Here is a 60,948-nt window from a genome sequence, read left to right on the forward strand (position 1 = left end):
AGTGGCGCTTAAGGATCGCAATTAAAGGCATAATTCAGCTTCTGAGCTTCCAGTTCAAAAGAAAAGGGGGGAAAAAAGGGGGACAGGGGGCAAAAAAAAAAAACAAAAAAAAACTATACTGCAGCTTAGAAGTCGTGCTCAGAGGCACGAACTTTATCCCACTGCATTTCAGGCAGGTTAGAAGTCGTGCCGAGTAACACGAAAAAAGAGGGAATTCGTGTTCATGAGCACGAATCAATAGCTTAAATTTCGTGCCTACTGCACGAACTGCCGTGAGACCGGGTTGGCTCAGCGCAGCACCGCTTCTTTTTTAACCTACTGTATTTATTTACTTATTTAGTTAAAAGATGAAGTGAAACAAAGGAATCTTTTGGTGATTCGCAATGGAAATGTGTGAAAGGTCATACTGACAAAAATTTTAGGCATCTATTTTAGGTTTTCAAAACTTGATACTTCACCAAAACTTTTTTGAATCACAGAACTCAACGTTTTTGTTAAGAAGGCGCCACCTTTTGGTGACAGTCTACAATTGAGGGAAAGGGGTGTGTTCATGCTGGAAAGTAGATACGCCCAGGAGAAGGAGGGGGACTTCCAGCCCGACGACAGCCGGACGTCGGCCAGCTGGGAGCTGGACTTCAGCTGGCCGACGTCTGGCTGGATGCGGCAACATTAGGTGGCTGCATCTGTACATGCATCTGTTCTACGACTTGTCCGTCGAGCCTGCTACCACTCGTTTTGTCCACTTGGTGGTGCAGTTTTCAAACAACACACAACACAACTTGGAATATGACATTACCCCCTTTTTTTCAGTTATCTCCGATAATACATAAGCAAACTCTGCTTGCTTTAAACAAAAAAGAACATTTACTTAACCAGCAACTCCAGTCTTGCTAAAATTCAGATTATTCAACATAAGAATAAATTTGACAATCTCCACAAACAGAATTAGTAGTCAGGGTCTCAACATAATGTCACATATATTAACACGCTCCAAGAACAAAAAAAACACATCAGAACGCTCAGCCACACTAACACGAGAATCAACAGGAAGATTCAAGGATTCAGTGTCACGTCTCTTTACCTGCACTGAAATTTAGTGGTTAGAACATCATCCACATAACATCAATATGCACATATCAAGTAAAGTCCTTTAAATATGCAGGTGGGCGTCTGTTGTTCCTATTGGGATACCTCGATGGAGTATTCCTCATTGCAGCGTTGTCAGGCTGACTGCAGACATCATCGTGGCCTGATGGAGCACCCACCTGTGGCACAATGCTTTTGAAGAATGAAGAGTTCCTTGTGATGGATTGTCCATTTCTGGAAGCTGTGATCATGGAACCCTTGATTCTTGTCACTGTATATGGTCTGACATCATATGGTGTGGTAAGCTTATTGCGCTTGGGTTGTCGATGTAACACTGTATCACCAAGAGCCAGAGTGTGTGGAGTGACACGGAGGCTCCTGTCGGCGTGAGACTTCATTTTGGCTTTGGCCTTGGCATCTCTTGCTCTCACAGCCGAATCTGAACATCCTTTTGGTGTGCTATTGAACGAGGGAATCTTTGTATTCATTGCACGTCGAAATAGGAGTTCAGCAGGTGATCTCTCTGTTGTGCTGTGGGGTGTGGAACGATACTCTCGTAGGAAAATGTTCAACTGCTGTTTCCAAGGAATTCCTTGTGCGTCTGCCACCCGTAGCGCTTTGCCTAGGGTGCACATGAATCTTTCAGCTGTAGCATTAGCTTGTGGCCATAGTGGTGTTATCCTGTGGTGATGGAAACCTAAATAGTTGGCAAACTGGGAGAATTGCCCACTGTTAAATGGGGGACCATTATCAGTCTTAACAACTCTGGGAATCCCAAACATAGCGAAAACTTTGTCAAAGATGGGAATGACTGTGTGAGCTGACGTTGACCTCACAGTTTCAACTACAGGGAAACGTGTGTACTCATCTATGATGACCAGCAGATATTCTCCAGTTGGAAGAGGTCCATAGAAATCCGCACTCACACAGTGCCATGGTGTTTCAGGCAGTGGTGTCATTTTTAATGGCTCTTTCTGGATGGAGGGGGTGGCAGCCTGGCATGCAAGGCATCCACGTACTGCTGCTTCTGCTTTGCAGTCAATGCCTGGAAACCAAACTTTGGACCTGAGCAGTGCTTTTGTTTTGACGATCCCCTGATGTCCTTCATGGGCGAGCTGGACAACTCTTTCCTGCAGAGTGGTGGGAATAACTATCCTTGTCCCACGCAGAATGACGTCAGATGCTGGTGATGCTGTCAGTTCACTACTGACACAACGGAAGTGTTTCATGATGTTCACATGCTGTGATTTTTCAATTTTATGCCACGTGTTGTCTCTAATGTGAGTGCTGACTTCCTGAAGAATGGAGTCTTTGAGTGTCTCTGCTTTGATCTCTGCAAGTGTCATGGCTTTTGGTGTGGCATGAGTTGCAATGAAGCTCACATATTCTTCCGCCACTTTCGCAGCACGTGTACTCTCAATTTTTGGAGATGGAATCGGGTGACGAGACATGTAATCAGCTGGGTTGTTGGCTCCCTTTCTGAATTCCACCTTGAAGTTGTAGGGCTGAAGCCTCAAACCCCATCTTTCAATCCTGGCTGGTGGTTTTGATCGGGGATTGTTCCATATGATTTCCAGTGCTTTATGATCTGTCACTAGTGTGAAGGGATGTCCGTATATGTATAGGTGAAAATGTTCACAGCTCCAGACAATAGCAAGTGCCTCTTTTTCAGTCTGGGAGTATCTCCTCTCAACGTCACTGAGAGAACGACTGGCATATGCTATTATGTGTTTCACCCCTTTTTCATCTTTTTGACATAGGATGGCACCCAGTCCAACGGGACTGGCATCCACAAGCAACTCTGTATCACGGCCTGGGTAGAAGTAGGACATAACGGTGTCACTAGTGAGGCTGTCTTTTAATGTTTGAAGAGCTGTCTGCTGATCTGGACCCCACACCCAAGAAACATCTTTTCTGGTGAGCTGCCGCAGAGGTTCAGAGATGGAAGAGAAGTCTTGGATGAATCTGGAGCAGTAGTTGGCCATGCCAAGCAGGCTTTTAATTTCAGTTGGAGTCGTAGGGTCGGGAGCCTGATGAACAGCGGCAACTTTCTTCGGATCCGCGGAAACCCCTTCTGCAGAGAAAATGAAACCAAAAAACTCCAATCTGGACTTATTGAATTCACACTTATCATGATTGAGTGTGAGACCGCTTTCCTTCAGTCGTTGAAACAGAGCTCTGAGGTTGTTATCATGATCACTCTGGGACGCACCGTAGACAATGATGTCATCGCTGAGATTTTTCACTCCAGTGAGACCTTGCAAGGTCTGACAGATGGCATTCTGGAAAACTTCAGCGGCAGACGAAATGCCGAAACTCAGTCTTTTGTAGCGTTTCAATCCAAGATGAGTGGTGAACGTGGTAATATATCTGCTGTCCGGATGTAGCTCCAGCTGATGATACCCAGCTCTTAAATCCAGCTTTGAAAATACTGTTGCGCCATTTAACTCATGTACCACATCATCCATGGTCGGGGTAATGTGGCGCTCTCTCTCAATGGCCATGTTAGCCTGACGCATATCAACACAGATCCTCACTTTTTCGGGATCTTTGGGTTTAGGCGGTGCGACGATCGGTGAAACCCAAGGTGTGGGACCAGTCACATCTTCAATGATGTCGTCCTCCTGTAGTTTCTTAAGTTCATCCTCCACTTTTTGGCGTATGTGGAAGGGCACACGTCGATGTGGCTGGCATGAAGGTTTAACATCAGGATTTATGTGAAGCTTCACCTGAAAATCTTTCAATTTTCCAATCCCTTGGAACAAGTCTGGATGACTTTCCACCAGCTCATCAGCAACGGTACGACACTGTGCTTTAGCTGACACTGCTGTGACCACGTTGATTAATCCCAGTGCTGTTGAAGTTTTGTAGCTCAGAATGTTGAAGCCATCACCTTTAATTACAAAGAACGTGCACATTGCCTTCTTGTGTCCTTTTTCCACACAACACTTGAAAATCCCTCTCACTGGGAGTGGAGAAGTAGAGCGAAAAGGATAAATCTTTGTTTCAGTTGAATACAATTGTGGACGTGGTGTTAGCTTTTCGAAGCTTGTGTCACTTAGACAGTTGGCTGAGGCTCCTGTGTCTATCAGAACTGACGAAATGGTGCCATTTATTTTGATCAGAGTCTGTGGTAGCTCAGAAACTTTATCTGCATCAACCACAAAAACATAAGCATCATCACTGCTAGAAGAGGTGTTTTCTGTTTCATCTGGGGCAATCTTTTTGACATGATGAACGTTCTTGAAATGTGCATTAATACCAAGTCGGGGCTCTTTTCTGTTACTGTTTCTTGGTGTTGATCTGCATTGTCTTGCAAAGTGATTGAATTTGCCACATGCTCTACACTGTTTCTTATTAGCAGGGCACTCACCAGCATGGGGGTAGTTGCCTCCACAGTTCCTGCACTGATTGGTAGAACGCCGTTTAGCTGACCATTTGTGATTCTTTTGATGCATCTCAGAAGCCTTCTGATCCACCTTGTTAACTGTGGCTGCGGCACCTTTTTCTATGTCGCTAGCTTGCATTTCTGCCAATTCAAGTGTTCTCCCAAAGTTAAGAAGCTCCTCCAAACTTAGTTTTTCCTCCATCAGTGCTTTCCTGCGCAGTTGAGATGATGCACAGCTGTGTATGATTTGCGTTTTAATTTCAGTTTCCACATCTGCAAAGTCACAATTCTTTGCCAGCATTCTCAGTCTGGTGTGATAACTGTCCACATTTTCCCCAGGTTCTTGTGTTGCTTTTCTAAACATGTAGATCTGATACTGGACGTTTTTCTTCGGCGAAAAGTACGTGGTTAACTTCCTTTTTGTGTCAGCATATTTGTCATCTGCTGCTGCTACTGTGTCGTAGATATCATGCACCCTCTCTCCAGCAAGATGTAATAACAGTGCTTTGAGTCTTGCATCTCCTGATATGTTCATGGCAGTGGTATAATTTTCAAACCTTTGCAGCCATTTATTCCAGCGAGGTCCAACAGAGCCAGGATCCGTTTCTGTGTCGAAGGACGGGAGAGCAGTCATGTGCGCCATGCTTGCCTGGTGTGTAGAGGTCTGTTGCTATTGCTGTTAGCGTAGCTTAGCTTCTGGGAGGTTATAGCTTCCTACCCTTTTCTTGAACGTCGGCGCTGACACGCCATGCATCCAAATTTACTCCTCGTCGCCAATGTAGTGTTTCTGGTGACCATAAGAAGACAACCAGCTTAATAACATAACGTCGACTTTATTACTGACAGCAGCACTCACATACATGCATCTGTTCTACGACTTGTCCGTCGAGCCTGCTACCACTCGTTTTGTCCACTTGGTGGTGCAGTTTTCAAACAACACACAACACAACTTGGAATATGACAGTGATGATGCTCAGAGACTCCAGGGAGGAGCTGGTCAGAGGTGCTGGGGTAACAACAAGGACAGGCCACAGGACACTGCAGTAAGGCTGGCTGAAAGCTCCCTGTAGCTGAGAGACATTGTTGGCAATCCAGTAAATTGTGTGCACATGCGAGCCCATATTCTGTCTGGGTGTCATATAGCTCTTACCCAGAGGAGGTACATGTGGTGGCACAACAAGGTGCTTATGGAGCTCGCAGATATCCACACAACTGCAAGTGAAAGCATTACCGTTCATCCAGGCAGGAGAACAACAGGTACTGAGTCTGAGTTTGTACAGTTCTGCATAGCCCATCCATCTGGATAAGCATTCTCGCGAGGGGCCGAACTGCTGCCCAGATTCTCTTATTTTCCCAGTAAATCAGGTATCCTCCAAGTCCAGACAGAAGAGGTTCTGTTACCAAAAAACAAATGTGTGTACATTATGTCTTATTATCTTTAGAGTCTTTGACACATCGACCTGTGTGTTAGTGACAGTATGTGAGTCAGGCCTTTTTAGAGTCAAAGGTCACTTCAGTCCTTTTTTAGGTCGCCTTTCATGACTCCTGTTGATTGTGGTGGTGAGAGGGTTCATCCATGTAAACTATCTTTAGTGTAGTGGTGTGTATACACAGTATTACAGTATGGATACAGTAAGAGGGTATCAGTGACTGTCAGTCCAAAGAGCTCACAGAATCATTGCTTTAGTTTACTCATAATTTCATTAACACTGTAAATTATCTTCATGAGTAACGATGAATTATTCAGCTTCTTATTACAAAACTTAAACCTGTTGTAATTTTATTTTAATTGCCAATAAAAATTATATACTGGGAATAATTAATATAAACCATTCCTATTAATATATATCAATCTGTCTATCAAAATGTAGCAATATTAAAATCACACCTGTAATTCTGTCTTTTTGTTTTATTTTATTTTATTTTTTTAATTTCTTTTCATTTCTAATGAAGGTCTGATTCTCACACCATAAAATCATCAGTGCTCACAGTATTGATGCAGTAATCACTACTGCAAACACTAACTTTGAATATAAGCTGAAAATATTTTTGCTTTAATAAAAACCATCAGAATGAATTATTGTGTTATTAAACGATGAGTCTGTTCAGATGTTCCTGTTTTTGGGGGAAACTCTGCAGAGGATCAAACATGAACCTCAGTCGGTGAGTTTCATGTGTAACAGGAAAAACTGCTCAGTCTTCATGTTTCCAAATGTTTGTAACTGAAACATCAGGAAACTATTTATGGCCGTTGTTCATGAGTACAAATGTGGTGGGGGTGGTTCAGGAGGTGGAGTAGGCTATCCGTCAACTGGAAGGTTGGTGGTTTAGTCTGCGTGTCACAGTACCCTTGGGCAAGAGTGTGAATGAATGTGAATGTTAGAGAGAAAGCATTCAGGATGTGTCACTCTCTGTAGGAGAGTCATAGCACCACCTTAGCACCCTAATAATTTTCTGTGGTTAATTAATATAATTTTAATGTGTCATACTGCTTTGAAAACTTGAAAACTTTGAAAGCTTTGAAAACTTTTGACTTATCTTTAGCTATGCTGTTGCTTTGTAATCAGATTTTGCTCTATAAGAGTCTCTAAGGTTTTGTCAGTCTTCTGCTGCCACCACCACTCAGGAGTTCCTGTCGCTCATGAAGCCCTGCAAAGAATTGTAGAAGGATCTAGAGACATGTACAAACTGATATAAATATCTCTGACACTTCTTCTCACATCAGTAAACTGTGAACACAGTTTTTCTTTTCTTCATTTATCATAAAACTACTTAAGAAACATCATTAGGGATGCTGTAACTCATTCCCTGCATTGTTTGTTTTAAACACAGAGAATAAAAGCTCTGGACTGCATTATGATTATCTCTGCTTATCTCAATCACAACAACAACAACAAAGAGTGAAATTTTACAAAGATTTATCATGAGAAGTTCATGATATTTTTTCTGTTGCCTGTTATAGATTTATTGTTTTTGGTGTTTTGATAGCTGTGATCAGTCCGCCAGGGCCTCCGTCCTTGGCCACCACCTGACACATACTGCACCTGACCCATACGACGCCTCCTGCCGCTGGTGGGCCTACAGGAGGGCAGGCCCATATTGTCTCTTTGGGCTGCACCCAGCCGGGCACCACGTGCTAATGCCTGGCCACCAGATGCTCTCCCACAAGCTCCCTCCCCAGGTGTGTCTCCAGGGTGTGACACTGATAAACCTATGCCATTAACATTTCCATAGGGGTCTTCTGAACCGCTCTTTGTCTGGCCCCTCCACCAGGACCAATTTGCCATGGGAGACCCTACCAGGGGGACAAGCCCCCAGACAACATAGCTCCTGGGATCACTGGGACTGGGATAAATATTTGATGCACAAACTCTCACTCTGAAGTTTTCTTCTGCTTATCCATGGCCAGGTTGCAGGGGAAGCAGCCCTAAGGGAGAGGCCAGCCACCTATCAGAGGAAGCTCATTTCTGCCACTTACATTCGTGACCTTCTTCTTTCGGTCACTACCCAAAGTTTGTGCCCATAGGTGAGGGGAGGGAATGTTTATCGACCCCTAAATCAACAGCTTTGCTTTCATGCTGAGCTCCCTCTTCACAACAACAGACCAAAGCATCCTCTACATCATGCAGATGCAGCCCCGATCCGTCTGTTAACCTCCAACTCCCCTCTCCCCTTCTTCCACCTTTTTCCGACTGAGGACCATGGCCTCAGATTTAGAGGTGCTGAATCTCATGCCAGCCGGCTCACACTCAGCCATGAATCACTCCAGTGCAAGCTGGGGGTCACCACTCGATGAAGCCAATAGGATAACATCATCCACAAAGAGCAGCGATGAGATTCTGAGGCCACCAAGACAGAAGCCTTCGGCAACTTGGCTACATCTAGAAATTCTGTCCATAAAAGTTATGAACAGAATGTGATAAAGGGCAGCCCTGGCAGAGCCCAACACCCACAGGGTTCGTGCAGCTTTAACTGCACAATTCCAAGGAACTGAATTTCTCAATTCCCATCCCTACTCTCAGGTGTGCCAGCAGCACAGCAGGTCCAATAAACCTGCACCCTGAGGCCCTCCTGGAGAATCAAAGCCAGCCACACTTCAGACTACTTTTTTTTTTTTATTTTACAGTGACCATAATCCTGGCTCAGTATGATGCAGCTGAAACAAAGCACTGGACTGGCACATATTGAATATGGATGTACTGAAACTAATCGGATTTTTGGGAATCTTAATGATCAGAAGCTGATATTTCCGTCATAACATCATTTAAACAGTGACAGCTTTACTGTAAAATCCACTGACCTTTGTACTCACTGACTTATTAAAAATAAATGATGTCAGTTTAAATGCTCTGACCTGTAAACACCTCCGTGTCCACCGGAAGTCAGCGAGAACGGATTTTGGACTCTTTCATCTCTCAGTCCGTGATTCTCCAGGTGAACGATGATAACAACCAGCCAGCAGGTAGAAACACCCCCGTGGCTCCTGTCTAAGGACTGATTACCACTGATAATGTGTGTTTAATGGACTGATCATAGCAAAGCGGGTTGCTTAGGAACTGAGGTCAAGCCAGCTGGGTGTGTGTAATGTGACCTACATGTGTGTAATGTGATGTTTAACTGAGTGGGAGGAGGGGGAAGGTCAGGATAAATATGACCGGGAGGTAGAGGACTACCCCCCGGAGTAATAGAGCCAACTAACTGCTGGCTCACTAGACACTCCAGTTCCCTACACCCAACCGCAGTACAGGGAAGGCAGGTCCAGGGCCTGAGTGGCCACACCCCCAGGGCACCACCGTGCTCCAGGCCGACACACACCACCCACACTGCAAACACACACCCCACACGCATACAAAAGACAACAAATATCACACCCACACACAATTACAATAAACATCACACTCTCACTCTCATCCACACACACACACACACACACACACACACACATACATTGCGGCATAGTGATCACGTGACAGTTTGGAACCGGAAATGGAATTCTACATCATCACTTAACAACCGGATAGACAGTAGATGGAACCAGGATATAGGATGAAAGCGGCCCCACCCTTTTTCTACGTGGTGCCCTGTAACTCTGCTAGTTTCAGTGTTGAGCCCATATGTTAAAGGAGAGGCAATGTGCTGAAAGGGGGTGCAGAGAAGTTATGTGTGAAGAAATTGAAGAGTGTCTTTGTAGATGCTACAAAATGTGTAAAGATCACAGACATGTTCGCTGCTGTAGCCTCCACGTCCTCTGTAACAGTTGCTGAGGGGGGTGTATGATTCCAGCATACACCCCCCTCAGCAAAACTGCTCTTTCTACATCTAAGACTGTTCAGACCTGGCCTGAAGGTGCCTCTCAACAGCTGCAGGACTGCTTTGAAACAACTGACTGGGACGTATTCAAGCACCAGGACCTGGAGCAGTACACCTCGGCTGTTCTGGACTACATCAAGTTCTGCACCGACACTGTAACTGTGGACAAGAATATCCGGGTTTTTCCAAATAGAAAGCCATGGATGAATGGAAAGGTGCAGAGCTTACTCAGAGAAAGGAACATCGCCTTCAGAGCTGGTGATGGGGCGCTTTACAGCGCTGCCAGAGCCAACCTGAAGAGGGGCATCAGGGAGGCCAAGGCTGTGTATAAGAGGAGGATTGAGGACTGTTTCCAGAGCCACGACTTCAGGCAGGTGTGGCAAGGGGTTCGGCATATTTTGAACTACAAACTCAGCCTGTTAGTTGATCAGCGTAACATCAATCTGGCAGAGGAGCTGAACAGCTTCTTTGCACGCTTTGAGGTACAGCAATCAGAGACAGCCATCCAACATCCCTCAGCAGGCAGCAGCAGCATCCTCAGGCTGCAAGAGCAAGAGGTGAGGCGTATGCTGGAAACTGTGAACCCCAGGAAAGCTGTGGGGCCCGATGGTGTCTCTGGACGGATACTGAAGGTCTGTGCGGCTCAGCTGGCTGGTATTTTTACCAGCATTTTTAACCAGTCCCTGAGCCAGGCTGCTGTCCCTTCCTGCCTGAAGTCCTCCATTATCGTCCCCATCCCCAAGAAGAACACTATCAGAGGTTTGAATGACTACAGGCCAGTAGCACTAACACCAATTGTTATGAAGTGCTTTGAAAAGCTTGTCCGGGCTCACGTCATCTCCAGTCTCTCCCCCAGACTAGACCCCCACCAGTTTGCCTACAGAGCCAACCGGTCCACAGAGGACGCCATTGCCACGGCCCTCCACTCTGCCTTCTCTCACCTGGAGCAGGGGGGGAACTACGCTCGGCTGCTCTTTGTGGACTTCAGCTCGGCGTTTAACACCATCCTTCCTGGCAGACTGGTGACTAAACTGTCAGATCTGGGGATACCACGCTCCACCTGTCTTTGGATCAAGGACTTCCTGACAGACCGTTCCCAGAGGGTAAGAGTAGGTCCCCACCTCTCTTCAGCCATCAGCCTCAGCACCGGCTCTCCACAGGGCTGTGTGCTGAGTCCCCTACTCTTCACCCTCTACACACATGACTGCACCTCCATACATGCCAGTAACTGCATCATTAAGTTTGCGGATGACACCACTGTGGTGGGGCTCATATCAGGCGGGGATGAGTCAGCATACCGGGACGAGGTGCAGCGGCTGTCAAGGTGGTGCAGTGAGAATAACTTGATCCTGAACACCACTAAGACAAAGGAGATGGTAGTAGACTTTAGGAGGACAAAACATGTCATTCAACCTCTGTTCATCGAGGGGGATGAAGTGGAGCTGGTTTCAGATTTTAGGTTCCTGGGAGTACATCTGCAGGATGATTTGACCTGGAGTATCAATACGACCAGCATTGTCAGGAAGGCCCAACAGAGACTGCATTTCCTGAGGGTTCTTAGGAGCAACCATCTGACCCAGAATCTGCTGGTGTCCTTCTACCGTTGCTGTGTAGAGAGCATCCTGACCTACTGTCTGTGCGTGTGGTTCAACAGCTGCACAGCAGCAGACAGGAAAACACTCCAGCGAATCATCAACACGGCTCAAAAGATCATAGGCTGTCCCCTGCCCTCCCTCCAGGAACTGTTCAATGCCCGCTGCCAGAGGAGGGCACAGAACATCCTCCAGGACCCCTCACACCCTGGACACTCCTTGTTTCAGCTACTGCCATCAGGCAGACGTTTCAGGACAATGAAGGCCAGAACAAACAGACTGAGGAACAGCTTTTATGCCAGGGCTATCATTGAACTGAACTCTGTGTGGTTTGGACAGTGATGTGGGGTGGTAGTGCTGACTGTGTGCGTGCGTTGGTGTGTGTATTGGGGCTAGATTCGTCTTAATTTACTATTGTGCACTGTATTTTAGTAATCATTTTTATCACTCATATTTTTATTATTTTATTATTTATTGTCTGAGGCACCTACAAAGGAATGCATTTTAAATTTTGTTGTGCAACTTCTGTGTACAATGACAATAAAGATTCTGATTCTGATTCTGATTCTGATTCTGATAACAGTAATGCTGCAGCAACAGCAGCTGTATGCAGAGCCGGCCAGACGCATAGGCGACATATGCGGCTGCATAGGGCCCCCTGACCACCAGGGGCCCCCCAAGCTCGCCCACATTTGTCATGAAACTTTTTTGGTTTGTTTTAATTTTTTACAAATGACAATTTCCTAAAAGAAAGAAGAGACTATTCTAACTGTCCAGATTTGTATACTTGGAACTACACTAATTTAATCAGTAGGCTACACTCTAATAATTCGTTCTCAGACTGATGCTGAAAAGCTAATTCATGCATTTATTACTTCTAAGCTGGACTATTGTAATTCATTATTATCAGGCTGTCCTAAAAGCTCCCTGAAAAGCCTTCAGCTGATCCAAAATGCTGCAGCTAGAGTACTGACAGGGACTAGAAAGAGAGAGCAGATTTCTCCCATATTGGCTTCTCTTCATTGGTTCATAGTACCATATCACCCCAACAGAGCACTTCACTCTCAGACTGCTGGCTTACTTGTGGTTCCTCGGATACTTAAGAGTAGAATGGGAGGCAGAGCCTTCAGCTTTCAGGCCCCTCTTCTGTGGAACCAGCTCCCAGCTTGGATTCAGGAGACAGACACCCTCTCTATTTTTAAGATTAGGATGACTGTTGGGTTTTCTCTGTAATTATTGTGGGGTCTTTACCTTACAGTATAAAGTGCCTTGAGGTGCCTGTTTGTTGTGAGTTGGTGCTGTATAAATAAAACTGAACTGAAACACTGAATTGAAAAGGCTGAACCAGTAATGCATCCTGAAAAAAAATTAATAATCAACTTTAACCCTCCAGCATTAATAACGGTTAAGTTCAGGGGACAATGAAGTGGTATGAAATCAAATGTTGCTTAGGGCCCCTTCAAGGCTTGGGCAGACTCTGCTGTAGGTGAAGACAGCAGCAGGGAGAGGAGCAGCCAGAGATGCAGGCTTTAGTAACGAGGGACAGAGTGAGCAGGAAAGTGCAGTACGTAAGCAGGTAGTAATGTTAGGATAATACAGGGACTCTGAGGTGATGAGGTAACATTAGCTCTGTTACATGAGCATGATGAGCAATGGCAATTGATTAGTATCAATATTATTGGTATTTGCATACTTCCCCAAATCTGGCAGCCATGGCACCTTAATCTAATAAAATAGGAAACGGTCAAGGCTGAGAAGTGTTGGATGAGCAGCAAGGGTCCATTTTAGGCTGCATCACAGCATTTTAGATATTTAGGTTAAAGGTGTGTTGAAAGGCTGCACAGTAGTTTGAATTTGTAGCCTCTGTGCTGGTTAAACATGTTTTAAAAAGCCCTCAAGCAGGTGAAATAACAGATTTTTTAAAAAGCTAAATGATAAGTAAAAGCTTTGTAATTTAAGCATTACTAATGTAAGTGTAAAAAAGTATAAAAGTATTATTAGCAATAGCTATGCCCACACTGAATAAGAGTAAGACAGTGCCAAACGCTTTAAAGACATAGTTGCGGGCCGGTCTAAGCCAAAAATGTCAGGGCCGATTTTTTGTCCCAGTCCAGCCCTGCCTGGCAGTGTGATTGGCGGCTGAACCTCCCATTTAAAATGAAAGTAAAAGTAAGCTTTTGTTTGAGCGTCAGTCTGAGAGCCGCAGTCACGGATTGTTCTGTCGGTGAGGATCAGATTGAAGTTTTTCCTGCAGGATGAAGATGCTGCTGCTCCTCTTACTCGGTAAGAAAGCCGCTCTGATCCTCTCTGAATGACTCTGTAAACCTGCACTGCTCTCTGCTGTCTGTTCTCCTCGATCCTCCTCTCTCTCTGCGGCCTTCATGCAGGGCGGATCCCGTCACACGGATCAGCCTCCATCGAGTCCTGGTTTTGGTTCTGACTCCACATTTGAGCCTCACAGCAAAAATATCTCCGAGTTTATCGGTTCAGTTTTCCATGAGAAGAATCAGTTTATAATCAGGAGGCTGCGCTCGGAGCAGCAGGGAGGTGTTAGCAGAGACAGCTCCACCTGCAGCCGTCCTCAGGTGTCTCCACCTGTGGCTGTTTGCAGTGAGCTGCCATCGCGTTAACCTGATTCCACGGACGCCGCGGCTCAGTGGAGACACCGCATCTACGTCAGTATATGCGGTTCAACTCATGGTGCTTTTAGGTGCACCTCGTAAATTCAGCTATCTATACTTTCACAGACTTAGATAATATAATTTACTGCCCTTTTGATAGTTTGCATATTCTATACAAAGTAAAGTGATACAAAACATATCACTGGCATATACAGGCATGTTTACGTATATCTAAGAATATTATAACCAGGCTGTTACAAGCATATGGCACCATGTTTATGCTCAAAGTTTACTTCTGAAAAGACAAGTTTCAAATGGTTAATCCAACATTTGGCTGATATTAGATAATTATCAGATAAATCAAATGCATCATAATACCAGCTACAATCATGTGTAGGGACATGGTTATAATTGTGTGAAGATATTCAAAAATACATAGAAAATGGAAATCAAGTTGTTTTCAGCAAACCCACCAAATCCTTATTAAACGTGTCCTCCACTACATCTGACATCAGTTTCAAATCATATAACTGTAGAAATGTGAAAGTCTGACATCCTGAAATCACATGAATTTCCACAAACACTGCTGTTTAAGCAGATATTCAAAAATACATAGAAAATGGAAATCAAATGTTTTCCTGCAAACATCACAATATACCCATCAAACAAGTTCTCACGTGCCTCTGAGATCACTTCAGCTTATCTGCAGCATTGTGATATTATTACCTTCCAAAGTCACCACATCATCCTGTCACTTCTGTATACAAAGGTATCTGAAAATCCATGAAAATATAAACCAGCTTCTTTCTTTACAAACTCCCTGATGTTCTTGTTCAGCATGTCTCAGAGTACTTTGGTGATTATGTTACATCTTGCACTGTAGCCAGCCTGTCAGCCTGGCTACAGTGCTGAAAACAAACCTGGGGTTGTTCCTATTTTCTTCAATTAATGATGAGTAGTAAGATGTCCTAGCTTTACGGAGGGCTTTTTTATAGAGCAACAAACTCTTTTTCCAGGCTAAATGAGCATCTTCTAATTTAGTGAGACGCCATTCCCTCTCCAGCTTTCGGGTTATCTGCATTTGTGAATTATACCACGGAGTCAGGTGTTCCCTGTTGTTCTCACAGCTTGTGCTGAGTGATGTTCTATGGCTAGAACAAACACAGGTTCTTCAGTCCAGAAATAAAAGTGTCATTTGGAACCTGATTGCATGTTCATGAATCTGTTTCTGTCTCCCAGCGAGAGCTTATCCAGAATCAGAGGGCTGATGCTACTTTGAGCAGTGGTGTATTGGTCTGAAGTGCCCCAGGGCTGGGATTAATTAGGAAATCCAGTTTTTTCCAAATAGTGATATCAACTACATATGCAGTTCATTATGATTCTTTACTGCAGAATCATTTCCTGAAGTCAGAAACTCTTATGAAATGTTGAAAGTTCTCCATTTTCTGTGAGGAAAAACCCCCCCAAAAAATCTGATTATCATATCACATCATAATGATGTAAGCAACACAAAACCAGTTTGAATCTGCAGAGTAAACATCAGGATACTTTCATTAGAGCTCAAAGGCAGGACACAGGTAGGTGAAATAAACCAAATAAATGAGACATTTTTGGCTGCATCAAAACATTCAAAAAACTGACTGAAGTCCAAAAAGAAACACAAACAGTAAGAGAGCAGAAATAATTTAGAGACAAAAGGAAATACAGGATTATTATTATTATTATTAATATTACTTCTCTTCAACATAAAAGTCACGTGACTGTAAATCTGTGAGATCCCGGCTGAATCCAAAGGTTCTGTTGTTCTTTTTTTGTTCCTCATCCTTGAGTCTTGTTTCAGGTCCTCCTCCTGTGTGATCACCTGCTCCTCACTCATGTCTTTCACTTGTGTCTAATCGTCTCCTCTGTGTACTTAAACTGAGTGCTCCTTAGTTCCTTTGCAGGTCCAGGTATTTAGTGTTCCAGTGAGAGCCTTCTTATGTTTGTGGCTCAGATCTGTTTCCTGGTTGTTGCCTCTGTTTGCTTCTCTGTACCTGCTTAGTTGGACTGATCACCTGTGTACCAAACCCATCTTTATATCAGTGAAGACTCTGAACTTTTCCTTGATCTACACAGGCATTTAGATCCTCATTCTGTGTCTAACCAGCTGTCACAAAATCACAGCACTCAGCTTTATATTTTCTCTCTTCAGTTTCCCAGCATGCCTCAGGGGTGGAGGTGGAGGTGTATGAAGGGGTGGAGTCTGTCCTGCTGCCTTGTCAGGTATCAGCTGATGTTTCCAGGAGCTCCACAGCATTAGTGTGGGACCGCAAGGAGCTCATCATCCCAACAGTCCACGTGCGTCTGCAGAGCGGTGATGATCGGGAACAACAAAACAATCGTTACACCGACCGAACATCAATGAGAGCTGATGCTCTGCAGACTGGAGACCTCAGCCTCACTCTGAGGAACCCTACAGTCTCTGACAGTGGAACCTACACCTGCACCACCCGCAAGTTTGGACGAGATCAGACCAAGATCCATGTCCAACTGAAGGTCACAGGTCAGTGATGTAGCTAGAGGTCAGAGTCATAGTAAACACTGATGTGAATTCATTAAAATCTGTTAAACATGTTTGTGTTGATTACAGAACCTCCTCCTCCAGCCTGGACTAAAGTTCTACCTGGTGTCCTGGTTCCTGTGGTTCTCCTGGCTGCTGGATTTGGAGTCTTCATGTATTATAGATATAAAATTATGAAGAGCAGAAAAGGTATGTGAGTGTGTGACTGTGTGTGTTATTGGATCATACCATGTGCCTCCTCTTCAGAACCAGCTTTAGTGTTTTAATGAAGTTTGAATCAGTTGTTTCAAACCTGAAAGTTTCATGTGGATTTCTTCTGTACTTACAGAGTTATGAGGGCTCAAAAAAGCTGGAAAAATAACACAAATAAAATAAGTGCCAAATTTTGACCCAAGCCTGTGAACTCCATGGGCTTACAGACTCTTCATGGCTTGATTAGATATACTCAGGTGATACTTAAAAGTGCTTTAAACTCACTCACTGAGACCAAGCTCTGAGGTTTGAGGTCCTTTTGTAATTTGTTCCTTTTAGAAGGAAAAGCAGACTGTAAGGCTTTTCTGCCTGTCTCAGTCAGACGGTGCTGGGACCGCAAAGTCCAAGGACCTGAACTCTTCTGTTGCATACATAGAAGCAAATCTAATGCACACTTGTATACAGTGATATAAGTATTTGATACTCGATTTTGTAAGTTTTCCCACCTCCAAAGAATGGAGAGGTCTGTAAATTTCATTGTAGGTACACTTCAACTGTGACAGACAGAATAAAAAAAAGATCCAGAAAATCACTTTGTATGAATTTCAAATAATCAGTTTGCATTTTATTGCATGAAATAAGTATTTGATACAATAGAAAAACAGAACTTAATATTCAGATATTTCCAGTAGTTCTTGATCAAGTTTGCACACGGCAGCAGGACTTTGGCCCACTCCTACATACAGATCTTCTCCAGATCTTTCAGGTTTCTGGGCTTTCAGTGGGCAACACTGAGTTTCAGCTCCCTCCAAAGATCTTCTGTTGGGTTCAGGTCTGGAGACTGGCTGGGCCACTCCAGGACCTTGAAATGCTTCTTATGGAGCCGCTCCGTAGTTGCCCTGCTGTGTGTTTGTTAGAAAAACTCTGGAATTTTATCAAGATGAGGCCGCACAATCTTGGAGTTGTACTCATCCTTCTTCTTCCTTCAAACACGGCGAGTGGAGTTGAGACCAAAAAAGAGCTTTTTGGTCTCATCTGACCACAGGACCTTCTCCCATGCCTCCTCTGGGTCATCCAGATGGTCACTGGTGAACTTCAAATGGGCCTGGACATTTGTTGGCATGAGCAGGGGGACCTTGCGTGCACTATGGAATTTTAATCCATGACGGCACAGTGTGTGTTACTAATGGTCATGTTTGAGACTGTGGTCCCAGCTCTGCAGGTCGTTGACCAGGTCCCCTCGTGTAGTTCTGGGCTTCTCAGAATCATCCTTACCCCACGAGGTGAGATCTTGCACAGCACTCCAGACTGAGGAAGATTGACAGTCATCTTGTGTTTCTTCCATTTTCTAATAATTGGGCCAACAGTTGTTGCCTTCTCACCAAGCTGTTGCCTATTGTCCTGGAGAGGTTGGAGTGGGATTGATGGAGTGTGTGTCTGCACACACTCCACATGCAGGACAAACAGACTGAAAAACAGCTTTTACCCTAGTGCTGTATGGGAATTGAATACACGCACATGAATTTTAATTTAATTTATTTAAGTATTTATTTATTTAAGCTACTTAGGCCCTGTAGTTTATTGAATGTTTTTAGAGTTTTTGAATGTTTTTATTCTAGGCACCTTAACGATTGCTGCTCAATTTCGTTGCACTTTAGTACAATGACAATAAAATCTATCTATCTATCTATCTATCTATCTATCTATCTATCTATCTATCTATCTATCTATCTATCTATCTATCTATCTATCTATCTATCTATCTATCTATCTATCTATCTATCTATCTATCTATACACTTAATCAATTATCTGTATAAAAGGTGTCTTTTATACAGGTAACAAGTTCAAACAGGTGCAATTAATACAGGTAATCAGTGCAGAATAGGAGGGCTTCTTAAAGAAAAGCTAACAGGTCTGTGAGAGCCAGAATTCTTGCTGGTTGGTTGGTGGTCAAATACTTATTTCAGGCAATAAAAGGCAAAGTGATTATTTAAAATGTGATTTTCTGGATCTTTTTTTTTTTTTTTTTTTAGATTCTGTCTCTCACAGTTGAAGTGCTCCTAAAATTAAAAATTACAGCCCTCTCCATTCTTTGTAGGTGGGAAAACTTGCAAAATCAGCAGAGTATCAAGTATTTATTTTCACCTCTGTATAAGAACACACCAGTGTTTGAATCTGTGAACATACAGGGAGAACCAGACGGCATGTTTGTACAGCAAACAGTGATGGGGAAGGGATTAAAGTTTGTCATACTGTTAATGCTCTGTGATACAAAGTGCCCAGATTATGTAGGCTCTGATTCCACGTTTCCACCGCCGAGGTGCTGGTGCTCATGCCATTGCTGGTTTAGGTTTCAGTGAACCGGTGAAGCGCTTAAGAACAGGCCTGCGTTTTGTTGGTAAGTAATTTTAGGGGTCCCCGTGTTCTTTTTGGCTGAAAATTCTCAATTAAAACCAAAATTTCCAAAAGATCACTGGGATGAGCAGGTTCCGGTGCAGGCTGTTAATTAGACATATTAATTACACAAAACACAGACAGTAACATAGAAAAGACTAAGATACACAAAGAGAGAAGAGACAGAGAAAGAAAGAGAAGAAGAAGACAGAAAATGGAGGAGCAAAAAGTAAGAGCGCTTGCCTTTGACCCTTCCTAATTTTACAAAAAGTCTCAACCCCTGAAACAATAACCCAACCAATCAAATTTTGAGGCTCCGCCAACTCTCGTCCCGCATGAACTAAAGAAACATACATTACCAGGGAACCTCGATGGTTTACAACAGCTCTGGCAGGTGTCACAATGAAGGATCTTCTTTGTATTAAACCTCTGCTAATCTATGTTACAAAAACACAGACATGTCTGCAGAACTCCACTTTTGGAGCGTATCTGTCCTAAGACTTCTTAAACTACAATCAGGGATGTTCCTGGATCCCACCAAGGCCTCAAGAATATATGTGTAACATATATTCCCAGTAACCTTAAAGCATACAGTGTTCATTAATCTAGTGTGTTTGTGACTAATATACTTCAGTATGTGATATAAACATAGTGACAGTAAATACCAATATAAATGTGATAAAAATTACCAACACTTTCCACTGCGTTTCTGTGAACTGCTCCTTTACGTATGAGTGTGGGCGGGTCCTCGTCTGGACACGGAGTCACGCCCTTTTGCTACTTGCCTTCTTTGGTTTAAAACCAGCTAGCTTGCGGTGCTGGAAGGGAACGTATTTTTCAGCTGAGCACCGAAAGGTTCAAGCACTGGACTCTGTCAGTGGAAAAGGGGTTAGAGTGAACGTCTCTCTCACTCTGGGAAACACAGCAGCTGGACCTTCAGCTTGCAGACACGCTGTCTGACAAACTGCACACAAACAGTTTGTGTGTTTGCTGATATTTGTTGTTATTTGAAATTACCTGCAACAGCACGTTACTCTATGCTCCACTTCTGTACTGCTAGCTAGATGCTAAAGTACCGCAACCACACTTGCTCCAGCCTGAGTGCAGCGCTGGCAAAAACATAAATGATACACCGATTACACTGATTGTTTTTTCCATTTCATGTCTTTGTGATAAGCACTGGTAATAGAAACACCAATACAAGTGGCTTTTATGTGTTATTGTTCCTCCATTTAGTCTCAGATCGTTTGATGTTTGACAGCATAGTGACTGGAAATTAAAATTTCTCCCAGATGTTACACCTAAAGTAATGAGTCTGTTTGAAAATGTAAAGAGTAGAAAGTACAGATATTTGTATAAATAAATGTAGGGAGTAAAAGTAAAACGTAGTCAGAAAAATAAATATGAAGGCCATTCATAAAGACATCATATGTAACAACACAGATGGACCAGATGACATCATCCAAAGTGAGCCTGTCAATCACAGAGTACCCTATGATCAGATGCTTTTGCATATATATAATACTAAAGAGGATGAAAAACAACTTTAGGTATTTTCTGACACACTGCAGGCACTGTTATCTCATTGGAGGGCCGTGTGTGTGTGTGTGTGTGTGTGTGTGTGTATGTGTGCGCGCGTTTCTTTCTCTGTGGACTTATGAGAGGATTCAGTTTCAGTTGCTTCATAATTCAGTGCAATGCACAATAACCAATTCCATACATTCATCCATCCATTTATCCTTTCTCGGGGTCACCAGGGGGCTGGAGCCTATCCCATCTGTCATAGGGCGAGAGGCAGAGGCAATAACCAATTTTTAATATAAAATATTCGGCTATGTTTATTGTGATAACCATACAGGTCTGCAGCTGTTCAGTCAGCTTCATTTTGAGTCAGCGTTGTGAAAAAAAAACAATAAATAAAAAACAAAACTTTGCAGTGAGGTACAGTGGATAAGGCAGAGGATGAATCCACATGTCAGATAGCAAGGATATTTTTAATGCTTTATAAATATCAAATCATCTTATTTTATTCAGAACTGTCATTTATGACAGTTGGACAGTCCAATAAATCATGCTTGGGATTATTTATTGAAATGAAAATTAGCAGGAGCGTGGAGCAGGTCATGGTGAAGATTTTGCTGGTTTTGCCTCAAAACTAAACATTATTTATTAAAATGTAGGTAAATTACTGCATTTACATTTTTGAAAAAAGGCACATCACCATTGCCTGTGAAATAAAATAAAACTTTATTGTTTCAAGTAATCATTATATGTATAATGAGCAAAACAACCTAACATAAGAACATGTAAGTGCACATCATTAAAAATAGTATGAATTTGAAAGGAAAATTAATATCTCATGATAATATATTACTTAGGATACAATATTAATATTATTTTACTTTAGGAGAACATCTGGCCCTCACAGCTGTTTGATGTAGAGGATGTACTTGGACATGTTTATCAGCTCACTGTTAGGTTTCTAAGCTAACCATTCACTCCAAGCAAAGGCTAACTGAGCTATATCACTCCATGGTGCCAGCTAAGCACATGTCCATGGCAGTGATATAACTTTATTATTTTTTATTTGTTATTATCTGTTAAAAAATGTAACAGTGGGGCGCCTGAGTGGCTTAGTGGGAAAGCCGGGTGCGGCGCAGGTTCAAGTCCCGGCCTGTCGCCAGCTTGCCTGCGTGCCCCCCTCTATCTTTCCCCCATTTCCTGTCTCTCTCCAAGTGGCTGATAAAAGCCACTGTGGCCAAAAATGCAAAAAAAATAAAAATAAAAATGTAACAGTCAACATATAAAATCCTCCACAGGCTCTTGGAGAGACTCAGAGGAGTTCCTGTTTTACACTCTGTGAAGAAAAAAGTATTTAATACATAATAAATGCTTCATAGAACATGATTAAAAGTAAAATTATAAAGATTTAACCATAAATAACTAGAATAAATTAATATATTTAATGTTATATGGATTAGTTGCACTCATGGTTAAAAAGCTGGTTTATTAGAACATCATCAGCTGCTGATGGAGGACTCTAAAAACAAACCTCTGTGGAAATCTTTTGGTCCATGAAGACCTCCAAATGTTTTTGTGTAGTTATTAACAAAGCTGCAGAGCTGAAAGGCTCTGATGGACCTTCTGCATCCTTCACCCACCTGATGAGTTGTGGCCTTTAGAAGCTCAGCTCTGCTGCCTCTGCACATCAAAGTGGAACTGAGACACCAAAACATGATCAAAGCAGCTCTGTTAAAGGAGCAGGAACACAGGAACCAATGAGGAACCACCGAGAACTGGAGACCTCAGTCTGAGCCTGAAACAGGAGAGAAGAGCTGCCGGTTCCACAGCAGAGGACATGATGGAGGATCACATTCATTGACAACTGTCTGTCTGTCTGTCTGTCTGTCTGTCTGTCTGTCTGTCTGTCTGTCTCATGTTCTGTTCTGTTCTCCTCTCAGACTATCCATTGGAGATGGTGGTGGTGACAAAGGAGGAGGAGTCTGTCCTGCTGCCCTTTAAATTCACAGAAAAGCTTCCTCAGGACGTCAGAGTGGAGTGGAAACACAAAGACATGAAGGTCCATGAGTATCAGAGCAACCCAAACCAACCTCTGCTACAGGACCAGGATCACAGAGATCGCACAAAGATGAATGAAGATCCACTGAGAGCTAAAGACCTCAGTCTGACACTGAAAGACCCCCAACTTAGTGACCATGGTGGCTACACCTGCACCGTCTACAACAAGGGTGGAGACATCCTGCTACACAAAGTAGTGTCACTAAATGTCACAGGTGAGAAAAACAGCTGTTTGTGCAGCCTCACACACCAACACACAAGCAGTTTTTTTTACAGCATAGATGATGGAGGACCACTGACACCTGTCTGTCTGTCTGTCTGTCTGTCTGTCTGCTTCATGTCCTCCTCTCAGTTCCTGAGGTGCAGATGGTGGAAACAGTTAAAGGGGTGCAGTCTGTCGTGCTGCCATTTAAAGCTGAAGTCAGCAACCCTGAGGATGTGACAGTGGAGTGGAAACACAAAGACAAGAAAGTCCACGAGTATCAGAGAGGACAAAACCAGTCTCACATACAAGAACGCTCAGAGATGAAGAAAGAGCAAATAAATACTGGAGACCTCAGTCTGACCCTGAAACACCTCCAACTTACTGACAGTGGAGTCTACACCTGCACCGTCTGCAACAAGGATGGACTCATGCTGCTACAGAAAGTAGTGACTCTCAGTGTCAGAGGTGAGTGGAACAGCTGTTTGCAGCTGTGTGACAATAGATGTGAGTCAGCAGAAATCTAAGAAGCTGTTTGTGTAGCCTCACAGATCAACACACAATCAGTTCAGCTCCAAGTCAGAGGAAACACTGAAACAGCAGCGAAGAGCTGCTGGTTCCACAGCAGACGAGATGATGGAGGATCACCCTCACTGACATCTCTCATTGTTTCTGTCTCTACAGCTCATGTTCTGCTTTCTTCTCCTCACAGACTACCAGGCAGGGGCGGTGGAGGTGACACAGGGCCAGAAGTCTGTCCTGATGCCATTTAAAATCACAGATGAGCTTCCTCCAGAGGTCAAAGTGCAGTGGAGACTCACTCACCCTGAAGACAAGATGGTCCTCTTGTATGACAGCAGCCAGAAACAGCCTTTCTCACAGGATCAGGTTTATGGAGGCCGCACAGAGATGCCTGACAATGCCCTGAAAAATAAAGACCTCAGTCTGACCCTGAAAGACCTCCAACTTACTGACAGTGGAGTCTACACCTGCACCGTCTGCAACAAGGATGGACTCATGCTGCTACAGAAATCAGTGACTCTCAGTGTCAGAGGTGAGTGGAACAGCTGTTTGTTCTCAATTTTAAGGGTCCTCGTGTTCCTTTTGGCCAAAAATTCAAACCCAATTAAATCCAAAGATTCCAAAAACTCACTGGGATGAGCAGGTTCCAGTGCAGGCAGCTCATTAGACATCTTAGTCATGCAATACTCAGACTAACACCAATCACAGACAGTAACATAGTAAAGACTAAGATACACACAGAGAGAAGGCAGAAACACAGAGACAGAAAGACGCAGAAATAGGAAGAGAAGAAGAGGAAAGGGAGGAGCAAAAAAGTAAGAGCCTGAGACAAAGAGCGGGCCAACATTTATATCTTAAAGATGGTAACTGCCCACTTGCCTTTGACCCCTCCTCATTTACTAAAAATCACAATCCCTGAAACTTGAACCCCAACTAATCGCTTGTTGAGGCTCTGCCAACTCTCGTGCCACATGGACTAAAGAAACAAATATCACCAGGGTACCTCGATGGTTTACATCAGCTCTGACAGGTGTCATAATGAAGGATCTTCTTTTTATTAAAACCTCTGCTATGAAAACACCTCTCTGACCATCCCCACTTAGGTAGAATTTATCCCTTCATTAATCTATGTTACAAAAACACAGGTGGGTCTGCAGAGCTCCACTTTGGAGCCTAAATATGAGGTCACAAATTCATGTGAACCAAAGATGTTCCTGCATATGAGTAATAGATAAAACAGGTCTTACCCTTACCTCAGTAATCTTAAAGCATACAGTGTTCATTAATCCAGTGTGTGTGACTAATATACGAATACGAATACCATCCATCCATACATCCATCCATCCATCCATACATCCATCCATACATCCATCCATCCATTCTCTCCCGCTTATCCGGGGGCGGGTCGTGGGGACAGGAGCCTAAGCAGAGAAGCCCAGGCTTCCGTCTCCCCAGCCACCTCCTTCAGCTAATCCGGAGGGACCCCAAGGCGTTCCCAGGCAGGCCAAGAGATATAATCTCTCCAGCGTGTCCTGGGTCTACCACGGGGCCTCCTCCCGGTGGGACATGCTCGGAACACCTCACCCAAGAGGCGGCCAGGAGGCATCCTAATCAGATGCCCGAGCCACCTCAACTGGCTCCTTTCGATGTGGAGGAGCAGCGGCTCTACTCTGAGCCCCTCCTGGATGGCCGCACTCCTCACCTTATCTCTAAGGGAGAGGCCAGCCACCCTTCCAAGGAAACTCTTTTCTGCCACTTGTATTCGCGATTATATTCTTTCGGTCACTACCCAAAGCTCGTGACCATAGGTGAGGGTAGCAACGTAGATCGACCAGTAAATCGAGAGCTTCGCTTTTACACTCAGTTCCCTCTTCACCACGACAGACTGGTGCAGCGTCCACATCACTGCAGAGGCAGCCCCAATCCGTCTGTCGATCTCCCGCTCCCTTCTCCCATCACTCGTGAACAAGACCCCAAGATACTTGAACTCCTCCACTTGGGGCAAGAACTCGTTCCTGAGCCGGAGAGGGCACTCCACCCTTTTCCGGCTGAGGACCATGGCCTCAGACTTAGAGGTGCTGATTCTCATGCCGACCGCTTCACACTCGGCTGCGAACCGTTCCACTGCGAGCTGGAGGCCCCCCCCTGATGAAGCCAACAGGACCGCATCATCTGCAAAAAGCAGAGATGAGACTCTGAGGTCACCAAGGAAGAAGCCTTCCGCCACCTGGCTACGCCTAGAAATTCTGTCCATAAAAATTATGAACAGAATCGGTGACAAAGGGCAGCCCTGACGGAGTCCAACACCCACAGGAAACGAATCCGACTTATTAATGGCTATACGGACCAAGCTCTCACTGCGGTTGTACAAAGACTGAATGGCCCGCAACAACAGGCCAGACACCCCATACTCCCGCAGGACCTCCCAAAGGACACCCTGAGGGACACGGTCGAATGCCTTCTCCAAGTCCACAAAGCACATGTAGACTGGTTGGGCAAACTCCCACGCACACTCGAATATCCTTGAGAAGATAAAGAGCTGGTCCAGTGTTCTGCAACCAGGACAAAAACCGAATTGTTCCTCTTCAATCCGAGGTTTGACCAATGGATGGACCCTCCTTTCCAGCACCCTGGCATAGACCTTACTGGGGAGGCTGAAGAGTGTGATCCCCCGGAAGTTGGAGCACATCCTCCGGTCTCCCTTCTTAAAGATGGGGACAACCACCCCAGTCTGCCAATCCAATGGCACTGCCCCAGATCTCCATGCGATGTTGCAGAGGCGTGTCAACCAAGACAGCCCTACAACATCCAGAGCCTTCAGGAACTCAGGGCGATCTCATCCACCCCAGGGGCCCTGCCACCAAGGAGTTGTTTAACTACCTCAGTGACCTCACCCATAGTGATGGTCAAGTCATCTCCCTCGTCCCCAGACTCTGCTTCCACTACAGAAGGTGTGTCAGTGGGATTCAGGAGGTCCTCAAAGTATTCCTTCCACGGTCCGACTATAGCCTCAGTTGAAGTCAGCAGCACCCCACCCGCGCTATAAACCATGTGAGTGGAGCACTGCTTTCCCCTACTGAGTCGCCTGATGGTTTGCCAGAATTGCTTCGATGCCATCCGAAAGTCTTTTTCCATAGCCTCACCAAACCAAACCGGAGTCCCACAGGCTAACCAAGCCCGATAGGACTCTTTCTTCAGCTTGATGGCTCCCTTCACCTCTGGTGACCACCATCTGGTTCGGGGGTTACCACCACAACAGGCACCCACCACCTTGCAGCCACATCTCTGAGCAGCAGCCTCAACAATGGAGGTGCGGAACATGGTCCATTCGGACTCAATGTCCTCAGCCTCCCTCGGAATGCTGTCGAAGTTCTGCCAGAGGTGGGAGTTGAAGATCTCCCGGACTGGGGCTTCTGCCAGGCGTTCCCAGCGCACCCTCACAATACGTTTAGGTGTGCCAGGTCTGTCCAGCATCTTCCCCCGCCACCTGATCCAACTCACCACCAGGTGGTGATCAGTTGACAGCTCAGCTCCTCTCTTCTGATGATATGATTACAAAATGAATCATCAAGCTGCAACCTAGGGTGTCCTGGTGCCATGTGCACTTATGGACATCCTTATGTTTGAACATGGTGTTCGTTATGGACAAACTGTGGTTTGCACAGAAGTCCAATAACAAAACACCATTCGGGTTCAGATCGGGCAGGCTGTTCCTCCCAATCACGCCCCTCCAGGTCTCACTGTCATTGCCCACGTGAGCGTTGAAGTCTCCCAGCAAGACTATGGACTATGGAATACGAATACGAATAGTCCCACAAGGAGGAAATTACAGTTAACAGAACACCCATCCATGGGAAATACAAACACAGAAACAAACGGGGGGGACAGGTGTCTGAGGTCATGCAGCCGTTTTACCGGAGCTACCCTTAGCAGGAAAACAGAAGAGATACACTGGGATAGGTAGGTTCAAAGAATCATCTGGTACTGTGTTCATTATGAACACCTTACGAGGTTCCAAAAAACACCTCAGCAAAGCAGCAGCACATTTAAAGCCTGGAGAGCACTAGGGTGGGTAGGGGAGGGGCTGCCAGTGGAGACGAGCAGGATACTGTGATGGTCACACAGCTTCCAGACCAGCAGTTCATGATAATGTTCATGATAAGATGGTACAGTCAGCCTTGGTTGCCAGGATACCAGTTCATACAGGTCACAACACGGGGCGGGGGTGAAGAGCATCTGTTTACAAACATCTCCAGGAGGCGATTTAGATAGACAGCATCCAAGGCCGTCTGGGAGCCAAATTCCAAATAGTGCAATTGTTTTGTTCAGGCTGTCATAACTATTTGCTGACAGACTTACAGTTTTCTGGTTACCTCTCACAAATCCAATCATCCGAATTTGGTTCTACTCCGCCACACAGAACAGAGACTCCAACACTCCTCCAGATGTAATCCACTTCCATTCAGCTCTACTGAGTCTGATTGAGTTTGTACTGTTTCTGCATTCCTCATAGGCAGCCTTACTAGGGCCTGAACAGATACCCAGAAACCAGGTATCCCCAGGTCCAATTCAGGAAAAGTCCTGGTATCAATATAAATGCCACGTCCACACAGTGCAAGCCAGGAACGTTATCTTCCATCCCCACAGGAATCCCCACATTCTTACAGTGAGTGGTGAGCAGAACCATAAAGACATCATATATGACACAACACAGATGGAACAGATGACATCATCCAGAGTGAGCCTGTCAATCACAGAGCAGCCTGTGATCAGATGCTATTATATATCTGTCATACTAAGGAGGATGAAAACTGACTTTAGGGACTTTCTGATGCTCCGAGTCACCTTAAAGCATTATGTAAGATAATCACCCTCACTAACATCTCTCATTGTTTCAGTCTCTACAGCTCATGTTCTGCTTTGTTCTCCTCACAGACTACCAGGCAGGAGTGGTGGAGGTGACACAGGGCCAGAAGTCTGTCCTGATGCCGTTTAAAATCACAGATGAGCTTCCTCCAGAGGTCAAAGTGCAGTGGAGACTCACTCACCCTGAAGACAAGATGGTCCTCTTGTATGACAGCAGCCAGAAACAGCCTCTCTCACGGGATCAGGTTGATGGAGGCCGCACAGAGATGCCTGACAATTGCCCTGAAAAATAAGACCTCAGTCTGACCCTGAAAAACAACCTCCAACTTACTGACAGTGGAGTCTACACCTGCACCGTCTACAACAAGGATGGACTCATGCTGCTACAGAAATCAGTGACTCTTCAGTGTCAGAGGTGAGTGTAACAGCTGTTTGTCTTCATTACAATCCTCCATCAATAAGATCCAAGTCAAACAGCTCCTGATGCATCATGGGAATGTGAGCTACAGAGTTTAACACATTTATCTGCCATAAAAACAAGGAAACAGAATATTTTAGAAACTTGTTTCAAGCTAACAATAATCTTGTTATTTATTAATCAAATAAAGTGAATTCATGTTTTATACCAAATCTGAGCGACACACTGGACGTCTGTGAGGAGTCAGAAATGAATCCATCATCAGATTCAAACACTAAAAGTAATGTTTGTGTTCATAAATGTCAGTAAACACTAACTGTGCTGTGGCGTCTTCATCTCACAAATAATAATGGGCTTTATTTATTTTCAACTTTTCCTGTAAAACTGTCATTTTATAAACTCATGATAACAACAACAATTATATTTGAGTTTTAAGAAGATCATTGGATCAAAGAGCTTGTGCACACTGATGGATGGATCATTAAAATGATTTTATCAATCCTGATAATTTAATGTGTTTGAGTGAAGCTGAGAGTCGATCACATTAGAAATGCTCACACTGGGAACATTCAGGCAGAGCTGCTTTAAATCCTATTAAAATAAATCCATCAGCACATTAAATTTGACTGATTATTGGAATAAAAAGAAAACAACCAAACAGTTTTTATTTAGGAAAGAAAGAAGGCGGAGTCTGTTACCTTGGTTACTAATATCAGTAAACTGTCTGATCAGCTTCATCCAATCACAGCTGAAGAGCTCCTTTTTCCACTCACACAGCTGTTTATCTCAGGGTGAACATGCTGAGACTCACTGATCTCTGATCAGCTGCTCTGGGACTGACTCAGAGTTTATTTTTAACTCTGAACTAAGAGTCAAACAGCCTCAGAGGTCACAGAGGTCAAAGGTCTCCACCTGCTGTCTGAGTCCTCAGAGCTTCACAGCTTCTTCTCTTTGGTTCCTTCAAAGCTGCTCTGATAAACTGACTTCTGTCCATCTGATGATGCTGCTTTACAAACACGACTGCACCAAATTCTGATTCAACCTGTTTGCTGTTGTTTGTGTGGGGAAATGCAGTTTGTCTCAGTGATGTCATTGATGAGCACTGAGTGGTAGGAACTCAGTTTGATCTCTAGGATAGAATCACTGCACAGCTCTGCCATGTTCATGAAGCCAGGCAGCTTTCATCAGTGTCACTGATCGCTTCCTGCTGTCCTGATTCTGATATTCCAACATTTTAGAAACTCTCAGACTCACTCTGTTTGTCTGCTCCACAGAAAGAGAAAACAAATTTGTAAGTCTCTTCAAGTCTTCAGATCAAACAAGAAGGATCACAGGTCAGTGATGGAGCTCGTTCCTCTGAGTAATGTCCTCTTCCTCCCTCCTTCTCTCTGTTCCTCTTGTTCTTCATCTGTTGTTAAAGTTGGAGTGAATTTGGCTAAAATAATGAACATATTGTTGTTGGTGGAATAACGGGATGACGTCATGTTCTCTAAGTACACTTTCTTTACCAAAGTCTGAGTTTAAACCTGGAAATCCTTCCAAACAGAGTCACATGTTCACACTGATCCGTGTTCTGGAGTTTCCAGCATGGAGTTATGGAAGAACATTTGTCTAATATCAGGGACATATTTACAAAGAGCAGAACTCAGTGGGTAACAGTTCTGTATCATTTTCATAACAGTTCTTTAATATTGTTGGGCAGCACATCCTTATAAGGAAAAGATCAGAGTTCATATTCTGTCAGTAACAGTTTGTTGGACCTGCTGTTCCTGATCTGGGACTCAAGACTTTCTGATGAAGGTGCTGCTGAACTTTTAGTCCAGGATAAAAATGAAGACCACCTGCTGTTTGAAAGTTGGAATCATGTCCCAAATACTATCTGGATCTTTCAGGAATCTTCTGATCCAATTAATTTAATCATTTGGTTAAATGAGGAGAAATCTGAGGGGTTAGGACCGCCCTCTGCTCAGGACACAGACATCATTGTTTTTAGCCTTGTGTGGCTCATTTCTGCAGATGAAACTGAAACGTGTCTGTCTCCACAGGACGGTCCAAAGCCTTCAGGAGTGGAGAGTACAGGTAATGAACTCAACAGTAACTCTGCCTCACAGAGTGACCGACCAACAGTACAGTCCTTTGAATAGATGAAGTAACTAGGTCTGTATTATCTGCCATTTATTTCTTATGTCATTGTAATTCCCTAATATTTCACTGCATGTCTGACCAGGATGAGACATTTCTGTATCAGAAATGTTTAATAAAGCTGGAATTTTGCTGGTTCAACTTTATTTTCAGTTCATTCAAAAACCCTTAAATATTTTAAATTTAAATAACAAATTAAATATTTTTTCCTCTGTTGAGCTGTGTTGCACAGTTGATTTTTTAACATATTCGATCATTCTTGCTGAACTTGAACAAAATTGTCCTTTAGTTTATTGTGAATGTTTTGGATCTTTGAGATGAAACTCTGCACACATTTAAAGTTGATGAGACAGAAGAGAAATATGTTGAACTTCATGTCAGCTGTTATGGATGATTTTTATGGATATGATATTTTCATATTGACATATTTATATTAATCTTGGTGAATTTAAGTCGATTTGTTCTTTAATTTCTGTGGAATCCTGTAGCAGCCTGAGAGTTAGGTAGAGTGGATAAGGCAGAAGATGACTCCACTAAAAATGTCATGTTAGCTATCACGGATACTTTTAATAATTCTTTTTTTTTACACTTTATATTCTGGAAAACTTTGAATGAAAAATAAAGAATCAAACATGAATGCAAACAGAACAGAGTGTTTGGGGGTTTTAAAGGAAAGATCAGAGATACAAAACAATATCAATGTCCATCCAGTGAGGGTTAGGAGAGCGAAGAAGAAAAGGAAAAGAGAAGAAGAAAAAAGAAAAGAAAATAGGTACAAACATAAGTACAAACATTTTCACACTTTTCTGAAAGGTATGTGTCCCATTTTTCCCAAAGGGTGTTTCCCTTTGCTTTTTGCAGCCTTAGGCTTAAAGTCAGATGATCCACGCATCGAATGTTATTAACAATTGAAATCTATTGGCTAATGGTGGGCGGGTCCTACTAAGCCACTGCTTTGTTATGGCCTTCTTGCTCGCCGTCATAAAGATTTTTAAGAGATAAACTTTTTTGGTAACGATGGGTTTATACTTCCCAGGTAGAAGGACAAACAGGTGAATTCAATATCATAGTCCAGATTTCTTTAACAGAGCTGTGAACACCTTCCCAGAAATATTTAAGAACAGGACAAACTCCAGAAAATGTGTGTGGCCAGCAGGGCAGCAGCCACATTCCCACCAGCATTCAGGTGGAAGGTCAGTCTGTTTAGATTTTTGTATCAGGGTTATAAAATATCTGACACTGTTTTACAATGGAGTTTCTCCACATTTGTACTGTTTTGTGTGTCAATTATAGTGCCCCAATCCTCATGTGTGATTATAATGTCCAATTCTTTCTCCCATTTCTCCTTAATAACTTGTTGAGTGGCCTCATAATCAATTATGTTCCAGTAAAATTCTCCAATTATTTTCTTGTGCAGTTTTGAGTTTTAGGCCTTAATAAACATTTGTGTGAGATTTTCCCTTTAAGAGAACCTTTAATATGTTTAGCATAGTAATGACAGAGCTGCAGGTATCTATAGAGATCCTGGTGGGTTAAAGTATATCTTTCACACGGGTTTTAAAATCAATGAACTCTTGATTATCAATTAGAATCATATCACAGTGATCCCTGGCTTCTCCCATTGGGTGAAACTTCTGTCTATTTGAGCTGGCTCAAAGTCAGGATCATGTGCTGGACACCTTAATACACCAATTTCATTTTGGAGGTTAAACTGTTTCATGATGTCTAACCAAGTATTTATTGTGAGTTTGACCCAGTGATCCTGGGTATCATGTTTGGCAGCCACTGAGCTGCCTATAAGCTCTGTAATGGCTTGTTCGACTGTGACAGCTCTGTAGATTTCCATTTTGCTGTATAGTCGTTGATACATTGATGGTCTTATCTGTGCTGCTATGTAGTAGTCTTTGAGACATGGCCAGCCCATTTCCCCTCTAGATCTGTGCAGTTGTAAAGGTTTAAATCTTATTCTGGGTCTTTACCATTCCAAATAAAGGGAGAAATGATCCTGTCCCATTCTCTAAATTGGCAGTTGGGAATCTGAATGTGTAATGATTGAAACAGGTAGAGCAGTCTGGGTAAGATGTTTGTTGTTATCACCATTATTCTATTACCCAAGTATAACTACAAAGGGGTCCATCTACCTAGGTCTGCTTTTACGCATCTATTCATAGGCAGATCATTTTCAGTATAGAGTTCAGATACCTCCTCTGTTAGTCCTACCCCTAAATATTTAATAGAGCTTGAATGACAATTAAATGTATAATTTACTTCAAAGTCAGGTGCAGGGTTAAAGTTAAAGGCTGAGATTTGTGTTTTTTCAATATTGATAGTATAGCCTGATAAGTTGTCCTACAATTTTAACAAGCTCATTAATCTGGAGATCCCAGTCTCTGGGTTCATGAGGCTGACCAAAATGTTGTTTGCATGAAGGCATATCTTGTATTCTGAGCCCCTTATAAATATACCCTGTAAATCTGGATCTTGCCTGATGGCTTGAGCAAGTGGCTCAATAAATAAATTCAAGAGTCCTGAGCTGGCTGGACAGCCTTGACATCACCCATGTAATAAAGATAAAGGCTCAGAGAGGCTCCCATTCACTTTAATTCGGGCTGTGGGGCCTATATATAGTGTTTTGATGCACTGAATGTTGTTCTCATGGAAGCCCATAATGGGGGGAGGACCCCCTCCTGAAGGATAAAGTTGAAGCTCTTTATTGGAATTAACTGTTCTCTCATTGATTTATACAATTCCCCTGGGAATCTGTCAGGACTCAGGGATTTGCTCAGTTTCAAAGAGGAGATAACCTTATCTATTTCTTCAGCCCATCAGTAGTAAATACAATTGGGCTTGGGGTGCTGCCCCCCCCCCCCCCCCCCCCCCCCCCCCACACACACACACACACACACACACACACACACAGTAAGGCCCTTAGACCAAAACTCCCACCACCACCACCACAACCCTACTTCCCCTCAGACGGTTGCAGCATTGCTCAGGCCTGTCTCATCTTCTCATCTTATAGGATTTTTATTTTGATCAAACACATCAAATATCTTTGATGTTTTAGAACAAACTCTCATATATTTATTTCACCAAAACCCACAAATAGTGCTGTAGTGTGATACTGTTTGAGTCATCATTTGTTTTAAGAGATGCAGTCTAAGACTCACGCAGCACCCAAACAGACTTATGAGACACATATACTGTTTTAATTTTGCTGTAATTTTCCCCTATGAAGATCCAAGCTTGATATACATAAATATTTCTTGAAACTTTTTGAGAGACTTGTCTCTTCAAAAATATATTTAATTACCTTTTCATTCAAAACACTTACATACTATGTCTGAACAAAACTGTGGTTAAAGCCGTAGTGTGTATTTTTCTATCTAAGGGGCCAAAAGAGTTCTTACAGCTCTCCTGTATCTCTGTTAACACATCTGCATTTCTTAAAACAGTAGCTGACACTAATTTTCAGTCACAAACACAAAGAGACCAAAGAGATCTGCACTCACATCAGGTCCATTAGGTGATATAAGTCCTCACAGATACATGTACTTTGACCAAGCATCCCTACTAGCATGGTCTGAGCTAATTGAGTTTGTGTTTTAAAATCCAAAGTTATGAATACCCTGCTTGTTTTTATTCAACCATAATACTTCAGACATACTTCAGCAGATCTATGAAGCCTGAAACTGCATTATTTTTTTTATTTAACTTAAATTTCTGAATGCACTTACAACTGCTGAAGGATATGAAAATATGTGGATAATTTACTCCATCATAGCTCATTATGGTTACCATGAAAGGAATAAAACAATTAAAACAGCGGTAAATTCATAGGCCTTTCATTCCTATGAAGCTTTTAAGTTTTATTGGAGAGAAACACATTTCTTTGGATATAGCCTGTACTGATGAAAGGCTGCTATAGATCCATTCATGAGCAAAATAAAACCCTGTGGTTTTATGTGGTTAGTTTATCTGCAATAAAAATGAAAATTAAATATCAGGTTGAAGGACTGCAGGACTGCTGGTATGGGGTGTTGTGGGGGTAGTACTGGCCTGATGGGGGAGAAGTGGTGTTGTTGGTCTGGTGTCTGTGATTACATAAAGTGGGGATGTTACAACAGGTGGACTACTGTAGGTGTTGGTAGGGTTTGTGGATGTGGGAGTAGTTGTTGATCTGTGTGGATGAGGTTTTCTGAGTTATCTGCTATTTTAGTGCCGACAGCAGGAACAACCCCGTAAAAACAACTGGACCTCATTTGGGCTCAGTGTTGCCAACTTAGCGTTTTTTTTTTTTGTTTGTCCCCCCCTCCAAAAGCGACTAGGGATGGTGAAATCCTCCGCTGTCACCATGTTCTGTGTACTTAAAGCCTTCTTACTGTGTCCCTTCGTACACTTTGGCATCGCCCAAACCTCACTTCACCTCCACCCAACCTCCGAACCTCACCTAAACACCGAGCCTGCCCACCCGCTCCCTCCTCTCTCATCCCCGGTCCTCACTTCGGCCTTTATCAACCTTTGAGACAGCCGATAGCGAATTTTCTTACACAAGTTGGCAACGGAGGCCCAGATAAAGGAGGGTTGAACGTAGCTAGCAGTCTCACCCCACAGTGTTTTCATTAAATTGATATTCTAACATTAAACAATACGGGACAAAATTGATCTATGTAATGTGGGTCTAGGCAAACCATTAAAGTTATTAAGTTATTTCATAAAGTTTATTTGTAGTTCTAAATATATTTATGGTGTTTTTTTTAGGGATGCACCGATTCACGTTTTTCACTTCCGATACCGATACAGATATCTGAGGCTTAGTATCGGCCGATACCGATCAGATACCGATCTGATAGAGAAAAACAGTGCTGAATCGACTTAAAACATTTGAGTTTTTTTTAAACACAGACATATGAATTACAAATTTATTGAAAACTCTGCACCAGTACAGCATACTTAAACACACATAAAAACATGTAAAAATAACAACTTGCATTTGTTCAGTCAGTGCAATTATGAGTATAACATCGAATGTAAAATAAATAATACCAAAGAACCTGAAACTGACAAAAACAATAGGTTCACAACTTTGGTCAAACATGAAAAAATAAACTGCAAGAAACCTTTGAAATGGTTCAGGAATTCTAAATATAATTTAAAATAAATAAGGAGATGAAATAAGAGAAACAACAACACCTTCACTAGCTTGGTTGACAGATATTTAAAACAAACAGCAGTCAGCTCTTTCCAATGATTTAGTGCAATTGTGCCAATAGAAATTAAACATTCATTATAAAGATAACTTAAAACAAAAACTTCACAAGCTAGTTTAATTTAAAAAAAAATTCATATATAGTTGGTACTTGTCAAGTTTTGTGTCAGTGACCTGATGAAGCAGATATTTCAAGCTTCTCAAGATCAGGCTTATGCATCACTGGCAGGTTTTTGCTTAAGAAAGCTAGCATTTCTGCTCTCTCAGCTGTGAGTCTGTTTCGCTTCTCATCCAGGATGGTGGAAACTGTTAAACTAAGTTTAACAGCCAGTGTGCTGTTAAACTTAAAAGTGACACAGGGGAAACGTCAGAGCTCCAGATGTCTGTCGTGAAACTTAACGATTTGACATCTTTTATCTCCTTCAATATCTGTTTGCACACTTTACCGCGCAGTTCAGGTAGCGCCGTTTCCGACAAATAATTCCGGCTTACCATGTCGTAGCGTGGTTCCAGGTGGTTAACTAGCAGCCGGAATCCCTTATCCCCAACAACTGAGAGCGGCTGCCCATCCATGACAATGAAGTTCAGTAACCTTTCCATGATTTTTGTTGCCTGCACACTATTAGGTGGAAACTTTTCACCTCTTTCCTTCATCTCCTTTAAAGTTAGCTGTTTCATGCCACCTCCTTTTTGTTGATTAATTTGTACAAACTCAGCGTGCTCTTTAGGGTGAAATCTCTGGAGATGCTTGATTAAGTTGGTTGTGTTATAGCTTGAAGTTTTGGTGCCACCCCTTGGAACAATCGCTGCGCATGTATTGCACATAGCTGTCGAATGTGTTGGCTGAGGTAGTGTGAAAAAGTTCCAGATGGCTGATCCTTTCGCTCGCTCCATTTTGAAAATACAATCTATGCGGCTAGTTCGCTAGTGCCTGACATCACGCAGAGCACAAAGCATAGAATTAGACGAATAGATCTGTCTTTATGGATCGGTCACATTGTCACCGATACCAGAGCTAGAATTTTTTCCAATATTGGGACCGATACAGATATTAATATCGGATCGGTGCATCTCTAGTTTTTTTTTCTTCACTTGTTGTCTCTATAAAGATGTTTTTCCTCTCCTGCAGCCTCGATGGCAACTACAGTACATCCAAATGAACAATTATGCAAATTAGGTGATGATGTCATATAGTGACCTCTAATTTCAACAGTTTCCTGTATTTTTAAATACAAAACTTGATAGGTATGCTTAGAGTCCATTTTTGCTTAATCTGTGAACTTTACTGGGACAAACTTGTAAAGTGTGAATAAATTAACCTGCAGCAATAATGTTTTCAGAGCGCTGAATGTTTTGATTTTTGGATACATAAACATCACAAGCGTGTGAGTGATGGTGTTAATTTCATCTCTTAGTTTTAATATAATTCAGTACAATGATTTTACTCATAAAACAAAGCCTGGTAGCTGATCCTAACTGTTATTCATATCAGCTGTGAGAGCTGCATTGCTGGTTTGAGTAAAACTTTGAGCTTTCTTTCAAGTGTGCTGTTAGAATATAGCTGATGCTTTTCTCTCTCTTATACAGCTGCTTTAAATTAAAACCACAATAGGAGTGATATACAAACTGTGGAGATAAACAAAATACTTTGTGTGTCTACACAACCACTAGTCCTGCATGTCCAACATGGAGTTTGCGAAACAGTAAAATGGATGCAGTGATAATCTACAGATATATTATGAACATATCTTTTAAAACTAAATATATAAAGTCTTTGTAGATCAACCATCAGATGAATAGAAGTGTAAATATCTTTAAGAATAATGTTGATAACAGCGGTGATGAAGTACAAAGATGCTTTAACACCTTTAGGATTTATGAGTAGTGTTGTGTATGTGTGGACTTTTTTTTCCTCAGTGTGCTCTCTGTACCACATGGCAGAAATATATATATATAAATACATGTTTTGGTCGTTGTAGCATGGATCATAACTAAAGGAACCATTGAATGTCTGATCAATACTTTGACACATGACAGTGTCTGATATTGTGTCCAGTTTTGTATATAAAACCGCAGCTGTCTCACCAGTACTGCATTAAAAACTTTTATTTAAAAAACAGCTTGTTGCAGACTTTGAGCAACAACAACAACAAATAGTGATATGCTACTATGAAAATACTTACGTCCATTATAGTGAAATCAGACTAGGTGTGTTTAGTCTGATTAAATACAGACAACAAATATACACACACACACACACACACACACACACACACACACACACACACACACACACACACACACACACACACACACACACACACACACACACAAACACACAACTTTAGCCATGAATATCGCTACTGAATGCATTATGTCTTTTGTAGCAGCATCCATATGTCTTAACACAACGTGTTTTAATGACAGCTAATCTCATTGCTTGTGAAAGGGTTACTGTGGAGGTAACACTTAGGGCCGCATCTTCTCTTAAAACGAGTGTAGACTCAGGCTGTTGTTACAAAGATCAAATCTGTAATTAGTTTGGCATTTTACATTGACAGAGATGATCTTCATCTATTTGGGTCACATAAGTTGTGAGGACAGCTCATTTTGTACAGACTCAGGTCCTCACTCTGTTCTTTTCAGCTCTTTAAATGACTCACACTGTGAGAATAGGGATAGGTTTTTTATTGGATCCAATCTACAGCAAAACATGTGGAAATATTCAAGTTTGAACTGTCAAAATATTAACATTCATAGCAAACATTGTTGGTAGGTATGGGTCTCATCAAATTTAAACAGTATATGACACAATCTAATTATGATCCAGCATTAGAGCCTCAGGCCTTGACCCAAAGTTTGTGGGTCAGTACATTACAGGAGCTATAAAACTGTGTGCACGGACTATTGTGAAATGAGTATTATGTGGCTCTATGGCGTAGAAATTTGTGTTAATGAAAAAAGTATAGAAGTATGCTTTATGGTCAATGTGTCATTTTGACTTCCAAACAAAAGGATTTTTATTAATGCAAGCACATCAAGACCGAGAACAAGAAGAAGATCAGGCTCAGTTTTAGTGTGGAGCAGAAAAACTGTATTTTAACTTGTGATGCTCCCACCGTGTCTTTCTGTTCTGACTTTAGACTCTTTCGTTGGCAGCGGTTAGAGCAGGGGTCTGAAACTCCAGGCCTCAAGGTCCGGTGTCCTGCAGGTTTTAGATGTGTCCCTGATCCAACACACCTGAATCAAATGGCTGAATTACCTCCTCAGTGTGCAGTCAAGTTCTCCAGAGTCCTGCTAATGACTTCTATATTTGACTCAGGTGTGTTGAAGGCAGAGACACATCTAAAACCTGCAGGACACCGGGCCACGAGTCCTGGATTTGAGACCCTTGGGTTAGAGGATATAACCTATGGTACTGAAAGCTGCTATAGATCCTTGCAGGAAAAATAAACCACTGACCATCCAAATTTAGTAAAAAAGTAGTTTAAGTTTGTTTATCCAAAGCAAAGTTAGGCTTAACCATCAGGATGTGGGAGTTATAACATAGGAGTGATGGATGGATGTTGGGCTATATTGTGGTATTGAGCAAGATAAACACTATCTTATCTTATCTTATCTTATGTATCATTTAATGCACACAATTGTAAAGTGTGTGGTAACACATATCTTTAATGATTAAAGGCTCTTCTAACAGTCCTTAGTGTTTTAGAAAATAGCTGTACTCATGTTATTCAGCTCCACCTATCAGGGTTCTTGTTGAGCTTACACTGATCAGATGGGCTATAAAATAGTGATTTTTGACATATGAACTTCTTGTTTCTTTTATGGATAAAAACATTTTACAGCACACATGCCAGAGTAGCATACTTTGTTTTTTAGCTGATTATTATGGTGTAAATTAAATAGCTAATATTGTGCTTAACTGGTACTGTTTTTAAAGGTGTTTTTACTTTATGTTGTGACATTTTTGAGTCAGACTATATGTTATTAGAAAAGGTTGAGAAGAACCTGCTGCAATAACGCTTTCACAGAGGCCACTGGGATTATTATGGTTGAATAAAACAAGCAGAGTATTGAGAAGTTTTAACTTGGGTTTTAAAACAAACTAAAGTAGCTCAGACCCTGATAACTGGGGATGGATGTCAAGTACATGTGTCTGTGGGGACTCATATCACCTAATGGAGCTCATGTGAGTGCAGATCTCTTTGTTTGTGCCTGCAAATTAGTGTCAGCTACTGTTTTAAGGAAATGCAGATGTGTTTTAACAGCACACTGCTGTTAACTTAGTTTAACAGTTTCCACCATCCTGGATGAGAAGCGAAACAGACTCACAGCTGAGAGAGCAGAAATGCTAGCTTTCTTAAGCAAAAACCTGCCAGTGATGCATAGCCTGATCTTGAGAAGCTTGAAATAATCTGCTTCATCAGGTCACTGACACAAAACTTGACAAGTACCAACTATATATGAATTTTTTTTTTAAATTAAACTAGCTTGTGAAGTTTTTGTTTAAGTTATCTTATAATGAATGTTTAATTTCTATTGGCACATTGCACTAAATCATTGGAAAGAGCTGACTGCTGTTTGTTTTAAATATCTGTCAACCAAGCTAGTGAAGGTGTTGTTGTTTCTCTTATTTCATCTCCTTATTTATTTTAAATTATATTTAGAATTCCTGAACCATTTCAAAGGTTTCTTGCAGTTTATTTTTCATGTTTGACCAAGTTGTGAACCTATTGTTTTGTCAGTTTCAGGTTCTTTGGTATTATTTATTTTACATTCGATGTTATACTCATAATTGCACTGACTGAACAAATGCAAGTTGTTATTTTACATGTTTTTATGTGTGTTTAAGTATGCTGTACTGGTGCAGAGTTTTCAATAAATTTGTAATTCAGTATGTCTGTGTTTAAAAAAAACTCAAATGTTTTAAGTCGATTCGCACTGTTTTTCTCTATCAGATCGGTATCTGATCGGTATCGGCCGATACTAAGCCTCAGATATCTGTATCGGTATCGGAAGTGAAAAACGTGAATCGGTGCATCCCTAAAAAAAACACCATAAATATATTTAGAACTACAAATAAACTTTATGAAATAACTTAATAACTTTAATGGTTTGCCTAGACCCACATTACATAGATCAATTTTGTCCCGTATTGTTTAATGTTAGAATATCAAATTTAATGAAAACACTGTGGGGTGAGACTGCTAGCTACGTTCAACCCTCCTTTATCTGGGCCTCCGTTGCCAACTTGTGTAAGAAAATTCGCTATCGGCTGTCTCAAAGGTTGATAAAGGCCGAAGTGAGGACCGGGGATGAGAGAGGAGGGAGCGGGTGGGCAGGCTCGGTGTTTAGGTGAGGTTCGGAGGTTGGGTGGAGGTGAAGTGAGGTTTGGGCGATGCCAAAGTGTACGAAGGGACACAGTAAGAAGGCTTTAAGTACACAGAACATGGTGACAGTGGAGGATTTCACCATCCCTAGTCGCTTTTGGAGGGGGGGACAAACAAAAAAAAAAACGCTAAGTTGGCAACACTGAGCCCAAATGAGGTCCAGTTGTTTTACGGGGTTGTTCCTGCTGTCGGCACTAAAATAGCAGATAACTCAGAAACCTCATCCACACAGATCAACAACTACTCCCACATCCACAACCCTACCAACACCTACAGTAGTCCACCTGTTGTAACATCCCCACTATTATGTAATCACAGACACCAGACCAACAACACCACTTCTCCCCCATCAGGCCAGTACTACCCCCACAACACCCCATACCAGCAGTCCTGGCAGTCCTTCAACCTGATATTTAATTTTCATTTTATTGCAGATAAACTAACCACATAAAACCACAGGGTTTTATTTTGCTCATGAATGGATCTATAGCAGCCTTTCATCAGTACAGGCTATATCCAAAGAAATGTGTTTCTCTCCAATAAAACTTAAAAGCTTCATAGGAATGAAAGGCCTATGAATTTACCGCTGTTTTAATTGTTTTTATTCCTTTCATGGTAACCATAATGAGCTATGATGGAGTAAATTATCCACATATTTTCATATCCTTCAGCAGTTGTAAGTGCATTCAGAAATTTAAGTTAAATAAAAAAAATAATGCAGTTTCAGGCTTCATAGATCTGCTGAAGTATGTCTGAAGTATTATGGTTGAATAAAAACAAGCAGGGTATTCATAACTTTGGATTTTAAAACACAAACTCAATTAGCTCAGACCATGCTAGTAGGGATGCTTGGTCAAAGTACATGTATCTGTGAGGACGTATATCACCTAATGGACCTGATGTGAGTGCAGATCTCTTTGGTCTCTTTGTGTTTGTGACTGAAAATTAGTGTCAGCTACTGTTTTAAGAAATGCAGATGTGTTAACAGAGATACAGGAGAGCTGTAAGAACTCTTTTGGCCCCTTAGATAGAAAAATACACACCTACCGGCTTTAACAACAGTTTTGTTCGGACATAGTATGTAAGTGTTTTGAATGAAAGGTAATTAAATATATTTTTGAAGAGACACAGTCTCCTTTAGTAGGATGTGATGGGCATCTGTAAAACTGTCATGGTCCGGGTCCTCTGGACCCCGTGTGTGTTTGTTTTTGCTTCATTTTGTCTGTTCGATTTGGGTTCTTTTGGTTGTGGAGATTTAATTGGTATTTCCTAGTCCCTGATGATCTCTCTGTATTCTGGTTTAGGTTCTGCGTCTCTGTTCTTTTGTCTTACTTCCTGTTTTATTTTGATAGTTGTCCAGTCCTGGTCTCTTGTGTTCAGTTTTCCTTCCCCTGGTCTCGTCAGTGTTATCAGCGTCACCTGTGTTCCCACCTGTTTCCTTCCTTCCCTCATCAGTCCTCCTATGTATTTAAGTCGAGTGTTTTCAGTGCCTGGTGTCACGTTGTCTTGTCTTGCTCGTCGTTTCCTCATGCTGTGTGACTCTGTCAAGTTTTCCCTGTTGTTCCTGGAGTATTGTTTTTGTTCCTGCCTTTGTTAGCCCCGCCTAATAAACTGAGTTATTCTTACCTCTGTCTGGCGTATCCTGCGTCGGGGTCCTCCTTCCTTCCTGCCACACAGCTGATACATGACAAAAACAATGCATAGTTTTGTAAAGCTCTATTGTGAGTCTCACACATGCAAAAGTTTCAAGAAATATTTATGTTTATCAAGCTTGGATCTTCATAGGGAAATATAGCAAAATTAAAACAGTATATGTTTCACATAAGTCTGTTTTTGGTTGCTTGCGTGAGTCTTAGACTGCATCTCTTAAAACAAATGATCACTCAAACAGTATCCACTACAGCACTATTTGTGGGTTTTGGTGAAATAAATATATGTGAGTTTGTTCTAAAACATCAAAGATATTTGATGTGTTGGATCAAATGAATCTTATAAGATGAGACAGGCCTGATCAATGCTGAAATAATCCACATCATGAGGGTTTTGTGTGTGTGTGTGTGTGTGTGTGTGTAGGAGAGCAGAAAGACTTAATACATTCTGTCCTAGTGCTATTTTCAGTCTGTTCAGTTTTCACTATTCCCTGTTACGTTTCTTTCCTTTTACATCACAGTATTTGCTGTGGAACTGCTAAAACTGCTTACTGATTTCATGAATCTGCCATTTTTTTCTCCCAGTGATTTTGTAGTCCAAGTTCAGTTATGCCGAAGTTGTACATAGACAAGTCAAAGTGTCCGGTTGTATTAACCCACACAATTCCTTACATCACCCCCCCCCAGCATCAGAGCCTCTTTGACGTGCTTGTTTTTCTGCTTGCAGATAATCGTATCGCTGCTATCAAACTACAAAAATGGCTGAATGGGGTGGAGTCGAATGCTTCATGACCTGGAGGGGGGCAGGGCGTGAAATGTTCATTCACATTTAAAAAGACTGTATCGAAATGAGCTGCTCTAAGACGCGCCTCAGAAAAGTTGTAAAAGAGGGAGCTACAATAATGAGGAATTCAGGCCCAAGTATTGCAGTTCTACTTTATACAATTCAGTTCAATGTTATTTATATAGCACCAAATCACAACAAACAGTCGCCTCAAGGCTCTTTGTATTGTGGGTAAAGACCCTACAATAATACAGAGAAAACCCAACAGTCAAAACGACCCCCTATGAGCAGCACTTGGTGACAGTGGGAAGGAAAAAACTCCCTTTTAAAACAGGAAGAAACCTCCAGCAGAACCAGGCTCAGGGAGGGGCAGTCATCTGCTGTGAGGGGGGAGAGACAGAGATTAATAATAATTAATGATTAAATGCAGAGTGGAGTACAAACAAAGTAAATAAAATGAATGAAAAGAAAAAGTGCATTATGGGAACCCCCCCAGCAGCCTAGGCCTATAGCAGCATCACTAAGGAGGGTTCAGGGGTCACCTGATCCAGCCCTAACTATAAGCTTTATCATAAAGGAAAGTTTTAAGCCTAATCTTAAAAATAGAGAAGGTGTCTGTCTCCTGAATCCAAGCTGGGAGCTTGTTTTATCTGAAGAGTTTCAGTCAGGTTTCAGAATTCATCACAGTACAGAAACAGCATTAGTGAAGGTTACAAATGATCTTCTTAGAGCCTCTGACAGTGGACTCATCTCTGTTCTTGTCCTGTTGGACCTCAGTGCAGCTTTGATACTGTTGACCATAACATTTTATTACAGAGATTAGAGCATACTATAGTATTAAAAGTACTGCACTGCAGTGGTTTGAATCACATTTATCTAATAGACTCCAATTTGTTCATGTAAATGGGGAGTCTTCTTCACACACTAAGGTTGGGGGTGGGGTAGCTCAGCAGGTAGAGCAGGTCACCTACTGATCGGAAGGTCAGTGGCTCGATTCCGGGCTACTCCAGGCTACATGCCAAAGTATCCTTGGGCAAGATATTTAACCCCAAGCTGCTCTCCGATGCAACTGTTGGAGTGTGAATGTGTGTGAATGTTAGATAATTAAAAGCACTTATCTTATTTAATCATGGCAGTGCTTGTATGAATGCGTGTGCATGGGTAAATGTAAACGTGTTGTGTAAGCGCTTTGAGTGCTCGTACTGAGTAGAAAAACACTATATATGAACTAGTCCATTTACCATTTAAGGTTAATTATGGAGTTCCACAGGGTTCTGTGTTAGGACCAATTCTATTTACTTTATACATGCTTCCCTTAGGCAGTATTATTAGAAAGCACTGCATCAATTTTCATTGTTATGCAGATGATACTCAGCTTTATCTATCAATGAAGCCAGATGACACACATCAATTAATTAAACTGCAGGAATGTCTTAAAGACATTAAGTCCTGGATGACCTCTAATTTCCTGCTTCTAAATTCCAATCAAACTGAAGTGCTAACCACTGCGCCACCGTGCTGCCCACAAATTGCAGTGAAATATATTCATGTTTGTGGTTGTAATGTGACAAAATATGGATAAGTTCAAATATCTCTCTCTCATATATATACATATAAAAATAATGGGTTTTCCAGAGTCAATAATATCCAGAGGGCTTCACGTATTTACATGACTGGCCAAATGAGGTGTCAATCAACATTTGAGGGTCTAGCCTGCGATATAAAACGCACTACCTATGTGGGCAGTTAACAGGTTAAAAGTATCGGTGAAGGTTTTAAAGGCTGTCCATTGACAACAGCCTCGAGCTCCGAGAGGAGAGAAGGTAGATGCGCCAGCATAGCATGAACAGTTCAGACAATTTGATGAGAAAAAAAAATATTTATTAACTGATTAAGTCGTGTTTTAGACTGCTTATTGCTAGCGGATCTGACTGGATCTAAATGACGGCTTTACAGCAGACACCTGCTTCCATCTTCCAGGTACTGCGTACCGTTGCAGAATCTTTCACCCCTTTGTTGGTGGTGATCAGACTGTAAACACAGCTGAGGGTCAGTCTAACCTTGTTTTATGTAGATGAAAATGTTCAGCGATCAGACTTGTCTAACTAAAGAAAGTTAACCTGTCGGTGAACCTGCAGAAGGATCGTTACTGGCGGCTCAGTGTGTACACACATGCGGTATGGGTCCGTCCCTCGGTTATCACAAACCCCGCGGCCTAGTGTCTACTGTTGTGTTATTGTTAAAATAGAAGTGCTGCCATTTCGTCCCATTGCAGCTGTACTGTGTGAGTCTATGTCGAAGTCTTTTTATCTTAGTCTGATATTTATGCCTTTTGCCTTCATTCACACTGGGCAGAGGACAGAAAACAATATATTATTTATTAAGTAGGTAAATTACTATATTTATAATTTTTTAGAAAAGGCATCTCACTGTTGGCTGTGAAATTAAATTACTAAAATTTACCATAAGATCCAGATTAAAAAAAAAAGCTCTTTTAAAAGAAAAATGTCCAAGCAGATTTAGAAGCTTTTAAACTCTTCATGTTTCTATATTAATTTAAAAAAATCTATAACAAAAACGCTTCTGAGAACTAGATAATGCAGAGATAAACTCATTGTTCTCATCATTAGAACGATAATATAGTACTTAGATACTTAGCTTGAACAGATGAGGTAAGATTGAAATAATCACTGACTAATTGATACATTAATTGACAGATTAGTCGACTACCAAATAATCTTTAGTTGCACTTCTGGTTGTCAGACACTCCTATTTATGAAATGATGTTAAACTTGTGATGGTGCGTTTACTGTCCTTCTGTAAAATCCTGTTTATTCAGAGACACGTTTGTCACATTATTTTACATTAGACATGTTTATTCACTAATTTCTGTATTTAAACATAACAGGAACAATTCTGTTAAATTACAGATTATTTTTACAGTGTAGATGATGGAGGACCACTGACACCTGTCTGTCTGACTGTCTGTCTGCTTCATGTCCTCCTCTCAGTTCCTGAGGTGCAGGAAGGTGACAACAGATAATGGGGTGCAGTCTGTCGTGCTGCCATTTAAAGCTGAAGTCAGCAAGCTTGAGGATGTGACAGTGGAGTGGAAACACAAAGACAAGAAAGTCCACGAGTATCAGAGAGGACAAAACCAGTCTCACATACAAGGACGCTCAGAGATGAAGAAAGAGCAAATAAATACTGGAGACCTCAGTCTGACCCTGAAAGACCTCCAACTTACTGACAGTGGAGTCTACACCTGCACCGTCTGCAACAAGGATGGACACATGCTGCTACAGAAAGTGGTGACTCTCAGTGTCAGAGGTGAGTGTAACAGCTGTTTGTCCTCATTACAATCCTCCATCAATAAGATCCAAGTCAAACAGCTCCTGATGCATCATGGGAATGTGAGCTACAGAGTTTAACACATTTATCTGCCATAAAAACAAGGAAACAGAAATATTTTAGAAACTTGTTTCAAGCTAACAATAATCTTGTTATTTATTAATCAAATAAAGTGAATTCATGTTTTTATACCAAATCTGAGCGACACACTGGACGTCTGTGAGGAGTCAGAAATGAATCCATCATCAGATTCAAACACTAAAACTAATGTTTGTGTTCATAAATGTAAGTAAACACTAACTGTGCTGTGGAGTCTTCATCACAAATAATAATGGGCTTTATTTTATTTTCAACTTTTCCTGTAAAACTGTCATTTATAGACTCATGATAACAACAATTATATTTGAGTTTATGAAGATCAGTAATAATAAATGTAGCCAAACTTTACATAGAGGAAGTGGAAAGTAAAGCTCTTGGTACTTTCAAAGGGATGGCACCTAGCCACTGGTACAGATATGTAGATGACACCTGGGTCAAAATCAAAACCCATGAAGTAGAAGCCTTCACTCGTCACATTAACTCAGTGGATAAATACATACGTTTTACCAGGGAGGACACCAGAGGTAACAAGTTACCATTCCTGGACTGTGCGGTGCTTATCGAGGAAGATGGAAGCCTCAACATGGAAGTTTACCGGAAGCCCACACACACAGACCAGTATCTCCTCTTTGACTCCCACCACCCTCTGGAACACAAACTTGGGGTGATCAGGACCCTACAACACCGGGCGGAAAGTGTTCCCTCTAAAGCAGAAGGGAAACAAAAGGAACACACACACACATTAAGAAAGCCCTCAAAACATGTGGTTACCCCAACTGGGCCTTCATCAAACCAGCCAAGATGCACAGGAATGAAGGCCAAACACAAACTACAGAGAATAAGAAGGACAAGAGGAAGAACATTGTTATCCGTTATGTGGCAGCTTGTCAGAGAAACTCAGAAGAATTTTCTCCAAGCATGACATCCCAGAATACTTCAAACCAAGTCACACCCTAGGCAAAAACTGGTTCATCCCAAGGACAAACCCGCCAAACACAAGATCAGCGATGTAGTGTCTCCTGTCCAGTGCAGTGAAGAGTGCTCAGACCTCTACATTGGAGAAACCAAACAGCCTCTACACAAACACACAACATAGAAGAGCCACCTTGACAGGACAAGACTCAGCTGTACATCTGCATCTGAAGGTCAAAGGTCACTCTTTGAGGATGCCAATGTTCACATTTTGGACCGTGAAGACAGATGGTTTGAAAGAGGATTAAAAGAAGCATCTAGTTGGACTTCCGGTTTGGCCATGGTAGAGTGAAGATGAGTTCTTCGGTGGCTCTTACAGCTATTTTTGTTAAAAGTTTTGACAATCATCAAAGTGAGACAAACCAATCGTAAGCGACCAGAGGCCCAGGAATTGTCAAAAGTCCTGTCCTCAGCTAAAACGTCACCAAAAAAGGTAAATGCAAAACCACGGCTGGCTGAAGCGGAGGGCCTCAGCGAAACCTCAAGGGAAAATGAAGGTGCCAGCCCACACACTGGGGCTACCATTGAGAAATACACCGGGGGCAACCAACAAATGCTCGCCACAATTGCTTGTCTCGAGGCCAAACTGACCGAAATGAAGGCGGACATTTGTGATACACTGCGAGGCGAAATTGCTGCTCTGAGGGCCGAAAAAGATGCGACTATCTCCTCCCTGAAAGGGAGATAGAGAATCACAACGCTCAACTTAAAGATATTGAAGACACAGCTACAGGCACGTCAAATACCATTGTGGAGTTAGAGAAAAAAGTTACACAACTTTCGGTCCAAGTTGAACAGCTGACTGAAAAATGTATAGACCTAGAAGGACGTTCAAAGAGGCAGAACATAAGGATAGCTGGAGTGCTAGAAGGTAAAAAAAATGGGCAATGCGTGAATGATTTTGTGGCACGACTGTTACAAGACGCATTGGAGCTAAATGAAACGCCGCTGCTGGATCAAGCCCACAGAGCCCTGCGGGTGCACCCGCTTACACCGCGGCACCTGATTGCACGGATTCACTACTGTCACACTATGGAGGAAATACTACGCAAAGTTTAGAGCAAAAAAAATCTGAAGTATGGAGAGGACCGCATTCAGATTTTTCAGGACCTGCCACAGGCGGTGGTGAAGTGCTGCGCTGCATTTACTCCAGGTAGGATTCTGCTTCGGGACAGCACACTGCTATGCACAAGAACATTTTGGACATAAATAGGGACAGCACCGCAACAATCGTTTGTTGTTGGACGTCTGGGCCCGGGGACAGATCCTAATACTAAATGTGTCTTACTGGATGATATTACTCACACAGACTGCTCAGACGTGGTTAAGGTACTGTAAATGCATTTCAAACAACTCCTTATTTTGTCTAATGTCTCTAATATTGAACAAAGTCCACAGTTTCTGTTACAGTTATACTTCTGGATCTGTTACGCTCACTTTGATTTAAACTGGAGATATCCACAGAGTTGCGTTTATAGTGTGGAAGTTTTAGATAAGCATCTCATTAGTTACAGGTTTTATGTTGGCATCCCCTTAGCTTCTTTACTTTTACTTTTAGCCAAGATTGATAGGGCGTGGATGCATTTTTTGTGTTCAGTATGGTTTTGTTTTCATGTGTGGGAGGTGTGTGTGTGTGTGCGTGTGTGTGTGTGTGCGCGCGCGCGGGGGGGTGGGGGGGGTACACCCTGACTGCGAAAATAGAGAAAGTACTACAAAAACAATGCTGCAAATGGAACATCAATGCAAGATAATGTAGATGTGAAGGAGAAGAGGGCAGAATTGACATTTTGTACATGAAATGTTAAAGTTATCAATGAGCCTATCAAAAGAGGCAAGTTGTTATCCCACTTAAAATTTTTTTTTGCAAGAAACTCAATTGAAGAATGATGCTCATAATACACTTAGGTGCAGGTGGGTTAACCAAATATACCATTATATATTTTCTGCTAAGTCCAGAGGGGTGGCTTATTAATTAAAAAAGGTGTTCCCTTCGAACAACATGTACTATAGCAGATAAAAATGGGAGATACTTACTAGTTACTGGGAGATACATGCCACTCCAATTACATTGTTGATTATTTATGGGCCTAATTACGACGATCCGGAGTTTTACAGAAACGTCTTTAGTTTGATTCCGTACACAGAAAATGCCAGTTTAGTAAATGGCGGCGACTTTAATTTAGTACTAGATCCATATTTAGACAAATCTTATACAAGGTGGCTTACACTGGGTAAGAGTAGCAGATTGATTAAAACCTATATGGAAAATATGAATCTCCGTGATGTATGGCGAACCCTAAACCCAACTGGTAGAGAGTACTCTTTTCACTCTAGCACACATAATGTTTACTCCAGGAACAATTATCTTTTGGCAGATGGGAGAATGTTGCCTTATGTACATAACGTTACTTACCATAACATAATTATTTCTGATCACTGTTCAGTTACCTCCTCCCTTACACTTTGGGAACTCGCTCGGAAGCAAATAAGCTGGAGGCTCGACCCACAGCTGCTGAATAATTTAAACTTTCAGTATTATTTAAACTCTCAGACTTCATTGATTTTTGACATAAACGATACAAGTGAAACTTCACCGGCTGTACTGTGGGAAACTTATAAAGCCTATATTAGGGGGTGCATAATATCATTTCAGGCTTCACAGAACAAGAAGAGCAAAGCAAATCTGGATAAATTGGAAAAGCAGATACATAACTTGGAAGCTGATAATGCAAGGACACCTTCTTTAGATAAATATAATAAGATATGTGCATTAAATATAAAATTAACCAAATATTATCTAGTAACATTAATAGAGCATTCATCTATATAAGAAAAAAAATACTTTGAATTTGGGGACAAACCACAAAAATTACTTGCAAGACAATTAAAGAAGCTTGAAAGCGATAGAACGATTCACAAAATCAGATCCGAAAATGGAAACCTCGTCACATCTCATAAAGACATTAATGATAGTTTTAATCACTTTTGTGAATCTCTATATATATCTTGTTTCACTGCAGAGCCAAATGACATGCAAGAATTCCTAGACAATTGTAAACTACCGGTGCTAAATAAGGAGGAGCAAAGGATTCTTAATGCCGGTATTACAAGTGAAGAAATAAATAAATCTATTGGCCTGTTTAAAAATTGCAAGAGTCCAGGCCCAGATGGGGAATGAGTTCTATAAATAACTAAAGGCCAAAATTGTTCCTTACTTACTTAAATTATACAACCATGCATATAATGTGGAATCCCTACCACCGACATTAAATCAATCAACTATTATCGTACTAACTAAAAAAGGTAAGGACTTGGAGCAGGCGGCTTCGTACAGACCGATTTCTTTATTAAACTCTGATCAAAAAATCTTGGCAAAAATACTCGCGATACGACTTGGTACAGTCATGAGTAAACTTGTACATTCAGACCAGACGGGCTTCATACCATGGAAAGTTCCTTCAACAATCTCAGGCACTTATTCAATGTTATTTATTCTAAGATACAACAGGATTTAATACTACTTAGTTTAGATGCCGAAAAGGATTTCAATCAAGTTGAATGGCCATATCTCTTAGCTGTATTAGAGAAGTTTCAGTTGGGACAAGAATTTATTTCTTGGATTAAAGTATTATACAAAAATCCCACTGCTAGAATACTCACAATCAAACTCTGTCCACTCAGTTTAAACTGAACAGAGGATCCAGACAAGGATGTGTTCTTAGTCCATTATTATTTGCTCTTGCTCTGGAACCCCTGGCAGAGACAGTTCGTACTCACCCAGATATACACGGTTATAGCACAGCATATACTACTAATACTATATCACTTTATGCTGATGACATTCTACTGTATATAACACAACCACAAATTTCTGTTCCAATAATTCTTTCTATTATTGATAAGTTCAGCAATTTCGCAGGTTACAGAATAAATTGGGGAAAAGTGAAGTATTACCCATTAAAATAGAAAATTGTGAGTGTCTTGCATCTCTCCCTTTTAAAGTGTCTTGGGAAAAGGTTACATATCTGAGCATTGTAGTAACCAAAAACTACACCTCCCTGGTTAAGGAAAATGTCCTTCCTCTCCTGGAGAAGCTAAAGAAAACTTTAAGTTTTGGAGAACACTTCCCATTTCATTGATCGGAAGGGTGAATTCAATAAAGATGGTATTTCTCCCACAATTTTTGTACCTACTTCAAAATATACCTGTCTTTTTACCCAAATCATTTTCAAAAGATTGGATGGAATTATTATGCCATTTATATGGAATTACAAAACTCCAAGAGGAGTCACAGGAAATATTAGAAAAATAGGGTTTTTTATTTTAACCCAAAAAAATCAAAATTACAAAATGCTGAGCTCATAAAAAAGGTCAAAGAAACAAAACTGAACTCAGGCAAAAAATGTGCACAAACAAAACATAACTGACCCACAGGGGTATATATGCTGGCTGATCAGACCATTAACACACAATAGGGATAACTAAACAGAAAACACCAACTACACCAAACACCACAATAAAGCTAAGTTTGTTAATAAACTAAACACCAAAAAAAAACCACAAAAAAAAAAACAAAATCTTAAAGCTTCCAAATACAAATATTCACTTAAATGGAAAAGCTTTATTTAACTCAAGAAACTAAGTCCCTCCCCTAAACAGAAACTGGTGGTGCAGTCCAATTTGTCCATTGTGTTCAGGTGTGGTCAGCCATGGCCAACATCTTTTGTCAGGCAACTCCCAAGGATCACAGCAGGTAAAGAAACAAAACTAATTATGAGCGTAAACAAAAATGAACCATGGGTTGAGAAAAATACGAGTGAACTAAATGTGCGCGCTTACAAATAGATCAAATGCATGTAGCCCCTCAACTGGCAGCAAAAAAATCACCTGACAAAAACTACATAACGCCTTCTGGTTATTATTGGCTCTGAAAACCCATTTCATAGCCTATTAACTGGCCGTGCTGAAGTGCATTTTATATGGCAGGCTAGACCCTCCCATTTTGATTGACACCTCATGCGGCCAATCATATTAGGAAATGGGTTTGCTAGAGGGGTTACTCAGAGGGCGTCACGTAGCTTTGTCAGGTGATTTGGTGCAGCCAGTTACATGATTGGCCGAATGAGGTGTCAATAAAATGGGAGGGTCTAGCCTGCCATATAAAAGGGACTACAAACGGCCCGTCAAGGGGCCCTGGCCAGTTATTGCAAACTAAAATAATGTTGTTTATATGAATAGCGCATAAGGGAGTTACCGACCTTGCTGCAGTGTGGCCATAGGTTTGGCCATCACAGGGATTTATACTGTTTATGTATTTATTTGCTTTGATTTTGTTTACCTTTTAATCATCTTGTTTTCAACCCTTTACCTTGTTTGTTGTTTTTTGTTTTGTTTTGTTTTTTGAATCCCTAAACATTACTATTATTATGGTTAATAACTTGGCCTCAAGTTTTATTTTCTGTTTTATTTATTTATTTGTTTTTTCCTCTGTGTGTGCAGGTGCCCTAGGTGCATTGTAAAACAAAACAAAGCGAAGCGTAAGTCTTATGGGGCCGTTATACTTTTGTGCTGTGCTTCTAATAAAAATATTCGAAACAGCAAAGGAAAAAAAAAAAAAAAGATGCATCTACATCCACTGTGAACAACCATCACAGAGGAGGTGGATTACATCACCAACTTCCCCCCCTTACAGTGCTGTCCTGAGCTCCCTTCACAGATGTTTGAACCCCATTCACACTTTTGTTACAGTGACCTCAATGGGTCACATGAAACAATGGGGCGAAGTCCCAAGTTGGTTTAATCTAAAACCACTGATTGTAGTGACCCACACCTCCTTTCACATCTGGGCACATGTGATTATGCACATGTGCCCAGGGTTATAACCACCTCCAGGGGACCACGCCCACAGGGGTTTAAATACCTGGGTCTCTCCACCTTTGGTTTGAGAACTGAAGAATCCTTTTGGATGAGAGGAGAAATATCTTCAAGAAACAAAAAGAAGTCCAGTCTCCTTTTTCAAGCTCCAGAGATCTGTTAATGTTTGTACAGTAATGTTTCTGTTAGCTTACCTGTTGGAGACGAGCTCTCATGGATGTTTGCTGAGCGTCAGCATCTCAGTGATGTTAGCTAAAGAGTGAAGACAACAGGAGCAGCTAGGTTAGCTCCTATGTTTTTATTTTTGTCACATTAATATCAACGTTCATTCTGAATAATAAACCTCTGTATGAAATGAATCATCTGTAAACTTTTCAGCTGTTTTGGATGGAAAAATCTTTTGATTTAATTTGAAGCCTTATTTGAACTTTTGGACAGAGGCCATTATAGTTTAATTTTAATAAAAATTCGCTTTAATATGCATTGTTTATTTGATATTTATTATGATGGTCACATTAATGTTAAAAACACTGGATCAGTTTCGAATGCGTATTTTTATGGGTCCTTATTTTAATGATGAGAAAAGACAACAGGGTGATATTCACAGGTGGGCAGGCTTGAACAGGTGAAGTAAGATTGAAAAAATCATTAATTGATCAATAAGATAATTGATGGATTATTTGACTACCAAAATAATCTTTAGCTGCAGCCCTGGTCTTCAGACATGACAACTTGTGACGGTGTGTTTACTGTGTTTGTGTGAAAAAAAAAACATTTTTAAAAACATGTAAAAATCTTGTTTATTCACAGAAACATGTTTGTCACATTATTTTACATTAGACATGTATATATGTAATTTATTCACTATTTCATGTATTTAAAATGGATGATGGAGGATCTCCCTCACTGACATTAACCTGTCTGTCTGTCTGCTTCATGTCCTTCTCTCAGTTCCTGAGGTGGAGATGGAGGTTAAAGAGTCTGTCGTGCTGCCATTTAAAGCTAAAATCAGAAACCCTGAGGATGTGACAGTGGAGTGGAAACACAACGACAAGAAGGTCCACGAGTATCAGAGAAGAAAAAAACAGTCTCACATACAAGGACGCTCAGAGATGAAAGAGCAAATAAATACTGGAGACCTCAGTCTGACCCTGAAACACCTCCAACCTACTGACAGTGGAGTCTACACCTGCACCGTCTGCAACAAGGATGGACTCATGCTGCTACAGAAATCAGTGTTTCTCAGTGTCAGAGGTGAGTGGAACAGCTGTTTGTCCTCATTACAATCCTCCATGAATAAGATCCAAGTCAAACAGCTCCTGATGCATCATGGGAATGTGAGCTACAGAGTTTAACACATTTATCTGTCATAAAAACAAGGAAACAGAAATATTTTAGAAACTTGTTTCAAGCTAACAATAATATTATTTATTAATCAAATAAAGTGAATTCATGTTTTTATACCAAATCTGAGCGACACACTGGACTTCTGTGAGGAGTCAGAAATGAATCCATCATCAGATTCAAACACTAAAACTAATGTTTGTGTTCATAAATGTCAGTAAACACTAACTGTGCTGTGGAGTCTTCATCACAAATAATAATTGGCTTTATTTTATTTTCAACTTTTCCTGTAAGACTGTCATTTTATAGACTCATGATAACAACAACAATTATATTTGAGTTTAAGAAGATCAGTAATAATAAATGTAGTTGATGACCTCTGACCTAAAACCATGTACATGATTTTGTAGCTGCAGTACCCTACAGGAAGATATGGGGGCAGTATTGCCTCCTTTGTCTGCCAATAACAACAATACCAATGAAGAAGAAAGTAACATGAACATAACAACCACACACATATACATAGACACCATACTGAGCAGGTCAGGCCGTTGCTGTGATATGTCAGCACGTCCGCTATATTGGATGTGTCCAAGTGAATGAACTGAACTTCATAAAGAGCCTTTCTGCAAACTTCTTTAAATTAATGCGTCTCATTGACACATTCAAATTTGCACTGATATAAACTGAGAAACTGACAGCACCAAAAATAACATAACTTTCTCTGATAATTATAAATGTTAAATACTCCATGTATGTTAGGGAGCAGCATCAAACCAGCGTCTGTATTTCTAATGTTTTTATGAGTGTTTACAGCTGCTGATGTTTGTAACACTGTTACTGTGATGATAAATGTTACAATAACCAGATCCTGACATGGAGATATAACATCTGCAGGTTTATGAGTTTAAAACTTTTTTATATTTAGTGATTTTATCAGTGAATAAATAAGAGTGACCAATGCTCTTTAATATGCATATTTGATATATATTTATTGTGATGGTCACATTAATGTTAAAATAGACATGATTAGTTTTAAATTCATATTTTTACGAGTCATCATTTTAATTTTGAGCACAGAGAACAAGGTGATATTCACAGGTGTGCAGGCAATGAACAGGTGAGGTACGATTGAAATAATCATTGACTAATTGACCAAAGAATTGACAGATTAGTCGACTACCAAAATAATCTTCAGTTGCAATCCATGTCGTCAGACACACATATTTATGAAATGTTAACCTTTGACGGTGTGTTTACTGTCCTTCTGTAAAATCCTGTTTATTCACAGAGACATGTTTGTCACATTATTTTACATTAGACATGTTTATTCACTAATTTCTGTATTTAAACATAACAGGAACAATTCTGTTAAATTACAGATTATTTTTACAGTGTAGATGATGGAGGACCACTGACACCTGTCTGTCTGTCTGTCTGACTGTCTGTCTGCTTCATGTCCTCCTCTCAGTTCCTGAGGTGTACGCAGTGGGAACAGTTAAAGAGTCTGTCGTGCTGCCATTTAAAGCTAAAGTCAGCATCTCTGAGGATGTGACAGTGGAGTGGAAACACAAAGGCAAGAAAGTCCACGAGTATCAGAGAGGACAAAACCAGTCTCACATACAAGGACGCTCACAGATGAAGAAAGAGCAAATAAATACTGGAGACCTCAGTCTGACCCTGAAAGACCTCCAACTTACTGACAGTGGAGTCTTCACCTGCACCATCTGCAACAAGGATGGCTTCGTGCTGCCAGAGAAAGTATTCAGTCTCAGGGTCAAAGGTGAGTGTAACAGCTGTTTGTCCTCACTACAGTCCTAACCCTGTCAGAGACACTTTAAGTTTGGTAACATGATAACAAACAGCTGATATTCAGGTGTGCAGTAACTGCACTTCCTTTGGCATTCCTGTCAGAGTATTTTAATAAGTACAGATGCAGTAATGTTAATGCTGTCTGTAGTATGTTTATGCAGTTCTACAATAAGAGGATAATTAATTAGAGTAGGCGGAGCTTCAATAAAGTCCAGCTTGTTTTTGTTGGAAAAGCTCGTAGTGTGATCTGTGTCCAAACTCACTGAAGGACAGAAGAAGGTGGTGAACAGAGCAGCCTGAGAGACTCTGTGGATGATTACAGATCATATTCAGAGACATCCTGATACACTGTGTCACTTTATTAGACTCTGTGGATGATTCCAGATCATATTCAGAGACATCCTGATACACTGTGTCACTTTATTTAGACTCTGTGGATGATTCCAGATCATATTCAGAGACATCCTGATACACTGTGTCACTTTATTTAGACTCTGTGGATGATTCCAGATCATATTCAGAGACATCCTGATACACTGTGTCACTTTATTAGACTCTGTGGATGATTGCAGATCATATTCAGAGACATCCTGATACACTGTGTCACTTTATTTAGACTCTGTGGATGATTCCAGATCATATTCAGAGACATTCAGATACACTGTGTCACTTTATTTAGACTCTGTGGATGATTCCAGATCATATTCAGAGACATCCTGATACACTGTGTCACTTTATTTAGATTCTGTGGATGATCACAGATCATATTCAGAGACATCCTGATACACTGTGTCACTTTATTAGACTCTGTGGATGATTACAGATCATATTCAGAGACATCCTGATACACTGTGTCACTTTATTTAGACTCTGTGGATGATTACAGATCATATTCAGAGACATCCTGATACACTGTGTCACTTTATTTAGACTCTGTGAAAAACTCTCTAACTTTATGAGGACAAAGTGAAGCAGCAAACCAACATCAGACACAATCAGTGTTTGAAGTTCAGTCCATCCACAAACCGAAATATTCACTTTTTCTACTCTGTGAAGATCTGTGCATCATCACAGCTTAGAGCCAAAGAGCTGGGTTTAAGGGTCAAAGGTCACCCAGTAAGAAGACACATTTAGGATCCATGTAACCAGTCGGTGTCACAGTCTCCTCTGCTGTATGCAGCATCACATTTGGTAGAGTGATTTCAGGGTCCTGATCCCTGCTTTCTGGAGGGGAACCTGTTTCCTGGATGAAGCAGGTGGACAGGTATGAAACATCTCACCTGACAAGTGAGAAGGAGGCATCCTGGTCAGACGCTGAACCACCTCAGAGGCTCCTCTCAGTGTGGACGAGTACAGATGCAGCCACTCTGAGCTGCTGCAGCAGCTTCCCAGCTGCTGGACTCCACCATCATCATCATCCTCCTCCTCCTCCAGGAGTGTCTGATTTTCACTATGAACATGAGAGTAGATGATGGAGGATCAGACTCACTGACATCTGTCTGTAGGTCTCATGTTCTCCTCTAAGAGACCCAAACAGCCTCAGAGGTCACAGAGGTCAAAGGTCTCCACCTGCTGTCCTCAGAGCTTCACAGCTTCTTCTCTTTGGTTCCTTCACAGCTGCTCTGATAAACTGACTTCTGTCCATCTGATGATGCTGCTTTACAAACACGACTGCACCAAATTCTGATTCAACCTGTTTGCTGTTGTTTGTGTGGGAAATGCAGTTTGTCTCAGTGATGTCATTGATGAGCACTGAGTGGTAGGAACTCAGTTTGATCTCTAGGACAGAATCACTGCACAGCTCTGCCATGTTCATGAAGCCAGGCAGCTTTCATCAGTGTCACTGATCGCTTCCTGCTGTCCTGATTCTGATATTTCCAACATTTTAGAAACGCTCAGACTCACTCTGTTTGTCTGCTCCACAGAAAGTCTTCGAGATCGCCTCAATCCTTCTTCATGGTTCAACAAGAAGGATCCACAGGTCAGTGATGGAGCTCCTTCCTCTGAGTAATGTCCTCTTCCTCCCTCCTTCTCTCTGTTCCTCTTGTTCTTCATCTGTTGTTAAAGTTGGAGTGAATTTGGCTAAAATAATGAACATATTGTTTGTTGGTGGAATAACGGGATGACGTCATGTTCTCTAAGTACACTTTCTTTACCAAAGTCTGAGTTTAAACCTGGAAATCCTTCCAAACAGAGTCACATGTTCACACTGATCCGTGTTCTGGAGTTTCCAGCATGGAGTTATGGAAGAACATTTGTCTGTAATATCAGGGACATATTTACAGAGAGCAGAACTCAGTGGTAACAGTTCTGGATCATTTTCAATAACAGCGTAACAACACATGATGCATTTATTCCAGTCTGTGCTCCTTCTGGGAGACAGAAGCCTTCGGAGTTAAAAAGCTCTCTCACAGGTAGGATGTTGTTCCTGAAGCATCTTTGAAATATGATGTGTTTATGATGCTGATGCTGACACTGAGCCATAGAAAGTATCTGTGGGAGCTGAGCTTGTAAAGGAGGCAGCAGCACAGCAGAGCTTCTTTATCAGAGTTCACCAACAGCAAAAGGCTGCATTAATAAAAATGAAGACCACCTGCTGTTTGAAAGGTGGAATCATGTCTCACATACTATCTGGGTCTTTCAGGAATCTTCTGATCCAATTACTTTGAATCATTTGGTTAAATGAGGAGAAATCTGAGGGGTTAGGACCGCCCTCTGCTCAGGACAGAGACATCATTGTTTTTAGCCTTGTGTGGCTCATTTCTGCAGATGAAGCTGAAACATGTCTGTCTCCACAGGATGGTCCAAAGACTTCAGGAGGAGACGTGTGATGAAGTCAGCAGTAACTCTACATTCAGAGAGAAATCTGTGACCAACCAACACGTACATTCCTCTGAATAGATGAAGTAACTGGGTCTGTATTATCTGCCATTTATTTCTCATCATCCTCTGAGATTGTAATTCCCTAATATGTGACTGTATGTGTGACTGAGATATTTCATATTTCTGTATCAGTGATGTTTTTAAAGCATGAATTTGACGCTGATTTAAATGAAGGTTTCAATCAGAGCCTCCAGAGAATCCTCTGATGAGCCATCAGGCTGGAAGACTTCATTTCAGCTTTCTAACAATAAAGCAGTGTCATCAGCTAACTGTCATATTTTTGTGTGTTTTATACTGTTGTTGATGTTTGGATGACTCAATGAAGATTCACTAATAATGATCATAATCATACAGTGGATTATTTAATAATGAAGACACTACTGATTATTGATCTGACCTATTGATTTGTTTTTGATTCTACTGTTTGTTACTGATCTACTTCATTTTCTTTAACAGTGAAACTGTAAACTAAAATTATAGATCCATGTTTTATTAATAAATTTATGGTTACAAAGGTAAACTTTTGTAAAGTGCTTTATAAATGAAATGTTTTATTATTATTACACACAAAGAAGAAGCAGCGCCTCGAGGTGACTGTTTGCTGTGATTTGGTGCTTTATAAATCAAAGTGATCAATGCAGAAACAGAGCAATGAGCAGACAGCAGCAAACAGAAGGTCTGGAGGATCAATCAGTCTTTATCTG

The 60,948-nt window shown here is 41.5% G+C and overlaps 2 protein-coding genes across 2 annotated transcripts; both read left to right on the plus strand.

The window, feature by feature from the left end:
* Nucleotides 1–23,613: 23,613 nt before the first annotated feature.
* On the plus strand, nucleotides 23,614–28,607 carry LOC115775838 (butyrophilin-like protein 1). Its single transcript, XM_030723362.1, has 2 exons — nucleotides 23,614–23,980; nucleotides 28,384–28,607. Exons 1-2 carry the CDS (start codon nucleotides 23,614–23,616, stop codon nucleotides 28,605–28,607), a joined length of 591 nt encoding a protein of 196 aa, XP_030579222.1.
* Nucleotides 28,608–30,782: 2,175 nt separating this feature from the next.
* Nucleotides 30,783–60,717, plus strand: LOC115775855 (CXADR-like membrane protein). Its single transcript, XM_030723374.1, has 6 exons — nucleotides 30,783–30,856; nucleotides 46,918–47,239; nucleotides 55,157–55,459; nucleotides 57,021–57,332; nucleotides 59,287–59,342; nucleotides 60,160–60,717. Exons 1-6 carry the CDS (start codon nucleotides 30,815–30,817, stop codon nucleotides 60,190–60,192), a joined length of 1,068 nt encoding a protein of 355 aa, XP_030579234.1. The 5' UTR covers nucleotides 30,783–30,814; the 3' UTR covers nucleotides 60,193–60,717.
* The last annotated feature ends 231 nt before the right edge of the window (nucleotides 60,718–60,948 follow it).

This window comes from Archocentrus centrarchus, unplaced genomic scaffold, assembly GCF_007364275.1.
Source record: "Archocentrus centrarchus isolate MPI-CPG fArcCen1 unplaced genomic scaffold, fArcCen1 scaffold_24_ctg1_1, whole genome shotgun sequence".
Taxonomy (NCBI): domain Eukaryota; kingdom Metazoa; phylum Chordata; class Actinopteri; order Cichliformes; family Cichlidae; genus Archocentrus; species Archocentrus centrarchus.

Bases quoted from the DNA above. Each gene is read 5' to 3' on its own strand.
- LOC115775838 (XM_030723362.1), top strand. From the start codon at position 23,614: ATGTTCTGCTTTCTTCTCCTCACAGACTACCAGGCAGGGGCGGTGGAG. The intron at 23,981-28,383 runs GTGAGTGGAACA...TTCTCCTCACAG, and splicing joins AGTGACTCTCAGTGTCAGAG to ACTACCAGGCAGGAGTGGTG.
- LOC115775855 (XM_030723374.1), top strand. From the start codon at position 30,815: ATGAACTCAACAGTAACTCTGCCTCACAGAGTGACCGACCAA. The intron at 55,460-57,020 runs GTGAGTGGAACA...TCCTCCTCTCAG, and splicing joins AGTGTTTCTCAGTGTCAGAG to TTCCTGAGGTGTACGCAGTG. The intron at 57,333-59,286 runs GTGAGTGTAACA...TCTGCTCCACAG, and splicing joins ATTCAGTCTCAGGGTCAAAG to AAAGTCTTCGAGATCGCCTC.